At 50.8% G+C, this 55,595-nt stretch overlaps 3 protein-coding genes and 2 non-coding genes across 7 annotated transcripts in view; 3 read left to right on the top strand and 2 right to left on the bottom strand.

The window, feature by feature from the left end:
- Positions 1-672: 672 nt before the first annotated feature.
- On the bottom strand, positions 673-11,680 carry SPATA2 (spermatogenesis associated 2). 3 transcript variants are annotated; one of them, XM_055393371.2, is made up of 5 exons: positions 11,517-11,680; positions 9,475-9,828; positions 8,480-8,641; positions 4,908-5,339; positions 673-4,073 (listed from the first exon to the last, which is right to left on the bottom strand). In XM_055393371.2, the coding sequence occupies exons 4-5, from the start codon at positions 5,226-5,228 to the stop codon at positions 2,838-2,840; spliced, it is 1,557 nt and encodes a 518-aa protein (XP_055249346.2). In that variant the 5' UTR covers positions 5,229-5,339; positions 8,480-8,641; positions 9,475-9,828; positions 11,517-11,680; the 3' UTR covers positions 673-2,837. The 3 variants fall into 3 exon arrangements, with proteins under 3 accessions (XP_055249346.2, XP_055249352.2, XP_055249339.2); XM_055393377.2 differs by lacking the exon at positions 9,475-9,828; XM_055393364.2 differs by lacking the exons at positions 8,480-8,641; positions 9,475-9,828 and having other exon boundaries at positions 11,517-11,679.
- Positions 11,681-22,268: 10,588 nt separating this feature from the next.
- RNF114 (ring finger protein 114) lies at positions 22,269-35,993 on the top strand. Its single transcript, XM_055393388.2, has 6 exons — positions 22,269-22,472; positions 26,419-26,569; positions 28,306-28,412; positions 28,726-28,840; positions 32,725-32,832; positions 34,196-35,993. The coding sequence occupies exons 1-6, from the start codon at positions 22,321-22,323 to the stop codon at positions 34,259-34,261; spliced, it is 699 nt and encodes a 232-aa protein (XP_055249363.1). The 5' UTR covers positions 22,269-22,320; the 3' UTR covers positions 34,262-35,993.
- On the top strand, positions 31,182-31,313 carry LOC129535637 (small nucleolar RNA SNORA70). The gene has a single exon (XR_008681695.1). It is a non-coding gene; the product is annotated as a small nucleolar RNA SNORA70 (small nucleolar RNA).
- Positions 35,994-48,104: 12,111 nt separating the features above from the next.
- TRNAS-GCU (transfer RNA serine (anticodon GCU)) lies at positions 48,105-48,186 on the bottom strand. Its single transcript has one exon. It is a non-coding gene; the product is annotated as a tRNA-Ser (tRNA).
- Positions 48,187-52,087: 3,901 nt separating this feature from the next.
- Positions 52,088-55,595, top strand: part of SNAI1 (snail family transcriptional repressor 1) — a 6,764-nt gene continuing 3,256 nt past the window's right edge. The window contains exons 1-2 of the mRNA XM_055393398.2: positions 52,088-52,244; positions 52,943-53,470. Coding sequence (XP_055249373.1) covers positions 52,163-52,244; positions 52,943-53,470 — 610 coding nt within the window. The 5' untranslated portion in view covers positions 52,088-52,162. The remainder of the gene's footprint in view (positions 52,245-52,942; positions 53,471-55,595) is intronic.

Genomic DNA, 55,595 nt, shown 5'->3' with positions numbered 1-55,595 from the left:
TTTAACTCCTGTCTGTCACCACTAACAATCATTTCTCCTGGAGTCTGCAGTCCCACTCCTAGGAAGAATGACTGAACTCTGCACACCTTGGTTTCCCCATCTGTAAGATGGGATTTAGGTTATCTTCCAGGAGGACTGAGACTATTACATGAGATCTCAAAAGTCTCAGTGTATAAAATGCCTGGCTTGGCTTCCCTGGTGACTCAGTGGTAAAGAATCCACCTGCCAGTGCAGGGGACACGAGTTCGATCCCTGGTCCAGGAAGATCCCACGGGCCAGGGGGCAACTCAGCTCCTGTGCTGCAAAAACTGAGCCAACCCACCACAACTATCAAAGCGTGGGCACCGAGAGCCTGTGCTTGGCAAGAAGCCAGTGCGACGAGAGGCCAGAGCAGCCCCGGACCGCCTCAGCTGGAGAAGGCTGTGCAGCAACAGAGACCGCAGCAACCTGAATAAATACACAAATCTTTTTTTTTTTAAGTCTGTCTCATAGAACAAGCACGCAAATGCTGTGTTATCATTTGTGAGTTTCATGGAGGAGAAAATGCGAGTCCTGTCACTAAAGAACAAAACATGGCTTGAGCAAAAAAAAAAAAACAAACAGCAAAAAAACAAAAAGCAACCCAAACTTCAAAGCAGCAGAGAGGAGAGACATAAAACCCCAAACACTTCATTAACAATGGAAGACACTTTATTATTTTTTAAAGCATCTCTCAACATTTCAACTCTTGGTAGAAATCAAATGCAAAACATCTGCATTTTTAAATTAGCATCTATTGATCTCAATCACAGCAACCTCATATAATTAAGATACACACCAAGGAGGAGCGCGGTCACAGCATTTCCTATTCCAACCCGTGAACACCGTGTTTCCGTGATGATAACCCACACTGGACTTTCTCTTCCAGAACAAGTGGGTTATTCCTGCTTCTGTCTGCTGTGTAAGTTACATGGCATCATGGTTGGTTAAGAGTTAGTGTAGTGCTAGAGCAGTCTGAAAATGGAAAACTGGAAAAGTCAGGACTGGGACAGGCATTGACACGTCTGAAATGTGAAAAGGAAGAACATCAAAGGTGGGTGCCCCCGAGTGGGAGGGCCTTAGTAATAAAGTTGGTTGAAACTCAGCTTTATATACACATGGAATATCTACAAGTGATCTACTAGATATATATATATATTAAAAAAAGAGCCATAGAAGATTTTGAAAACCTTAAAATCTCTCAACTGAGTTGGAAGAACATCAGCAAATTCACAGTGGCCTCAGGATTCAGCCAGATGGAAATGTGCTCAGGAGCTGAATACCTCCTCCCATCAGAAAACCCACTGCATGTCAATCCCCGAAACATTCTGTACGTCACCAACACTTATGGCTAAAATATGTTGTTAGTTCACACGGAAGCAGTTCTATTTTCAGATTCTTGACCCGCTCCTCCTCTGTAACCCAAAAGGATACTCCAGGGTCAGTTAATTCACATAAGGAGTTTTAAAGGGACTTCGGGTTTGGAAGTGCTGAGGCTCGGCTAAGAATCTCAGGAGGCGCCCGTCCGTTGGGCGCACGCCAACTCCTGCCCACTTCTAGTGCAAAAAGGTCGCTGTAGGTTACAGAGGAGTCCTGGAAACAGGTGAAGAGGAGAGGAATGAGGTGGAGGGGTGGTGGGGATCCCAAACCCTCTTCCTTCTGAACCGAGACTCGAGGAGACTGCAGCGCAAGATCCACACTCAGCAAGCGGCGAAGACCAGGCTGGAGGTCCACAGGGTAAGGTTCTCGACTCGTCAATGAGTGGTCACAGTCTGTGGGAGCAGAGACCTCTCAGCCCGGACGAGCCCCCCGAGGTGCACACTGGAGGTAGGTGTTGAGATTGGTTGCAGGGAAGACAGCGGCTCTCCACGAGCCCAGGGGACATCATCTCTGTTCCTCCTCCGCGCCTGCATGCTCCACTTGACCTTCGGGCTGCGGCGAGCGGAGCCAACAAGGTGGAAGGGCATGAGCCCCTCCCCTGGAAGACTAAAGAACCTGGGGCGTCTTTATAAATAGCTACATCGGTCATGTTTTCACCACTTTGAAACACAGGGCAAGTTGAATATTTATTTAAAAATAAATCTCAAAAATATCTATGTACAGTACGGGAAGAAAAGGATGTGCAAACAGAAGTGGGGGGGGGTCAGTGCCGCAGGGGAAGGTCCACGCTGCAGAGTGTACAGGCCAAGCTCACAGACCCCATGGCTGCGCTGAGCTGTGGAGGCAACAGCATGACATTCAGTGAATCCTGGGCTCGGGTCACCATTGACGCCTAGAGGCAGGGAAGGCAGGTGGGGAATGCCGGCAGGGGTCCCGGTGTTTGGGGGCGGCGGAGGGATGAGCCAGTGGAGGAGGCCGGGTGTGGCAGGAGGGCTCATTTCACAAGCCAACAGGCCTCTAGCTCACCTCTCCAGGTGGGCATCAGGAAGCAACCCAGGGGGCCCTTCCCAATCCAAGTTGGCTTCGCCGTGGGAGTGAGTGGTCGGCAAGAGTCCCAGAGATAGAAACCATCTTGAAGAAACAACCCTCACCCCACCCCCCCCCAAAAAAAAACCAGAACAGGGAGTGGAGAAATTAGCGAAAAGGAATCCCAACGGAAGCGCCACCCTCTCTCCTGCCAGACGACAAAGTAGCCATCAGTTGAAATAATCTGAGTCGGTAAGGGAACTCCCACGTGGGGTGGCCGGCCCCAGTCCCCCAACACCCCCGTGGTCAAGGGCAGGGCTCTGCCTCTGAGATCTATGCCTCAACGCTGCTTCTCCGTGACACCAGAAAGGTCGGAGGTGTAGCCCTTGGAGCAGGGAGGTGCGGGGTGGCGTCTATCTGTACACGAGATGGGAGAACTGGGTGGACTTGTAGTTCAGCTGGTTGTTGGGCATGAACTTGTGCAGCTCGCTCTTTTTGCAGCAGGGGTCGTAATGGTAGGCGCTGAGGCAGGCGTCACAGGAGACTTTGGAACACTGGGTGCAGGTGTTGGCAGCCCCCGGGCGGTTGCAGAAGCCACAGCGGGAGGAGGCGGCAGCGGTGGCGGCGGGCGGCTTGGACTTGGAGTGGAGGTGCGGCGGCCGCTCGAGGCCCTGAGTCTGGCCCGCATACTTCTCCCGCAGGGCGGCCCCATGGGCCAGGCTGTCGTGGCCGGAGGCCTTGCTGGGGAAGGCGCTGGGCTTGGCGGCCGGGGAGCAGGCCAGCAGGCTGTCGCAGCGCGGGCAGAGGGCGGCGCTGCAGGACAGGCCGCAGTTCTGGCACTTGGAGAGGGCGGACTCTTTGGCGGGGGGCGAGCGCTTGTGGTAGCCGGGGTGGGCGTCGCTTCTCAGCAGCCAGACGTCGGGCCGCAGGGCGTCCTGCCTCCGGTAGGCGGCCCGGGGCTCCGCGTCCGTGTACAGATCCACGTCGTCCGGGCCGGGCAGGTAGGGGCCGCGCAGCAGGCCGAGCCCGTTGCTGGGCGCGGGCGCCGGCAGGTCGTCGGCGCCGCCGTGCGGGGAGCCGGCCACGCTCAGGAGCGACGGCGGCGGGCGGACGATCTCGTCCCTGAGCTCGTCCCCTGGCTCGGCGGCCGGCGGCTCCTTCCGCAGGCTCAGCGAGGTCTTCAGGGGAGGCTTCCGGCTCTCCCAGTAGCTGTCGTAGGTGTCCACCGACCGCGAGGGCTTGGTCACGCGGGGCTTGTAGTAGTCCTTGGCCGCCCGCTCACTGGCCGACTTCTGCAGCACCACGCGCGCCATGGAGGCCGACAGCGGCTCGCGGGCCTCGGCGCGCCGCCGCAGGGCCTCCGCGCACCCCCGCGCGTCCTCCGCGCTGCCCCGGCGCTCGCTCACCACGTCCAGCTCCGTGTAGCCCTTGTCCTTGACCTGCGAGTGGATCTCCAGCATCTGCTCGCACTCCACCTTGGCCAGAAAGAGTTCGAAGGAGACCATCTTCACCTGCAGCGTCTCGACCAGCTCTTTGAGCCTGTAGGCGGTGCCCAGCTCGGGCACGTAGCCCATGTAGCTCAGGATGGCTCGGATGTCCTCTTCCAGTAACGTCGACTTGACGTAGTACACGAAGGGGCCCGTGTAGGTCTAGGGGAAGGGAGGGCAGAGGCGCAGAGGTGGGTGCTTCTCTCCCAGACACACCGTGGAGACTATACCCGGGCGGGGCACCCCCAGTCTGCACACAGGCACGTGGGGAGCGGGAGTCGGGGCCATCTCAGGGCGGCAGTTGGACCCTGCTGCTCCCCAACAGCTCAGCGCAAGGGCCTGAGGGAAATGACCCCGGGGGGCAGGGAGCAAAGCCCTTGGCCTTCCACACTGGGGGCAGGGGCCCTGCTCCTTGGTGGGGTGCAGGGCAAACACCGATGGAGAAGGGGAATCGGGTCAGAGGCAGAAACACCCAGGAGCAACACGAGCACGCCTTTCCAGTATTTCCGTGAGGCAGCCTGACCCAGGGGAAACTCTGCTGAGCCTCCACCGCCTTTGGAAGGATTCAGAACTCTCCAGTTCCTCCTCCCACCTCATCTCTGTCTCCCTCGCCCGTGGCAGCCTGCCTCCCGTACAGCGCCAGGAGCTGTCTTCCCCAGTGGAAACTGGATCCGGCCTTGCCCGCTTCCCAGACGCCTTAGAATAAATTCCAGCCCCTGCCCCAGGCTCCAGGGCCCTGCGTAACTGGGTGCTGCCCACCTTTCCAACCTTACAGTTTCAGATGTGAGCTGCCAGGGGTGGGGAACCAGTGAAGAAAAGGCACTAGGCAGGGAGGCCAGGTGGGCAATTCTGGTCCTCATCTCAGAGGCAGCGGGGAAGCCGGGAGGGCCCAAGCAGAGGAAGGAGGAGATTACACGGGCACAAACCCTCTTCCCAAGATGGAAGGGAAGGCGCAAGAGGGAAGAGCAGCGTGCAGGGCCCGTCCCCAGACCTTACCTTGATGCTTCTGAACTCCTTCTTCCAGGGGCAGAGGAAGAGGTTGATGCCCACTGTCTCGAGCACGCTGAAGGCGCAGCGCAGGGCCCGCAGGCTGGAGGAGCGGAGCGAGCGCAGGGAGCTCTCCACCACCTCATAGAACTGGATCAGCCGGAATCGATAAAAGGGGTCCACCTTGTGCAGGCTGAGCAGGGTAGAGGCTGCCGCCCGCAGGGACTCGTCACTGCCGGGGGTGGCGTCCCCTTGGCCCTCGTGGAACTGCACGTACTTCCGGAACAAGTCATCCTTGTATTTTGCATCCATTGAACTGGGCTTCCCCATCCAATCCGATCCAGGACGGGAGCTACCTTATCTCCTCCATGGCTTCTGGGTTAGAGGCAGGGACATTGCCAGAAGCGTCGACATGCTGCCTGCCTGGACCCACAGAACGCTCTGGAAGGGGAAGACCGAAAAGCATGTCATTCCTCGAAATGGTCCATGTCTCATCTGGTGGCTGCCGAGGCCAAACCAGAAGCAGAGCCTGCCTGAGCTACACCAGGGCCTCAACACACTTACCAGACAGGGGCACCACACTGCAGTGGAAACAGGACCAACAAGGTCCTTGACTCTGCTGGAAAATACTATTAGGGGCATCGGACCCAGTTTCATGGGGGTGGGGAGGGTAAAACAGCCCCTGAGAAAGTGAGGGTTAGACCCAAAGGGTGAGGTGTTGGCAGGAAGGGAGGTCCCGGGCTAACACTATGAGCACTTACTACGTGCCAGGTGCCCACGCATCCTAACTCATCCTGTCTTCAACAGCCCTAGGAGGTAGGTGGTATTGTTACCCCCATTTTACAGATGGGAAAACTGAGACACAGAGACACTAAGAAACGTGCCCAAAGTTACAGGACTATTAGGAAGCAGGGCTGAGGTGAGTGCCCAGGCAGGCTGCTACAAAGTCCATGCCCTTCACTGCCAGAAGGAAGCTAGCACGTGAACAGCAAGCAGTCTAGTGAGGCTGAAACAGAGAGAGGAGGAGGGTCACAGGACACGAGGCTGCCCACACTTGCAGCATCCCAGCCCCGGGTCTCAACGAGTCAGACATTTCATTCAAAGAGCCCCGTGAAGCCCCTGAAGGGTTCAAAGCAAGGGGGACAGGAAAATGATCCCACCTGTAATCATAAAAAAAAAAAAAAAAAAAAAGGCTGCTTTGGCTGCTGACTCTTGGAGAGCCCCTTCATCTGCCTTTGTTTCTCTGTGGGGCGGGGGTTTTTCCCATGCCCTGTGGCTTCTGGGATGTTAGTTCCCTGACGATGGATTGAACCTGCACCCCCTGAAGTGGAGGCATAAGACCTAACCACTGCACCACGAGGGAATTCCACCCCACCTTTGCTTTTTACGGTTCCCTCTTGGGAGAGGACAGAACCTTCTAGGCTGGACGCACAGGAGTCATGCTCTTGCCGTCTCCCTGGCCACTTGTTAGTAGAGTAGGCACAGATCCATCAGTACGCTGCAGCAAACCTGTATTCATTGAGGGATACTGCCGGGGCCAGGGGAGGCAACACAGCCCAGAGGGGTTACCGATTTCAAAGCTGGACTGCCTGGGTGTGAACCCTGGATCTGCTTCTCCAGGTTACTTGGGCCAAGTACTCAACTCAGTTTTCTCATCTGAAAAAGGGGGTTAATAATTCTTACAGTCCAGAGTAGAAGGATTCTCTGCAGTCAGTACAGAAAGCTCTTCAGGGACTTCCCCAGGGTCCTGTGGTAAAGAACCTGCCCTCCAAAGCCGGGGGTGAGGGTTCCATCCCTGGTCAGGGAACTGCAACCCCAGACACCTCGGGCTAACTAGGGAAGCCTGTGCACTGCCAGAAAGAGCCCGCACGCTGCGACGAGGCCCCAGCACAGCCAAGGAGAGGAAAGGAAAGGACGCTCTCCAGGACACCAGCTCGGAGGAGGCCTACGAGGCGCACAAGCAGACACTCCTAGTGTCGGAAGGTGCTGCACCTGCCAAGTGTTCTCAGGAGGTGAGATCAGAGCGAGGCAAATATCTCCGACCGGGGTGGACATGCGCGTTCACGCTCACCTGTCCTGCCTTTCCTGCCCACAAGCTCCATGGGTGCAGAGATTGTGACCAAGTGACCCAGCAGAGGTCACAATGCCAGGGTAGGGCACACGCTTCATAAAAACCTGCCACTGTCTGAGTGTGTGTGGGGAGGGGCGGGTCCTGCTGGCTGTGGGAGATGGTGAGGGGCCGAAAACAAGCTGCGGTGGGATGGGATGGACCTACACGGTCCTCCAGCAGCTCAGTCCGGCTCAGAAGTCCTAAGTGCCCATGAGCCTGGCGACGATCAGGAAGGCCATAAAATCATGCAGGTGGTAACGAGACAATCCTCTGGCTTCTCCAGTTTTGGGGAGATGCCGGGGGGTAAGACATGCAGGAGGATGAGGGACGCAGAGAGGCCACCCTCTCCCACCCACTGCCCTGCCAAGGAAGCCTGAGGCTCAGACCCGAGGCGCACACGAGGCAAACGGTGCCACTGGGACCAAACCCTCCCTCCTGCCCGAGGCCGCTGTGGTCCTCAGAACAGTCGCCCACAGACCCTTCTGCTGCTGCTCAGACACATCAGGCCCATTGTGCTCTCAGGGCCTTTGCACACATTGTCCCTTCTGTGTGTTCTTCCTCTGGTTTCTCCTGTCGCGGGCTCACTCTCATCATTCAGGTCTCAACTCAACCATCACTCCTCTGAGGCTCTCCCTGACCACCCCAGCTCAGTAAATTGCACCTGCCTGGGCCGTGTCATCCCATTATCCTGGGGTAATCACCATCTGAAATCATCAACTTTGGGCATCCCGGGCGGTCCAGTGGTTAAGACTCCACAGTTCCAATGCAGGGGGCATGGGTTCGATCCCTGGTGGAGTAAGTTCTGCATGTCGCTGGGTGTGGCCAAAAAAAAAAAACCTCTAGGAAATTTTCAACTTTATTCATTTATTATCTCCCTGTCTGTCTCCCCTCAATATCCAGTAAGCAGTCAACCCTGCAAAGGCAAGGACGATGTCTGTTTTGTTCACCATGATGCCTAACACAGCAGCTGGCACACAGTAGGTATTTGATAAAACAGGCAAAATGCATGATGCTAAGCACGTCAGCATTCAGCATGCCCGCGTTTCTCATTTAGCTCTCCTCAGAATTCTGGAAGGCCAGCGGGAGCGAGAAGAAACCAAGGCTCTGTGACACGATCTGCCACGGGGTTATGTAAGCTCAGGGTTAGGAAAAGGTGGACCCCAGGTTCCAAGCCTGGCCTGAGGACTGGAAAGCTGTGTTCCTCCCGCCACCCCACGATTCCTGAGCTCAGCGATATGCAGGCCTCCCCAGTGCCAGGCCCCAGGCTGGTGCAGTGGGGGAGACAGGGCGTAGGCAGGGGACAGGAGGGCACAGCAGTTGAGAAGACAGAGCTGTGCCCTGAATTCTAGCTGAACGGGCTTACCGCTCGGTATCAAAGTATGTGTGTTCACTTTAAAAATAAAACTGCACTGCAACCTGAGAGAAGACATCACTGTCCTTGCTAAAAAAAAAAAAACCCATATGCATTTACCATTTTTTTTTATTTATCCAAAAGAAGCTTCCATCCGGCCTCTGGCCCCAGGGACTGTTTTTTAGTACATCTGAGAACAATTTAGACAGAGCGACATCAAGCCTCCGAAACGCTGCTGTGATTTTTCTCCAAAGAAGTCAGGCTTGAGCCAATAGAGATTGACTTTAAAAAAAAAAACAAAAAACAGAGTCAGCCACCCTCAAGCTCAGCTCAGCGTCTGCTCAGTGCTGTGACCATACCACAGGCCCCACCCTTGTTTGTGGCTGGCAAATAAACAAGCAAAAGGGCTGCAAACAGCAGTGGGTATTCAAAGTCCTTAAAGTGAAGGGCGGGAAACACATCCAAGGGGAATCTTGAACCAGCCTACACTGGTGAGGAAACAGGTGAAAGAAAATGCGACAAGGTCCTTGAGGAAAGGCAAGAAGGAAGGGAACAAATGTATGGTCCTACTGTGCGCTACACCTCGGGCTTTCCGCTTTAACTGCATCATCCAGTTTAGTCCTCACAGTTCTACACAGAGAGAACCAAGGCTCTGCCATTAAACAACCTGCTCAACAGAGCGTGAAAAGGTGAGAGCTGGAATCTGAACCTGGGGTGGCCGGCCCTGTGGCCTGGGATTTTCCTCCTTTACCTCGCTCATCTGTGGTTACCATGAGTACCATTTACCAAGGGATTAGCACAGAAGGGCCCTCTGCTAAGTGCCCCATGAAAATCAACGAAATCCACTCGACAACCCCAAGGTTAAACAAGAAAAAACTGAGGCTCAGAGGGGCCAATTGGAGGAGGGAATGGCAACCCCCTCCAGTATTCTTGCCTGGTGAATCCCATGGCCAGAGGAGCCTGGCGGGCCACAGGCCATGGGCTCGCAAAGAATCTGACACAAGTGAGCGACTCAGCCTGCAATCACAGAGGGGCCAAGTCACCTGTCCTAAGCCGTAAAGACAGGGAGAAGGGGCTTGGGGATCTGAACCCAGGTCTGATGTCAAAGCCCTTACTCAAGCTCTGAGCCGCGCTGCTTTCAGGAACAGCCGTCCAGCTGCTGGACAGCTCTTCTTGGAAGGGCTTGACGAAGGTGGACGCCCTATGGCAGGGCCAGCAGAGCTGAGTTCTAAAAATTTCAGTGGCAGCAAGACTCCCATCTTCTCATATGGAGCGGGACTGGAAGAGCACAGATCTCTCTATGACGTAAGCTTGAGGGCTGAGAGGGGAGGCTGACCAGCGCCCGGCCAGTGGTAAAGCAGCTGACATCATCCCTCCTGAATTCATTTTCTGAGAATACATGCTGCATTGTAGCTGGTCATAGCTGGTGTCTCTTCTGAGCACAGAGCCAGCAATTTATTCCTAGCACTCTGCAAGAACAACAAAAAACACGCTCTCTGCAAAAACAGCGTGGTTACAGGGTACCAAGACAGCGCAGTGACAGAAGCCGTTAATTTCTCCAAGCAACCCAAGGACTGGAATGACAAGACATGCCAGGCTGGCGGAAGAATAAAAAAAAAGCATGGTACCATGAACATCCCTAACAGAATCGGGTGGGTGTCCAGAACCAAGAGACATGGTCAGCACCTTCCTGCACCCACAATCTGGGCCCCCTTTTGAAAAGCAAAGCAATGAAGAGAGAGATATTGCAGTCGGGGGCGGGGGGGCGGGTGGCATTTGAATTATTTTTTAAACTTCTCAGAGGAAAGCTGGATCTGTTTAAAACCTCACTGAACGGAACTGAAATGATTCTGGATAGCAAAGCATGAGCTTGGCTTTACCTCAGCTGGCCCATTCAAGCAGAAACATTCCCCAAGCAGCATCTGAAGGCTGCCTCCTCCCTGCACAGGCAGAAGCTATTTTGGGCCCGGCACTGCCCCAGTCCACAGGTTTACAGATCCTTGGTCTAGCTGCAGGCCGCTCAGAGTTCCCTGGGCCTCCCAACAGCAGCAAGGGGAGTGCCCATCAACCCCCTCCACCTCCGCACCCCACTCCTTGGCACTCATCCCCAGGCCCCTGGGACACATCCTAGGCAACCTTCCACTGGCAGTGAAAACACCAGAGGGTCCCCATACCCCAACCCGATCCCAGAGAGATTCAGAGAGAGGGCTTCCGGACCTCTGAAAATAGCCTCAGTCGATGCTGAAATTGGGCTTCCCCAGTGGCAGCTGCCGCTGGCAGAGGGGCTCTGGAGCAAGCAGGCTCCCCTCCCCGCAGCACACAGAAGCTGGCAACTGCTATTCCCAGTCTGGTAATTCCGACAGCCTCCAAGCGCCACATCAGTTGTGCAAAACACCCTAGTCCCAATCTCGGGCCCTACCCAGGGACTGTGGCTAAATCGACAACGGCTATCATTTATTGGCGGGCGGGGGTGGGGGTGGGGCTTCCCTGGTGGCTCAGACGGTAGAGCATCCACCTGCAACGCAAGAGACCCGGGTTCCATCCCTGAGCTGGGGAGATCCACTGGAGTGGAGTGCATGGCAACCCACTCCAGTATCCTTGCCTGGAGAATCCTATGGACTGAGGAGCCTGGCGGGGCGACAGTCCTGTGAGGTCGCAAAGAGTCGGACACGACTGAAGCGACTGAGCACGCAGGCATCATTTATTGGACGCCTGCTGTATGCCAGAGGCTGTGCTTCGTATTCATCTCTGTTCGTCCCCAGCCCGGCCCCGAGCAGACAGGTTCACTCCCCATTGAACTAACCAGCCAACTGGGGCTCAGACGATGGAGCGACTCGTCCAAGGTCACACAGTGAGTACAAACCCCGATCCGGCACCGGCGCCTGGGCTGAGGACCAGCTGCGCGGCAACCGCCTGCGGCTGCCCCGAGCCTCCCACCGCCGGTCCCCAGGAGGCTGCGAGGCAGCCCTCGGGGGAGCGGGGATTCTGAGGAGCAGCCGGGCCCCCGGAGTGCCGGAAAGGCGGGCCCGCCCATCGCCCCCTCGCCGGCCGCGAAGGGACCCCGCTCCCGGGCCGGCCGAGCCCCGCCGAATCGGGCGCCCCCTCCGCCCAGGGAAGCCCCAGACGCCGTTTCCGCCCGCGGCCGAACCGCCCTTACCCCGGCACCGCCGCCGAGGACGCCCCGGCCGAGGTGAGCAGGAAGCAGCCGCGGCCGCCGCCGGAGCCGGGCCCGGCTGGGCGCTCGGAGCTCCGGCCGGCTGCGGGAGACGGAGACCAGTACCCTGGGGCCGCGGCGACCCGGAAGCACTCACTCCGGAAGTGACGTCGCGGAGGCGGGCCCAAAGGGAGGCCAGGCCGCGGCTGCGCGCTGGGCCGGAGAGAGGGCGACGCTCGCCGGAGGCGGAGAAGAAGCCGGAGGCAGAAGGGTGAGCAGAGAAGCGGCGGCGTCCCGCTTCGGGGCCTAAACACCCGCCGGCGCGGGGCTGGGGCTGGGACCCGGAAATAAACGGGCCGGAAGTGACGCACGCCCTCGGTCCCAGGATGGCGGCGGGCCGGGTTGTCATGGGAACCTGGCTGGAGCCGGGAGGTGGTAACTTGGAGCTGTGAGCTCAGATGGAGAGATTCGCGGCTTCCACCTCCCGGTCTTCCCCATTATCCATACGATCTGACCATGAGCTCCCGACCGCGCCTGAGTAGGAGCTGACAGTTGGATCCCTCACTCCCATTTTACAGGTGGAAAGACCAAGGCTTAAAAAAAGCAAATGAAATGCCCAAATGTCACGTGAGACTGAATCCATCCTTGGGGGGACTGGCGATGTTACAGACTGTGTTTAAGAGCGAGGGTTCTAGTTTTGCCTTTACCACTTACTAGCAACATAACCTTGGAATAGTTACTTTACTTCTCTGAGCCTCAGCTTTTTCACCTATAAATGCAGTAATAATATACCGCCTCCTGGAATTCAAGTGAGTATGGAAGCCACTTACTAAAGTTATTAAAGTAGTTGCATTCAGTTCAGTTCAGTTGCTCAGTCGTGCTCGACTCTTTGCGACCCCCATGGACTGCAGTACATCAGAGTTCTCTGTACTTCACTGTCTCCTGATGTCATCTAACCATCTCATCCTCTGTCCTCTCCTTCTTCAATCCTTCCTTCTCCGCCTTCAATCTTTCCCAGCATCAGGGTCTTTCCAGTGAGTCAGTTCTTCGCATCAGGTGGCGAAAGTATTGGAGCTTCAGCTTCACCATGAGCCCTTCCAGTGAATATTCAGGTCTGGTTTCCTTTAGGATGGACTGGTTGGATCTCCTTGCCAGTCCAAGGGACTCTCTAGAGTCTTCTCCAACACCACAGTAGTTGCATTAGTGTAATAATCTAAATACCCTGTTTTAAAAATCTGGTTAAGTTGATAATTTCCTTGGTTGTCCAGTGTTTAGGTCTCCGTGCTTTCACTGCTGAACGACTGCGTTCAGCCCTGGTTAGGAACTTAAGATCCTGCAAGGTGCGTGGCATGGCCAATAAATAAATAATAAAATATAAAATAAAATCTGGGTAAGTCAAAGGAAATGACTTTTCTCAGTCCTCAACTTCCCTGAATGGAAACCAGCATTGAGGAAGCCCAAGCCAAATACTGTCTCCTTGGTTTGTCACTTCACCAGACACCTGCAGTGTAGACTACACCGGCATCAATTCTGGTGGCTTGTCACACTTCACTTCATGCATTTGTCTTCCATCACGTTGATGGTTTTCCCAGAGGTGGCTAGTGGTAAAGAACCCACCTACCAGTGCAGTGAGACTTAGGAGACTCACATTTGATCCCTGTGTTGGGCGGATCCCGTGGAAGAGGAAATGGCATCCATTCAGTATGCTTGCCTGGAGAATCCCATGGACAGAGGAGCCTGGTGGGCTACAGCCTGTAGAGCTGCCAGGAGTCTAACTGAAGCCACTTAGCATACCCACGCAGCCCATGTTGGCCGTGCACTTTGCTTTTGTGGTTCGTCACTCACTGAACCCTTAGTGCTTGCAAAGTGCCCAGCACATACTGAAGACTTTGTTGAACACATTTACCATTGAACCACTCATTCTATCTCTCTAACTCACCCCAGATATTTATAGAAGACTCAGGGCCCGCAACGTGCCAAGTTCTCTTTCTCCAACATGGTCTTGGCTCTCTGTACCTACCATATTTTTCTGCCACTTTGGCCTCTGTGCCTGTATATGCTGCTCACCGGGTATGAATGTTCTTCCTTTCTTTTCTTCCCTTCCTTGTTTTCTTGACTTCCAGCCCCAACTGAGTCCTCATATCCTTTCTGAAGCTTTCTCTGATTTCTCCAGGCAAAGACCCACCTTCCCCTGGTTTCTCACCCCACAACAACATCTAATTTAAAAAAAAGTTAAAAAAATTTTTTTTTTGGCCATGACATGTGCCACGTGGGATCTTAGTTCCCCAACCAGGGACTTGCAGGAACCCTTGCCTCCTACATTGGAAGTGCAGAGTCTTAGCCACTGGATTGCCAGAGAAGTCCCCTGTCTTTCATAATATCCGTGTTTCCCATGAGCTCTGCACATGTCTGATCAGGAGCTGTCTGACAGATGTTGCTTGAGTGCAGGATTCTTTCCCTAGGCCTTGGTGTCCCCAGCTAAAGTCAGAGGGTCTTGTCTCAGGAGTCACTGACATGGTGCCTGGACAGCATTTGGAGAACCAAAACCTGCTATTCAAAGAGTAGCAATTATTGTATTTATCTGTTGCTGTCTGAGCGTCGCTTTAGATCTTTGTGTACTTCTGCTATTACCAGCTCATGTTTAAGCTCTTGTCTTAATCACTCCTAAGGTGATGGTGTTTATAGGAATTCCAGCTGAGAAGAACTGTCCCACCCAAACTCTGCCTTTGCAACAACTCAAAACTGTACTTTGGAAACCATTACAAGAGTGCATGAGGCTGTTAATAAGTCCCTTCCAACTGTGTGGTTTTGTGACAGCCAAAAAGAAAACAAAAGTTTTAAGAGGGCTTTACTGGTAGGAAACCCTGGTCAATGAGTCTCGGTGACATTTTGTATCAGAGAAATACCAAAATCTCTGAAGGGAGACATGTTTCTCATCTTGAAAACAGGGCTGGAGGCCTGAGATTTCTCTGCTTGGTGACGTGTAATGGCAGGAGCATCCTTTGCAGATTTTATTACATAATGGTTAGCGGATTATGCAACAGTCATGTGACAGTGATCAGGCACCTCTACTTTCTAAAAGCCAGCAACATGAACCACCTACCTACTTCTTTCTATTTTTTAGCGTATTTTTTTAAATCACAAAAGCACTGCACAAATTCTAATGACATAGGCATCTGTAGAACAAAAAATGAAAAAGAAAAGCAAGTCTATGACCCACCAATCTGATTTCTTGGAATCTACCAGAGAAAAAGCAGAAGTGCACAAAAAGACCTGTTGCATTATTGTTTGTAATGCAAAAACAAAACCCAGAAACTTTCTAAATGCCCATCAATAGGGGAATGGTGTAGCCATACTAATGACTACTATCTTTAAATGACTTTAAAAGGATGATGTAACCCTACATAACTCTGCAAGATATATTTTGGAAGGAAAAAAGAGAGCAATACCCTGAAATGGAAAACACAACGTCAACCAATAGTATATATTTTCTAAGGGTGTGCATGTATGAAGCCAACTGAGGACAATAATGCAGAGATCATGTTTTTCAAATCAGTCTACAAATACAAATTATATGATCTGTACTAATATCTTTCTCCCCTAGAAGTCAGTTAACTCTCTGAGGACAAAACGACTGTGTCTGTTTTGCTTAGTTATATTACTGCTCCATGCCCTGCTGCACTACGCCGCACCCATCAGAGAGTGCAGCAGCAATTGCTTTTAACTGAGATTCTCACCGGATGCCTACAATATGCCAGGACTGATGTTAGATTTAAGGACACAGACCCAAGAAAGACAGACACAGTGCTTGCCCTTAAAGAGCGTACAGTCTCCTTACCAGAAAGAGAAGATTAATAAGTTAGGAGGAAAGAAAGAAAGTGAAGTCACTCAGTTGTGTCCGACTCTTAGCGACCCCATGGACTGTAGCCTACCATGCTCCTCCATCCATGGGATTTTCCAGGGAAGAGTACTAGAGTGGCATTTCTGAACTGAAAACCGATGATTCAGGAGAGAAGGTGATGAATGTTGTGAGAAGGACAGAGGGCTTAGAGAATGGAGAAGTGGCGTCTGAGACGGCACACTGGGGGCAGCCCCTAGCAGGAGGGGACATTTGCATGGGCTTTGGACATGTAAGGGTATCCAGCTTTCCTTCCAGCTGGAGGGAAGAAAGCAGTCAAAACAGGACTGGAGACTGAGACTCCACCGCCTACAAGGATTTACGGTGGGTGTAACTGGCTGCTAGAGTACCATCGCCTCATACTGCGCAGTGCCAGAGATTAGAAGGACTGTAATACGACCTGCTACCTGGGCCACAGTAGGCCTGCAGTAAATACTTCAGTGAGAAAACAAATGTTGTTGAACCCCTACCATCTGCCAGCTGACTATCGCCAGTTTCCCAGCTGATCATGATCAGGCATCCAGGTTTCTGAAGAGAAGCTAGAGGTCCAGCTTTCTAAGTGAAATCTCTCAATTATAAACACCGTGTGTGAACATACTTCCCAGGGACTTCCCTGGTGGGCCAGCGGTTAAGAACAGAATCTGCCTGCCAACGTGGGGAACACGGGTCCGATCCCTGGTATGGGAGGATTCCACATGGCACGGGGCAACTGAGCCCATTCACCACAACTACTGAAGCCTGCACGCCCTAGGGCCTGTGCTCCACAACGAGAGAAACTAGAGCAAGCCAAAGCTTGCGGATCGCCATTAGAGAGTAGCCCCGCTTGAGAGAGAGCCCACACACAACAATGAAGAGCCAGAGCAGTCAAAATATTTAAATTTATTTAGAAAATATATATATATATATAAACTGCCTAGTTCTGCCAACAAAGGGAGCCTATGAGAAATGACACTACTGTAAAAAGGAAAAAAAAAGGAATTCCCTGGAGTTTGAGTCGTTAGGACTCCGTGCTTCCACTGCAGGAGCACAGGTTTGATCCCTGGTCGGGGAACTAAGATCCCGCATGCCACGTGGTGCAGCCAAAAATAAATCAAACGGCAAAGTGGAAACAACCCAAGTGAAAGTGAGCATTAGTTGCTAAGTGTGTCTGACTCTTTGCAACCCTGTGGAATGTAGCCCGCCAGGCTCCTCTGTCCATGGGATTCTCCAGGCAAGAATACTGGAGTGGGTAGCCATTTCCTTCTCCAGGGGATCTTCCCGACCCAGGGATCGAACCCGGTTTCCCACATTGCAGGCAGATTCTTTACAGTCTGAGCCACCAGGGAGGCCCCAAATGTTTATCAACTTATGAGTGGATATACAAAATGTGGTATTTCCACACAATGGAATATTATTCAGCCATTAAAAAGGAATGAAGTTCTGATGAATGCGACACCATGAATTAACCTTGAAAACATCATGCTAAGTGAAAGATGCAAGTCACAAAAGGACAAATATTGTGTGATTCCACTTACCAGAAATGCCTATCATAGGGAAATTCAAAGAAACAGAGTAGAATAGACATTGCCAGGGGCAACCATAATATCCACTTTTCAGTTATAGTCATTATCAGATCTTGCTACATTAACGTTGTTTGTACTTCATTAGATGGCTTGGTACAATGCAAATTGCAAAATGCTGTGCAAAAGCAGTGAGCTGGTGGAGTGACTGATGAACAATATTCTGGAAGCAGCCTTTTTATGTGGTCATCCTCCTGTGTCTTTCCTTTTATAGCTGAATCATTCACTGCCCAAATTCCACCACCTCTCAGGATATCTGACACATAGAAGTTATTGGTTAAATAGACATTTACATGCTAGTGTCACTCATGTTAAAAGTCCTTGCAATCCAAGACTGTGTTCTTTTGGTTTTTTTTTTTCCAGTATTTTTTTCCTTTTTGGTTTTTACTTCCATCCTAAGTTGTTGCTGTTCAGTTGCTCAGTCATGTCTGACTCTCTGCGACCCCATGGACTGCAGTATGTCAGAGTTCCCTGTTCATCACTATCTCCTGGAATTTGCTCAGATGCATGTCCATTGAGTCGGTGATGCCATCCAACCATCTCATCCTCTGTTGCCCCCTTCTCCTCCTGCCTTCAACCTTTCCCAGCATCAGGGTCTTTTCTTCCCATCAGGTGGCCAAAGTATTGGAGCTTCAGCTTCAGCATCAGTCCTTCCAGTGAATATTCAGGGTCGATTTCCTTTAGGATTGACTGGTTGGATCTCTTTGCTGTCCAAGGGACTCTCAAGAGTCTTCTCCAGCACCACAGTACAAAAACATCAATTCTTTGGTGCTCAGCCTTCTTTATGGTCCAACTCTCACATCCATATGTGACTACTGGAAATACTATAGTTTTGACTAGACAGACCTTTGTAGCAAAGTGATGTCTCTGCTTTTTAATACTCTATCTAGGTTTGTCATAGCTTTTCTTCCAAGGAGCAAGCCTCTTTTAATTTCATGGCTGCAGTCACCACTTGCAGTGATTTTGGAGCCCAAGAAAATAAAGTCTGTCACTGTTCCCATTTTTCCCCCATCTATTTGCCATGAGTAAGCTATAAGGGATAGAGGTAAGTCAACATTTAAGCAACTGAGAAGATTTAAGAACAAGGGAAGCCTTGTTCCACCTAGTTGGGCCAGGTGCGGTGAGCTTGTGAGATACTTGTTTGCCCCCTAGTGGTGAAGGTGGGAATTCCTACAGCTTTCTGTTAGCAATTTGGCAGTCTTGAGGAGCTGTGACACTGAGATGAAATTATCTACCCATAGATTAATAAATGTACACATGCATAGTGGTGTAAGTTCTACCTACTTTAGATAAGTATGGTAATAAATACATTTTACATGTGACCCGAGGTTGAGAGAGAAGACTCTGAGGGTTACTTGATTTGAGGGCTAGGAACCACCTGTACTAGATTCTCAGCTGGCTCAGTGGTAAAGAAGCCACCTGCCAGCGTAGGAGACACAAGAGACACGGGTTTGATCCCTGGGTCTGGAAGACCCCCTGGAGTAGGAAAATGACAACACGCTCTAGTGTTCTTGCCTGGAAAATCCCATGGACAGAGGAGCCTGGTGGACTAGAGTCCATGGGGTCCCAAAGAGTCGGACACAACTGAGCACCACCACCAACAGAAGCATTGACTGGGGCGGGGTGTGGGGTATAATGTAGGTTAATGGTTTGCAAAGTGCAGCCCTAACCAGCAGCACCTGCACCATCTGGAGAAAACGTTAGAAAGGCAGATCCTCGGGCCACGCTCTAGAGTTACTGACCGGCTGAATTCGAAACTCCGCGCAGCTGCCCCACCAGCAACTCTTATTTTCAGAATCCCCCCAGGTGACTCCGATGCAAACTAGAATTTGAGAGCCACTGGCACTCCTTTTCAGTTGTTTCTTACTTTTTAAAATTTTTAGCCCCACCCTGCGGCATATGGGCCTTTAGTTCCCCTTGGTCCCGCTGCATTGGAAGTTTAGCCTCTGGATTGCCGGGGAAGATCCTGACTCCTGTGTTCCATCTGTGTTAAAAGGTGACTTAATACCTCTGTGCATCGATCTGCATGATTGTAAAATGCAAATTGGCTTCCCAGATAGCTCAGTGGTAAAGAATTCCCCTGCTGAGGCAGGAGACACAGGAAATGCTGGTTCTATGCCTGGGTCAGGCAGATCCCCTGGAGAAGGAAATGGCAACCCACTCCAGTACTCTTGCCTGGGAAATCCCATGGACAGAGAAGCCTGGTAGGCTACAGTCTATGGGGTCTCAGAGTTGGATGAGACTAATTGATGCTTTTGAACTGTGGTGCTGGAGAAGACTCTTGAGAGTCCCTTGGACTGCAAGGAGATCCAACCAGTCCATTCTGGAGATCAGTCCTGGGTGTTCATTGGAAGGACTGATGCTAAAGCTGAAACTCCAATACTTTGGCCATCTCATGTGATGAGTTGACTCACTGGAAAAGACTCTGATGCTGGGAAGGATTGGGGGCGGGAGGAGACGGAGACGACAGAGGATGAGATGGCTGGATGGCATCACAGACTCGATGGACATGAGTTTGAGTGAACTCCGGGAGTTGGTGATGGACAGGGAGGCCCGGCGTGCTGTGATTCATGGGGTCGCAAAGAGTCGGACACGACTAAGCGACTGAACTGAACTGAAGCACACACAAAAAGTGCAAATAGTAGAACCTGTCATAGATTGCTGTGAGGACTCGTGTAAAGCGCTTAGAATAATAAGCACCGCACAGTTCACTATTAATACACTATTATGTCAATCCCGTCCTCTCTTTCATTGCTGTAGTTCAGTAACTCAGTCATGTCCAACTTTCTGCGACCCCATGGACTGCAGACATACCAGGCTTCCCTGTCCTTCACTACCTCCCGGAGCTTGCTCAAATTCATGTCCATTGAGTCGGTGATGCCATCCAACCATCTCATCCTCTGTTGCCCCCTTCTCCTCCTGCCTTCAACCTTTCCCAGCATCAGGGTCTTTTCTTCCCATCAGGTGGCCAAAGTATTGGAGCTTCAGCTTCAGCATCAGTCCTTCCAGTGAATATTCAGGGTCGATTTCCTTTAGGATTGACTGGTTGGATCTCTTTGCTGTCCAAGGGACTCTCAAGAGTGTTCTCCAGCATCACAGTTTCAAAGCATCAATACTTTGGCGCTCAGCCTTCTTTATGGTCCAACTCTCACATCCATACATGACTATTGGAAAAACCATAGCTTTTACTATACAGACCTTTGTCAGGAAAATAATGTCTCTGCTTTTTAATACTCTGCCTAGGTTTGTGATAGCTTGTCTTCCAAGGAGTAAGCATCTTTTAAATTCATGGCTGTAGTCACCGTCCTCAGTGACCTTGGAGCCCAGGAAAATAAGGTCTGTCACTGTTTCCACTGTTCCCCTTTTTGCCATGAAGTGATGGGACCAGATGCCATGATCTTCATTTTTTCAATGTGGAGTTTTAAGCCAGCTTTTTCACTCTCCTCTTTCACCTTCATTAGGAGATTCTTTAGTTCCTCTTTGCTTTCTGCCATTAGGGTGGTGTCATCTGCACATCTGAGGTTATTGATATTTCTCCCGGCAATACTGATTCCAGCTTGTGCTTCATCCAGCCCAGCGTTTCTCATGATGTACTCTGCATATGTTAAATAAGCAGAGTAACAATATACAGCCTTGACGTACTTCTTTCCCAATTTTGAACCAGTCCGTTGTTCCATACCCAGCTCTAACTCTACAGGTTTCTCAAGAAGCAGGTAAGGTATGTATGAGTTCATGGAAAGTTCATTTCAAGAGCTCAAACTAGAGGCGCTCAGTGGATTTGAATCCCGAGTCTGGGGCTCCCCTGCCCTCACCACCCTCCCTGCTCACAGCACAGGGTCCAGTGGCAGTTACAAGGCCAAAACAAAAGCTTATAAATACCTACAACACATCTCTGCCCCCACAAAAGCACCCCCATTCCTGGAAGGGAGACAGAGCACTTTTGGGCTGGGGAGATGTCAAATGCACAGTGCCTGGCATAGGAACAAGAGAAAGAAACGGTAAAATGGAAGCATTGGCTCTCTTGGGCTGATGCCTACACACCAAGTTCCTGGTTAGTGAAAAGCTGGCCCACGTGGCTAGTTAGAAATAACCCTCCTGCTGCCAGCGGGTCAAGCAGAATCAATCCAGAGGACTGGGAATGGGCCAAATGAGGTGCAAATTTGCATTCAGTTAACCTGGTTTAGCAAACTGATTTATTTGTCTTGTGCAGACTCCTTACTGTGAGGCATTTGTGGCCTTACAGGGTAGAGTTTAATTGATCATTGACTTTTCTGGTTAAGAAAACCGCACAGACCTGTTAGCAAAGCCGGCCTTTAAAAAAAAAAAAAAAGTAGCTTTTGTTATAACAGGCTGTATATGAGAGCCAACTGGGTACAGTGGGAAGTAAAGGAAGATGAGATTCAAAACGTCTGGATTCTAGGCGTGCTTCTTTTGAGACTGAGGTTTAATCTATCTTTTCAAACCCCAGGCTCTCCATCTTCTACAGAGCTGGAGTTGGACCCCACGGTCAGGAGGCACGTGAAGAGAATACTAAATAATTTTATTGCTTTCACTAGGAAGTCTCCGGAGAAGGCAATGGCAAGCCACTCCAGTACTCTTGCCTAGAAAATCCCATGGACAGAGGAGCCTGGTAGGCTGCAGTCCATGGGGTCGCTACGAGTCAGACATGACTGAGCGACTTCACTTTCACTTTTCACTTTCACACATTGGAGAAGGAAATGGCGACCCACTCCGGTGTTCTTGTCTGGAGAATCCCAGGGACGGGGGAGCCTGGTGGGCTTCCGTCTGTGGGGTCACACAGAGTCGGACACGACTGAAGTGACTTAGCAGCAGCAGCAGCAGCAGGAAGTCGTGATAGCCTGTCTTCAACACCTCTCTAATCAAGCTTAATCTCCCTTTTCTGCGTCAACAGTATCCGGCACGAATTCATAAGACTATACTGTTTCTATTGTATTTGTTCCCCGTGCCTTGTGGAAATAAGTGGTGTTGATTTTCTATTTGTAGCTTGGGAGGGATATAAGATTTCCCTGTAAAATTTGTTTGCTGAAACTCGACTGAAGAGAAAGATTAAGGAATAGTGCATAAGTAAATATTAAGCAATAGCAACAACCATTTAAATTTTGGGCAAAAGTGGCTGAAGCACCAACCCTCCTCCACTCATACCAGTCTCCGGATGCGGGTCTGCGTTTTTCCCGAGCGTCGGAGGGGCTGGGAGGCGTGGCCCTACCCAGCCCCGCCCTAGCCCCGCCCCCAGCCCGACGCGCGCTCCATAAGCCGCGCCGCTCGCTGCTCTCGCTCCGCCCCCTGCCTCCGCCTAGGCCGCTGAGGCGCGGCGCTCCGCGGCGGCAAGATGGCGGCGCAGGGGCAGGCCCAGGCCCAGGCCCGTGACGGTGGTGCGCAGCCGGCAGGTCCCGCGGCGGAGGCCGACCCCCTCGGCCGTTTCACGTGTCCCGTGTGCCTGGAGGTGTACGAGAAGCCGGTGCAGGTGCCCTGCGGACACATGTAAGTGGCGGGTTGGGGCCCAGTCGGGGTGGTGGTGGGCCGGGGGGGCGGTTCTCCTGACTGGGAGGAAAATGGAGCTGAGGCGTGAGGCGCCAGCAGGAAGGGTCTCCGGGCGGGAGCGGGAGGCCTGGCCTCGAGGCGCGTCTCCGCGGGGCCCCCGGGGGCCCGTGGACGTCGGCGGGGCGCTCTTCTCTTCCGCCCCGCTTCCTCCCCAGCGTCCGGCTCTCCGCTGAGCGCCCGCCGTGTCCCGGGCCCCCTCCGACGCGTGAGGGCGGAGTGGCACCCTGCGGGGCGCTTGGCGGAGCCCGAGGCCCGCCGGGTCCCCGCGGACAGGCTGCCGCGGCCCCTCGGGCATACCGTGTCCTGTGTCCGGCTCTGCCCGGCAGTTCCGGTGTGCTCGGAAGTTGGAGAAACGCTCGACTGGACCAGAAGGACACAAGGGGAATCCTGAAGTAGACCTGACCCGTCCGCCCTTCACGGGAAAGAGGTCGGGAGCTGGCAGGTAGCGGTGGTCCGCATTCCCACAGGCGAACGAGGCTTGTTGCGCTGTGTTTGAAATTCAGAGCCTCCATGCTGCTGCTGATAGACTGCTTATGAGGACGAAAGGAGCTTGTGTGAGAATGTCCAGTAGCAGGTTTTGGGGTGGGCTTTGAGGTTGGCCAGATTTGAGTGGAAGCCTTGCTCCATCAGACCCGCAAAACGGCTGAGTGGAAAGAATTGTAGAAAGTGTGGCTGCCTGCCTCTTGCTGCTGGGGGTTGGATTTTGCTCAGTGGCCTCCCCCCGCGCTTATCACCGTGGGCATCGCTTGGGGTTGGTGTCAGGAGGCACAGTAGGCACCTGCTGGGCGTTCTTGTTCCTGAAGCAGCCCTGCAGGGGGAGAGACGTGGCAGCCATCTTGCAGGTGAGGGCACCGAGGCTCCCTCAGGGCCGGCTTACCATTGTCTACTCTCCCCTGGTGAACTGCAGGTGTCTGTTTGCCTGCCCAGAGAACCGCGGGCACCTGGCAAGGGCTCCTCAGCCACCTGGCCGCCTTGTTGCTTGTACACCAAGCTCTTTCCAGCTTCAGGCTGTTCCTGCTTGCGGTTTGGTTAGCCTGGAAGTCTTCTTGCTACTTCAGCTCCTCTCCCGTCACCATCCCAAATCCTATCCAGACTTCAAGGCCCAGTTCTAGTAACCTCCCTTGTCACTCTCCCCATTTTAGTTACCTCCCAGCTTCTCTCCGGGGGACTCCTCCTCCTGCCTTTCAGAGAGCAAAACTTAGGGCTCACGAGGGCAGTGTTTTGCACCTCATTCTGTCCCAAGTGCCCAGTGTAGTGTCTGAGCAACTATCTTCCAATCTTATATTCAAGTAGCTAAAAATATTTGTGTAGACACTATGTGCCAGATTGGGGAACATCCTAAGAAACGAGGTGATTCTGCCCTCAGAGTTCACAGTCCACTGAATTGATGATAAATAAGTGCTGCTGCTGCTGCTGCTAAGTCACTTCAGTCGTGTCCGACTCTGTGACCCCATAGACCGAAGCCCACCAGGCTCCCCCGTCCCTGGGATTCTCCAGGCAAGAACAGTGGAGTGGGTTGCCATTTCCTTCTCCAATGTGTGAAAGTGAAAAGTGAAAGTGAAGTCGCTCGGTCGTGTCCGACCATTAGTGACCCCAGGGACTGCAGCCTACCAGGCTCCTCCATCCATGGGATTTTCTAGGCAATAGTCCTGGAGTGGCTTGCCATTGCCTTCTCCGAAATAAGTACTAGCAGTGTTCAAACTCTTGTCAGTCAAACTCATTGTCCACTGGGAAGGTATTACAGAGATAAAGCCTCTGTGAGTGGGGAATGGGAGAGTGATCAGGTAAAGGCTGCATAAACTAAGACACTGGTGAAAGCACTTTCTGAGAGTTGAAGTGGCCCCTAGGTAGCTTTCAAGTTGAACCCTCTTTTCTGTGAATTAGCCCTCATTAGGTTTACCTAATTTTGGATTACTTCAGTGGGTTTAATTTACATTTAACACTTATAAAGAGGCTTGACCCAGCACAGTTTACCAACTAAAGAACAGAAAAATTTGAGGTTTCCTTGAGCCAGGTGGACCTTTCCAAGGTCAGAGGTCAAGGGGCAGTACTGATATTCAAACCTCGGCTCTTGTGTATACTCGCCATACCAGCTCCACGTGTTCATCAGTTTGATGCTGATTGAAAACAGATAACGGGACCTTTTTGAGGGCCCCATCTCCCTTAGCTCCCATTGAGTGCGTTTGCTCTGCCTGGGTGATTTTTGCTAGCTTTTGTTCTTGAAAACAGCATCGCTGCAGCTCTAGCCACACGGGGCTTTGAGTTCTTATAAAACTCTGTTTCAAGCCCTGAATTTTACATCCCCCTCCACATTAGTGTGGAGTACAGCTGGAGACTGGCAGGTGGCTGGGTGCCCAGGACGACTTTGTTGGGGCATCTAGAAGACTGAAAAAGGCCCATCAGTAGGAAATGGAAGCTGAAAGCCAGACCAACGTTGTTTACTTGCTAAGTCATGTCCCACTCTGCGACCATATAGACTGTAACCCGCCATGCTCCTCTGTCCATGGGGTTTCCCAGGCAAGAACACTGGAGTGAGTTGCCATTTCCTTCTCCAGGTGATCTTCCCAACCCAGGGATCGAACCTGCGTCTCCTGGATTGGCAGGCAGATTCTTTACCACTGAGCCACCAGGGAAACCTGTCCAAGATGCAGGGGCCGCTTGGAAGCAAGCTTGTCCGTTAGGCCTGGCAGGCACAGAGTGGCTTGTGAACATTGGTCTCCGAGTCACAGCTGAAGCAGCATTGATGCCACATGACAAAAGGGAGGGCATTTTCAGAGACGCTGAAAACAAATGTGCAGATTGCCTTTGATTACGCATCCAGAGCTCTTCCTGGCAGATTTTGTTATCTTGCCTTAGATCTCTGAGGTTGCAAGTGCAGCTGGGGTACTTCATGCCTCATTATTTCTTCTTTCTCTGTATCTTATCTCAGCATTACCACCTGTCTAGACTTCAGATATACAGAAAGTTGGTCATCTTTAACTTCTTTTCTTTTCCAAATTTAGTAAATTCCCAAGTCCTCCAGAATCCATCCCCGGATTATTTCCTGAATTCTTTATTGCCTCAGTCAGACCCTTATGATCTCTTGCCTTTGGCCATCTGTTTGGTTTCTTTTCTCATCTGGGGAAAAAAAAAAATTAAAACTGACAACTCTATTGTCCATGCTAATCCCAGAATTATTTTTCTAAACCTTGATTTTGGTTTGGTTGATACCTTGATTTAACCTGGGGCTTATGAGGCAGAGTGGTAAACACGCATGATGTATGTAAGGAAGTAGAAGTCTAGGGGCCTGAACTATTCTTCCCCTCCTCTACCGCTGAACTCTTCTAAGGCTCTTTCGTGTGTGCTGTCTGAAGTCTAACCACTGCTGTCTTTCTGGGGTTACAGCTGGCTGCTCTTGACTTTGCGTTTCCATAGTGCTTTGCATCCACCTCTGTTGATGGCTGCTCCTGCTTATGGTGCATTTCATATGTGCTAGACACTGTCCTAAGAGTCCACTGTACATAATCCATCCTCCCTAAATTCTAGAGGTAGGTACTGCAGTCTCCACTTCACAGAAGAGAAACGGAAGTTCGGGAAACCCCAGCAAGATCCCTCAGTGGCCAGGGCTAAGGACTGAAGGCTGTGCCATAGCACCTTCTGCCATGTGTCATGGTAGTTTGCATTTATTTCTGTCATTGGACCTGTGTGTTCTTCGCAAGGAACACTGCCCACCTCCCCCTACCCTACCGCCACCATTTTTCTTGCCCAGAAGGACTGAATCAAGAGCAGGGATCGAATAGTTTTTTTAAAATTCATTATCCATTGATGTCATTTTGAAAAGTTTATCCATTTTTGTTGTCTTGTCTCCACGATGCATGACGCAGGTTCTCTGTGTGTCTTGTTCTAGCTTTTGCTCTGCATGCCTGCAGGAATGTCTGAAGCCGAAGAAGCCTGTCTGTGGCGTGTGTCGCAGCACTCTGGCACCTGGCGTCCGAGCCGTGGAGCTCGAGCGGCAGATTGAGAGCACAGAGACTTCTTGCCATGGCTGCCGTAAAAATGTATGTGGACGTGAAATGGGAGAGCCAGTGTCTTTCTGTAAGATGGGTAAAACAGAGCTGTCGCCGCCTTCTCTCTGAGCTCAGAGCGCGCCTGAGTGACTAACAGCGCGTGTGCATGCTGGCTGGCCATGGCCGTGCTGTTGCATCTTCATAACCTGAGTGGTTGTGTGGTTTGGTTTTTTTCTTTTAAGAATTGGTTTAGCATATTACATAGCTTAGCTTTGAAAACCATAGAAATCAGTTATCCCAGTTTTTTTCTGTAAAAGACCCATTTTTCCCAAAGCTGCATACACAAATTGAATTAGAATGTGACAGTGATATTTCTCCATTTTTTTTTTAAGTATAAAATGAAGTCAGTGCCTCAAAGTTACCTGCTGCAGTGAGTTTGAGGGGAAATTTTGTGATGTATTTTACTACAGATGTAAAACTTGTTCAGCTTTTGCACTTGGCAAGGAGGAATTATAGTACTAAGGTCAGTATGAAGACATTTGATCATAGCGGTGTCCACTATTTGGAAATGCATCCATGTTCTTTTTTTGTATGACCATATTAGAGTCAAGCATATTTATTTTAAAATAATTATAACTGCACAGGAGAAATACTGTTGTTTTATTTTCAAAAGAGATATATACAGAATTATTGGATTTTAATAATTATGATTTCATTAATTCCAGACAGCACAAAAATATAAATTAATGTAGGCTTGTTCACCACTCCAGAGATTACCTTTTTAAAAATACTTCAATTTAGAAGGCTGCAAAACATTTTCCTGCTCTCTGACAAACATAGGTGTGGGTTTTATACAAACATAGATGTAGGATTTTTACAAAATAGGATCTTACTATAATATATATTTCTACAACTTTTCACTTTTGAAAATTTTTTTTCATCTCATGACTTATCGGACATCCTTGCATGTCAGTTTCTTTAACACCTTAGTGTAAACAGCCATAGATGTCCCTTTACCATTTCCTCCTTTCAGAGTGACTTAGCACTACGGGTACACAGTGGCTGTAGTTCTGAATAGAGCTATTTCCCATCTCCTTTAACTGGGAGCTTTTTGACTGGCAGCTTGAAGTCAAGTTCTTTATCTGGAGATAAGATAGAAGCATCATGGTAAGCCAGAGTGCAAGTACTGAAACATTTTTCCTTCCAGTTCATTTTGATTTAGAAACTGAAGATAAGTAAAATTTTGTCTTTCTGTCTTGCAAAGACTAGATTTTATTAATGAAGTAGAATTCAGAATATGATTTTTTTTTTTTTTGTAAGAAGTTCATTTATCACAATCTGGTGACAGAATATTATTATTACTGGCCTTTATCCCTTTATGTAAATCATCACTTTTCTCTGCTGCACTTATAATGGAATATGGTTCTTGGCATGCTGAAAAGAGACTAGTTTAAGTGCTAGGGTAGAAAACTTTAGACACTTTCACTGGGTTTGGAGTGTCTCTATGAGCAGAGAGCATATCATGAATAAAACCTCTCCACGAGTGATTTTAGAGTGGAAGCAGATATCCTCGTTTGCTCAAGTAAAACATCAGCCTTGATACTAATAGAAACCCTGCAAAAAAAAGTCAGCGTTTCAGTCCCTTCAGTGGAGCCAGGAGTCTTGTGAGGCTCTTTGGCTCCCCAGGGGGTGGAGGTCTATTTTGCATCTTGCCTTTGCTTTGGCACTGTGTTGGATTGGGTGCAAGATCCCAGCTAACGTGTGGGCTCTGATCCTTCCCACCTAAGTTGTTCCTGTCCAAGATCCGGGCCCATGTGGCTACCTGTTCCAAATACCAGAATTACATCATGGAAGGTGTGAAGGCCACCACCAAGGACGCGTCTCGTCAGCCAAGGTAAATGGCTCTGTCACTCTCTTTGGTGGATGTCTGTCTTCCTGAGTTCTGGAAAGCAGAGGTGTAATTGTTAGGCTGGCTAAAGCTGGTGTGAGTTTTTGTTCTGGGGTGGTTATGGAGGGCTCGCATGTTCACTTCAAATGCGGGCTAGACTGTTACTTTCAAAACATTTGACCTGACTCAGAAGTGATCACCAGAATCCCTGTCCTAACACATTGAGTGAACTTTGCTCCTTTGGGGAGTGGACAGTGGTTGAAATTATGTGGAAGGGTACTCAAGAGAAGTTTCTTTTTTCCTGCCTTTCATCTTCCAGAAGTGTCCCAAACCGTTACACTTTTCCTTGTCCTTACTGTCCTGAGAAGAATTTTGATCAAGAAGGACTTGTGGAACACTGCAAGTTATCCCATAGCACGGACACCAAATCTGTGGTAAGAGAAACTTGAGTTTTTTTGTTTTGTGGGTTTTGTTGTTTAAATTCTTACGGGGGAAAACTCAGACTTTACAAAAAGTTTCAGGATTAATTAATGAACTCTAATGTACCCTTCACCTGGACTCACAGATTTAAGATTTTACCATATTCGCTTAACCATACTCTGTATACATATTTTGTGCTAGCCATTTGAGAGTAGGTTACAGATACCGTGATCCTTTACCCCTAAATACTGCGGCACGTATCTCCTGCTGCTGCTAAGTCACTTCAGTCGTGTCCGACTCTGTGTGACCCCATAGACGGAAGCCCACCAGGCTCCCCCATCCCTGGGATTCTCCAGGCAAGAACACTGGAGTGGGCTGCCATTTCCTTCTCCAATGTGTGAAAGTGAAGTCGCTCAGTCGTGTCCGACCCTTAGCGACCCCACGGACTGCAGCCTACCAGGCTCCTCTATCCATGGGATTTTCTAGGCAAGAGTACTGGAGTGGCTTGCCATTGCCTTCTCCGACGTATCTCCTAGGAAGAAGTATGTCTTAGAAAACCACATTTTTTGTGTGTTTTAATTTTCACACTCAGGAATTGTCACATTGATAACAAGCTAATACCTGATGTGCAATTCATGTTAACAGTTGAAATGTCCTTCAAGGCAATTTTCCCCAGCCCGCAGATCCTGGATCTGTGTTATATTTGAATGTTAAGTCCCTTTAGTCCTCAGTTTTTTTTTTCTTCATGACCTTGACATTTTTTAAAGAGGGTGGGCCACTTGTTTTGTAGCTTTTCCTTCAATTTGGGTTTGTCTGTTTCTTCATGATTGCATATGCGACTGCTCTATCCTCGAGAATAGAGCTCTCTCCTCTGTGTACACATCAGGGGAGTCAAGTGACTTCTGTTGCTCCCATTGTTGGTAATGTTAATTTGGATTTCCTGGTGTCTGTCAAGTTTCTAATAAAGTTGCTGTTTTCCATTTGAATAGCTTCTTCATAGTTGTGGAGAAAGAGAATTTAGATGGAAGTATTGGGAAAGTGCTTATCAGTCTCTGACGTTTAATTTCAATATCAAGGCCGACATGTGGTTTTCTTAAAAAAAAAAGTTCGAATTTGGTCCATCTCAGCAGTGTTACCCTACCCTCTTAATATGATTGACAGGCGAGGTCTTAATACAACTTTTTCTCTAGTTTCATTTCTATTTTCCCATTTATCTTACACCCCAAAGCCAAGTTTTCGGCTGCTCCTTCAAGATGTTTTAGTTACAGTTCTTAATAACTAATTACTGATCGAAAGAGCAAGTGAGCTTACACACACAGACAGCCAGCCACCACCACCTGCCCCCATTACCCATTTCCATTTTAAAGTTAGCCAAGTTAACTCACCTATGTCGCTAATTATGAAAACTAAAGGGAAAGGGTAGTCGCTCAGTCGTGTCTGACTCTGCAACCCCATGAACTGCAGCCTACCAGGCTCCTCTGTCCATGGGCTTTTCCAGGCAAGAGTACTGGAGTGGGTTGCCATTGCCTTCTCCATATGAAAACTAAAACGGATGTTAAATGACAGAGATACTTTCATTCATTTCCTGCCACCATCTTCCCTGCACTCATTTCTGGAAGCCTACAAATGGTACCCATGCTAAATGGATGAAGCTGGTTAATGCAAAACCAGTACTGGAACCCAGCGGTATCCTGGCACTTAAACCAGTTCTGTCTTCACGGCATCAGAGGCACCTCTGGGCTGCCCATTGGCCCCTGAGTAGTGCTCACTCTGCTTGTGGAAAGTACAAAATTGTGTCACCCAGGGACATTTCTAGCTTTCAATCAGAAGTATGATTCATGCATGTCCACTTTGATGCCAGTGACAGCGCATTCTGCACACTGTAACCGGCCTCACTGACATCGGTTTCACGTCAGTGCATATGGATCGGATTCTTTTTTAATGAGCTGGTAGTTTTCCATTACTGGTCTGTACCATGATTTAACTGGTCCCTTATTGACAAATGTCAGGGTTACTTCTGACAGTATCTAAAAATCTGAGGACTGAATATTAATTGTGACTAAAAAATGGTTGGTTGATGGGTGAGATAATAAGCAATATTGTAAAGGGAAACACATTTTTAGGACTGTTCTGAAAGAGTTAAGGGTGAATTGTTGTATCTTATTTTTAAATGCTTCATTTATAGCTGAAGAAAGTGTGCCACACTTAAATCTAGGCGTTGGCGATAAGGAATAGTTTATTAAACTATTATTTCATATAGTTCTGAAGTTTTTCATGGTGCGTTTGAAAAGACTGCCATGGATTTTGACATACCTTCACCTGTATTTTTGTATGTCTGTGAAGGAAAGTCTTGAACTGCTGCCAGTTAAGCTGACTGTGCTCCCTTCTCCGGGGCCTGGCGTGCAGTGACCGCAGACAGCATCCTCCTTGGTAGTGTGTGCAGCCTGTTGCCTGGATGGGTTGCCCTAAGGGACCTTGGAGACAGGCTTTTTACATGGACATTCCTGTCTGGCCTCATGCTATTCCCAGTCTAGGCTCCAGACAGGTATGCAGGGTGCCTTTGGAAAGCCCCAAGGCACAGTGGCCAGGGCCCATTTTGGCCAAGTCATAATGTCCATCGGCACCAAGCTACTGAACAAGGAGCGTGTGATTGAGGCCCTTTTCAAGGCCAAGTTCAAGTTCCCTGGCCACCAGAAGATCCATATCTTCAAGAAGTAGGGATTTGCTAAGTTTAATGCAGATAAACTTGAAAATCTGGGGGCTGAAAAGTAGGCCCATCCCAGATGGCTCTGAGGTCAGCTTCATCGCTAATCATGGCCCCTGGACAAGGCCTTGTCCCTTCCTCAGTCAAGACCATCAGTAAATTCTGTTTCCTGACCCCCCCAAAAAATTATTCTTAGTAAACTCTTAGATACAGATTAATTTGGTCAAAGGTTAAGTAATCTTGATAGGTACTGCTGAACTCCTCTGTGGTATCTGATACTACAGCTTAATTTTCTCTCTTTTTCCCCCTTCCTTTGGCTTCCTGAAATCCCTCTGATTATTTTGTCTCTTTAAAGCCCTTGTCACTCCCCATTCTGCCCTCCTTCTGCAGAACTCGGTAATGGTCAGTGTTTGAGCCCTGCCCTTCGAAAGTCTCCTCAGACTCTGGTCCTGACGGTGCTCTCCTCCACAGCACCAGCTCTTCCACTCGAGGAGTCGCCCATCATGTCACATCATGTCAACCCCCTTTGTCACCATATCTTCCTTGTAAAGTAAATGGTGACGTGCCATCGCCAATCCAGACCACTCATGCCTGATTCTCCCCCTTCCCACTCCTCGTGGCCTCTCTCCAGGAATTTTCCAGTCTAGCCGCCCTGATTGGCTGTTTGCCATGTACTCTTTGTCTTTCCAATACCTCCGACTCTTCAAAGCCGGGATCAGCCTCTTGAGTGAAGGCTTTTCACCCTGAGCCCCTTCATCTCAACATTTACTTTATAAAAATAGCGTCTAAGGCTGTGTTACTTCCTTGGGATGTTGCTCACCTATCATTTCCTTGGTTTTCTTTGTGCTTTTATTATCATTTTGCCCACTGGGTTGGAAGGCTCTATCTGGGCCCCTCCTGGTCTGGCACACTGACACCCTGTTCTCTCCTCAGTAGGGGATTAGAAATGGGTGGTATCATGGCTTAAGCCTTTAACCACCACCCACACCCTGCCCTGCGTGTCACTTCGTCAGTAGGAGACTGATGTCTTCTGGGATGTGAATGTGCCTTTGAGGCTGTGACCAGGTGCTGGGCCGGGAATCAGGAAAGCTGTCCTGGAAGAAAGGTGGCCGGATGCAGTCAACAGAGGGCTGTTATCTGCTCAGGCGCCAGGTACCTAAACCAGTCCCTAACAACGTGCTTCTTTGCTTTAAGGTGTGTCCCATATGTGCCTCGATGCCCTGGGGAGACCCCAACTACCGCAGCGCCAACTTCATCGAGCACCTCCAGCGCCGGCACCAGTTCTCCTACGACACCTTCGTGGTGAGTCTGCAGCCCGGGCGCTGATTCCTAACCACACACTCCCCACCAGCACCACCACCACGCGCCCCCCTGCACCCAGTGGACCACATGGCTCCTTCCCTCCCCTACCCGAGAACTGCAGGCCCCCCCGGGGGGGTTGTCACTGACGTGATGGGCTCCCTGGAATGATGGCTCTGTGGCATTTAAGGAAGTGAACTGGCCAGCCATTGAGACTGAGACAGAGTGAGCTTCCTTTTATGTTTTCCAAAATTTTTATTCACCTTCTTTCATGTGTGGCTTCTAGCTGTTACAGAACCTGGTTTGGGATCCTTCAGCTCAGAAGCCCATGGTCCAGGCAAGTCATGGAAGTGATTGTCTTAGGGAGTTACAAGCTGGACAGTGTATATGACTTATAATGCTGGCAGCAACTCTAGCTGATTGGGGTGGAGCCGGGCACTGTGTTGCCAGGTTCCTTCCTACCCCCAATACCAAGAAGCTAGAAATGCAGAATTTCATGTGAAGTGTCCCATATTTATTTCTTAAAAGTACTCCAGGTCAAATCAAGCACACTGGGACTTGCCTGGGGGTCCAGTGGCTAAGACTCCATGCTCCCAGTGCAGGGGGCCTGGGTTTGTTCCCTGTTCAGGGAACTAGATCCCTAATGCTGCAACCGAATACTCCGTGTGCCATAATGAAGACCCGGTGCAGCCAAATAATTTAATATTTAAAAAACTAAAAAAAAAGCTAGCCAAACATGGTCATCAAGTTTACATCCTTTCCCTGGAGCTGAGTGGTTTTGAAGAGCACACTGTTGTTTTGGCATTATGGTGACAGAAATCCAGCTAGCTGTCTCAAGTAAAGCTTTTATTTACATTTATAGGTGTCAGGTTAGGATTTGAGAATAGCATTCAGTCTGAATGGCTGTGTTTCAGGATCTAAGACGGAAAGCATGACTCTTTCCTGAGTTGTCCTAAAGAGTAATTTACTCTCATCCTAATAAGAGTATCTGAAATTCAGACTTCAAAATTAGCATCTTTTTGTTAAAGATGAATACAGTTGCCAAGTCCAGCCCAAGTAGATGGCTTTGCCTCATTGAATCAGAGAGGCTGTTTTCACCCTGGGCACTCCAACTCTGAGTACCTGGTCTGTGCCAGGCTTCACGCAGGTGCCCGCCCGTCTGAGGGAGCTATGGGCATGTTCACGGTCAGGGTGAGGCAGCCGAGGCACGGAAATCAAGCAGGTACCCAGAGTCAGGCAGCCGGCATCCCAGACCGTGCAGCTGGGCCCTGGCTATCCTGCAGAGCTCTGCTCAGATGCCCTGCTTCTCTGACCCAGTGAGTCCTCTCAGCTGCACACAGTTGCTGAGCGTCTGTGTTGTCTGCAGGATTACGACGTGGATGAGGAAGACATGATAAACCAGGTGCTGCAGCGCTCCATCATCGACCAGTGAGCAGGCACGCCTGGGGCTGTGTCCCCCAGCCTCAGTTACGTGTGTAAAGCGTGACTCGCCCCCCTGAGTGTGCAGCAGACCTGGGAGTGGGCCTGGAGTTAGGGCAGGGTCACTCCGCAGAGGTGACCCTGGTCGGGCCCGCCTTCCCGTGGGGCTCCTCTCCCCCGTGTGTCACCTGTCTGCTCTTGTCCTCTCCTCAGCCGCATCGCGGAGCCTCTGTCCCCTCTCCGGACGGGAGCCCAGCTGCCCCACCTGTCTGTGTGTCACGCTCGCGCCTCCTGTCCTCTGTCGCTCTCTCCGATCCTCCGAGCCAGCCAGGACCTTTTCTGGGTCATGAATAGCACAAGGGAGACAAGCGTCTCCTCTCCTTCTCCCTGGGGTGTGTGAGCTCTGGCAATGTCTCATGGGTGATGGAGCTGCTCCCGTGCTGTGCGAGTTCCTGTTTGTTGGTTGTTGGCAGCAACTGCTGGAAGCTGGAGTTACCTCATGGGAAACATTTCACAAGTCCCGTTGGAGTGAGTGTTCTGAGCTTAACGTGGTCTGATGCTGGAAGTTTTGATGAGTGCTGTTTCCCTACCGTTCCTCCACACCCTTAGGATTAACTGGTTCAACCTTAAATGCCTGCATGGTGCCTTCTTAGGATAAGGTGTAACCACATATTTTTAGTGAAAAGTGTTTCTGACTTAGGAAACTTAAACTCCATTTATTCCTAAGCGAGAAGGGTCAACTTAAGTGAGGTGGGAGGGCCACAGCTTTGGGTTCTGATTTTTTTCAAAGTGATAAGTTATTTTCCAGTGACTTGTTCATATTTGCCTCTCTCTTTGGGAACCTGCTTACATGCTTGTCCTCGAAGCACAAAGAGGAGTCCTCAGCTGAGTAAGAAGTTCTGGGGCCCCAGTGGGTACTAGTTCTTTCATCTTTTATTTGGCAACTTAGATTAACCTGAGGGTTGCTTTCCTATCACAGACTGTTTCCTTATAAAACTGGTTTCAACACGTAAACAGTATGAGAAGACCTGCCTTCTGAGGCAGAGGGGATAGGGGAAGTCCAGCCTCGCCACCTGCTGTCTCTGACGAGACCTCCGGGGAGCAGTTGGTCGTGGGAACCATCTGCCAGAAACGTGCTTTGCTAACAGCTCAAGAAGCTTGAAGTTCACCTTGTTTCACCAGTGTTAATAAATAAGGCCATGGGTTGTCTGATCTAGAGGAGCAGAGCCTCTGGTAGACCAGAAGTCCCCCTATTTAGGTTCATTTTTCCCTGTTAGACCTCCTGTCTGAATTGGGATATTTTTGTTGGTCAGTGGCTAAAGTTGCAGGTGACCCAGGGCTCTGGGCCTGGACACCGCTGCTGGGGGCCTCGCCCTCCCTGCCGCTGAGATTGCACGTGCTCAGGAACCAGCAGGGACCAGGTCCTGTGGGGCAAAGTAACTTTCTCTAAAGCGCTGTCGCTTGGGAGGGCCCGAGTGTTGTTGCAGCTTCTTCACCATAATTTCTGGAAAAAGTTTGCTCTGACCCTCCTCAGTTGAGATCATCTCAGCCTAAGTTTAGAGGGAAATTTAACAAAACCTTCATTTGAGAGAACCTGATGGTGATCTCACAGTGGTTCCAAGAAACGAATTTCATTGTATTAAGTGCACTTCATGTATTTCTGATAAGATGACTTTCCAGAAAGTCACGTTTGTTATGTTCTGGCATTTAAAGTAAAATATAAATAAATCTCATGATTTATCCAACTGGTACCCTGTAATGCCTGTTGTTATTAACCTCAGTTTGCTGAAGCCTGGGCTTGGGGAACCTCCAGAAGACTGTTGTGCTTTTTAAGGGGAAGTTCTTGTCTGTCACGAGTGAGTGCCATCTGGCTCTGATCTCAGCTTTGACCTTTCACCAGCTGTCCTTACTGGGCCTGTCTCCTCTGGAGAACAGACCCACCTCTCTGCCACCCCTGTCCCCACCGTCCTCACCACACACACACACGTTTGGGAGCTCCAGTGAGGCAAGAAGCGACCCTGTTCCATGAAACAAGACTTCAGGTGCCTTAGCAACAGCCCTGAAACCTCGCAGTCGTGGGTTCCCCACGTGAAACTCTGAGGTCGTGGGCCTGCCTCGGTTCTGCACTCTGCCTCTGCCTGCGGGACATCTGGAACGTATTTCCCCTTCTGAGTTAGATAGGTTTATGTAGGATCCTTCTGCATGTGTGGCTTCGCTGGTGGCTCAGTTAAAGAAGGTGCCTGCAGTGCAGGAGACCTGGGTTCCATCCCTGGATCAGGAAAATCCCCTGGAGGCGGGCATGGCAACCCACTCCAGTATTCTTGACTGGAGTAATCCTATGGACGAAGAGCCTGGTGAGCTATGGGCCATGGGGTTGCAAAGCATTGGACACAACTGAGTGACTTAACACTTCCACACCTGTGGAAGTCTGGGAGCTCTACTGAATGTACATTATCAGAATAAATGTTCTGAACATCTATTTGCCGGGAAGCTCACACCTCATTAAATTATCATTTGTGCTGTTACTTGTTTTAATGGCTGTCTCCCACACGAAGCTCTAGAGGGCAAGGACCAGACCTGCCTAGTGTGACACTGTCCTCCATGCTTGATTCAAGTAGACTCCATAAATATTCCTAGAATTTAAAGGGAGCCCTTTTACAAAGGTACTTCCTTTTCTGTGGTGACTCCAGCTCAGAATTAGGGTGGTGAAAAGAGCCTGAGAGAAACTGGTGGGGACCTGCCCTGCCCACGCCCTCGATGTCATCCTTGGATGCACTCAGGAGCCACAGTACCTGCTGAATGTCCCACGTGAGGGCTCACCTTGGCGTTATGAGAACAGGGATAACGGCAGTGGATAATCCTCATCCCGGGTTCCTGACATCCCTCAAGTAATTTTTATTTAATCCTCCCTCCTTCAGCTCCCGGAAGGTGACCAAAACCAGGCATTCAGGATACTCCAGAAAAGTCAATCTCATTGAATCCTCTTCCAGCCCTGCAGGAGGGGTGCTGATAGCATTCCCATTACACAGACGATGGAGTTGGGGCTGGGAAGGGTGAGTGATGGTACAGCATAGTGGCTTCTCAGTGGTAAAGAATGCGCCTGCCAGTGAAGGAGACTCAGGTTCCGTCCCTGAGTCAGGAAGATGCCCTGGAAAAGGAAATGGCTCCCCACTCCAGCACTTTTGCCGGGATAATCCCATGGTCAGAGGAGGCTGGTGGGCCGCAGTACATGGACTTGCGAGAGAGTCAGACTTAGTAACTAAACAGCAACAGCAATGCTGCTGTTTTCCTGCTCATTCCTTAGACCATCAGTGCTCAGCCTCACCTCAGCAGCTAGCAGCTGTAAATGTCTGATGACTAAACACTTCACTATTAAGTGAAGTGTTTCCCAGACTTGCCCTGAAGACATGAATTACGTGGGAGGCAGTTGCTACCCAATAGATTCTCAGGCTTCTCGCTTACCAGATTCTGATTGGCAGGTGTGGGTGGGGCTTAGATATCTATCTTTTAAAAAGAGCCTCAGGTAAAGTGCATCCTTAGGCTCCAAGTGTTAGGCTCAGTCCTATGCAATACTTTGCAACCCCCTGGTAGCCTACCAGGCTCCTCGGTCCATGGGATTTCCTAGGCAAGAATACTGGAGTGGGTTGTCATTCCCTTCTCCAGGGGATCTTCCCGACCCAGGGATCAAACCCAGGTCTTCCACATTGCAGGCAGATTCGTTACCACCTGAGCCACCAGGGAAGCCATCCTTAGGCTAGTGTAGGAAATTCTATCTTGTAAGACGGGCTAGTCTTACAACACATCTATTGTATAATAACCGGGGTAGGGCAGCCACTCCGTTGATGGGTAGAATTGGGTGGGCAAGCTTAGTTCTTACAGGTTATAAGACTTTAATGATACCTTTTCTGCTTATAAAAATCATCTAGACTGTTTGGTCTCAAATGATCACCCCTCAAATTATTTACAAAGGAAAAATTACTAACTTTGGGACATCCCTGGTGCTCCAGTGGTTAAGACTCCATGTTCCCAATGCAGAGGGCCCAGGTTCGATCCCTGGTCAGGGAACCAGGTCCCACGTGCCACAAGTAAGAGTTTGAATACCACAACTAAAACATGCCACAACTAAAGATCTTACGTGCCACAACTGAGATGGCGCAGCAAAATCAGTAAAAGTGAACGCTGAAAATTAGTAACTCTGCAGTGGAGAAACCTAGCAGACTCCTCCTTTACCAAGGGATCAGAATTAATGTCACCGATAATGGGGCAAGTCATGGGCGACTTGATGGGACACACTGGAGAGTGCAGCGCTTCTGAGAGTCCTGAAAGAAAAACGTTCAGCTGGAGTCTTAACTGTAAGCCACTAGTGGGAAAGGGTCCGCCCACCAGTGCAGGAGACCCGGGTTTGATCCCCGGATCAGGAAGATCCCCTGGAGAAGGAAATGGCAACCCACTCTAGTGTTCTCGCCTGGAGAATCCCATGGACAGAGAAGCCGGGCAAATTACGATCCTTGGAGTCGCAGAGTCAGGCTCGACTGAGCACACACACACACCGTTGTAAGGAAACATCAGGCAAGTTGTCCAGACTGGGAGACGGTCTACAGCACAGTTCTGCCTCTTCCAAAATGTCAAGACGGAAGAAGACCAGAGAGGCTGCAACCACCTACAATGCTGCATGATCCCGGGTTGGATCCTTGATGTTACGGGGGTTGCTCTGAAGGGTGTTCAGGGACCAATTGCTAACATTTGAATAAGGATTGTGGAACAAGTAACAGTATTTTATCGGTGTGAGATTTCCTGATTTTGAGTTACACCACAGTCGCATAAGAGAATGTCCTTGTTCTTAGGAGACAGCCGTGGAAGAGTTTAAAGGACGTGATGAGACTTCCCTGGTGGTCCAGGGGTCAAGACTCCTTGCTTCCACTGCATGGGGCACAGGTTCAGTCCCTGGTCAGGGAACTAGGATCCTGCATGCCACGCGGAGCAGCCGCTGCAAAAGGACATAAGTAAAGGACATGTTGTCTCCAAGTTACTCTCAGATGGCTCAGGAAAAAATATTGTGTCCCTGGGTATAAATACATAAAATGATAAAGAGCAAATATGTACGATGTGAAAAACTATAATGCGTTCTCAGTCGCTTCAATTGTGTCTGACAGTTTGTGACCCAAGGGACTGTAGCCCACAAGGCTCCTCTGTCCATGGGATTCTCCAGGCAAGAATACTGGAGAGGGTTGCCATGCCCTCCTCCAGGGGATCTTCCTGACCCAGGTATTGAACCTGCATCTCCAGCGTCTCCTGCGTTGCAGGCAGATTCTTAACTGCTGAGTCACCAGGGTCCTCTTAAACAGAAAACTATAATGCTTATTGTTTAGAAAATCCACAGAAGACAGGTAAAGCTGAAAAATATAAAAAAGTGGAAATCACTCCTCATCCCACCCCACAGACAATCAGTGATCATTTAATAATGAAATACATGTCCTTGGGTCATATTTTTGGTTGAAAGTTAAAGTAGGTGACTGCTTTATTTCTTGTCTCTATATGTTATAACCCAAATTTTTCGCTCCACGATTTCTCTCTCAACATCTTTCCTGTCATCGTGGTGTTATTTTTAGTGATTGCATGACCCTCCTGGTGAGGATGGACCTTACATTTATCTATCAGTGAGTATTTAGGTTTTCCAGTTTGATTCTGTTAACCTAAAACAATAACACAATCAGGTGTTGTTTTTAACCAATAAAATGAGTTTATTCAGGAACAGCAAAGAGTTTCAACTCGGGACATGCACAGGTGGCAAACTCAATGCAAGTCCAGTAAAATAAAGGAGAGGAAACTTTTACGGAGGAGAAGGGGAAGTTGGGAGGGGCCTTTACAAAGGCCCTTGGAGGAAACCAGGAGTTTGAAGGACGGTACCTTCTCATTGGCTACATCGTGACAGTCCCAGTGGCCACGCTGTTGACAAGTAAGGAGGAAATCCTTCCCATTCCTGTGGGCAGTAGTAAAATAATGTCCCTTCCTACTGCAGACGCAGGGGACATCTCCCGTTGGGGTCTGTGTTGACTTCTCGTGGTATATGCATGACGGCTCCCCTTTCTGGCCTCCCAACTCCATTTTAGTGAGGTTTTGCCAACTGATGTGAAGAGCCAACTCGCTGGAAAAAAACCTCGATGCTGGGAAAGACTGAAGGCAAAAGGAGAAGGGGGCGGCAGAGGAGGAGATGGTTCGATGGCATCCCTGACTCAACGGACATAAACGTGAGCAAACCCCAGGAGACGGCGCAGGACAGAGAAGCCTGGTGTGCTCTAGTCCATGAAGGTACAGAGAGACTAAACCATTCAGTTTAGCGACTGAACAACAATAACCCTTACTAATTTTCACAGCTATGTTATGGGCCAGGCTACAGTGAACATCCTTCCAAATAGATCTTTGCCCACTCATCTAAGTACTTTATATACAGGACTTCCCTGGCTGGCTGTCCAGTGGTTAAGAATCTACCTTTTGATGCAGGGGACACGGGTTGGATCCCTCGTCAGGGAACTCAGATCCCACATGCCGTGGGGCAGCTGAACCCTCACACTGAAACTAGAGAGTTCAGGGGCCACAACGAAAAGATCTTGTGCGCAACAAAAACTCCTCAAACCGCAACGAAGACCCGATGCAGCCAAATTAACTTCTTTTTAATTCAAAGCTTTGCATGAAGCAGGGCACCAAAGCCAGTGCTCAGGGACAACCCTGAGGGATTGGGTGGGGAGGAAGTTGGAGTTGGTTTCAGGATGGGAGGACACGTGGGTACCGGTGACCAATTCATGTTGATGTATGGCAAAAATCATCACAATATTGTCAAGTAATCCTCAATTAAAACATTAATTTTAAAATAATGGTCTTAATTCCCTTATAAAAAAATTCAAAACTTCTAAGTATTTTGTAGAGAGAGGTGCTGTGTCAAACAAAGAGAAGTTGAGAGAGGCAGAAATACAGGGAGAGACTAGACGGGCAGAGTCCAGGGAGACTGGGAGGTGCAGAGGGGCAAGGAGGAAGCGTGAGGTCGGGGGGTGGCTGGGGAGATGGGGAATGGGCCTGAGGCGCGGCTGCCCTGACACCCTGGCCACAGGAATCCAGGCAGAGAGCGACTAAGCCGCTCTTAGGAGCACACCCTAGAGATAAAACTGCGGATGAGGTCATTGTCCTTTGTGCAAGGATTTTCCTGAGACTATCCTTCCCGGTAAGCAGAAGATGAGAAGTAACCTCATGGCCCATCAGCAGCAGGGGACTGGTTAGGGGTTGTACGCGGACTGCGGTAGAGCCAGTCTCTAAGCAGGGCTGCCAGATTTAGCAAACAAAAGTGCGAGCCCTCTATGTGTGTGCATGCTCAGTCGTGTCCGACTCTTTGCGACCCCATGGACTCCAGCCCACCAGGCTCCTCTGACCATGAGATTCTCCAGGCAAGAATACTGGAGTGGGTAGTCATTCCCTTCTCCAGGGGATCTTCCCGACCCAGGGATTGAACCCAACTGTTCTGCGTCATCTGCTTTGCAGGTGGATATTACCACTGAGCTATCTGGGAAGCCCTCAAATACTAGACAGCCAGTTAATTTTGAATTTCAGATAAAGAAGTCTGTCCCGTGCAGTCTGATACTAAAAGCTTATTTGTGGTTTAGGTGAAATTCTTTTTTTTTTTTTAATTTTTTTTCACACTTAGAACTTTTTATTTTGATTGGGGTAAAGCTGATTAACAGTGTCGTGATAGTTTCAGGTGAACATCAAAGGGACTCGGCCGTACATGTTCATGTATCCATTCTCCCACAAACCCCCTTCCCATCCAGGCTGCCACTTAACACTGAGCAGAGTTCCATGTGCTATGCAACAGGACCTTGTAATTTATCCACTTTAACTACAGTAGTGCGTACATTGGGCTTCCCTGGTGGCTCAGAGGTTAAAGCATCTGCCTCCAATGTGGGAGACCCGGGTTCGATCCCTGGGTGGGGAAGATCCCCTGGAGAAGGAAACGGTAACCCACTCCAGTATTCTTGCCTGGAGAATCCCATGGACGGAGAAGCCTGGTAGGCTACAGTCCACGGGGTCGCAAAGAGTCGGACACGACTGAGCAACAGAACAGAACACAGTGCGTACATAGCCATCCTAGACCTCCTAAACTAGTTTCAATGGATATCTGTATTTTGTTTGGCGACCCTATCTCTAGAATCAGTGAGAAGAGCAAAGTGAAGTCAAGACAGAGGGTGTGTGTGTCTGTTACACGTGCCTTTGAGGAGGGCTTCTGAGATGGCTCGTTCAGGTTTTAGCTCGCAATCTACATGGTGGTTGCAGTTCTAAAGAAGGGATCAGTGCAGGATTACACAATCACAGGTGGTTGGGCTAGGCAGGACCCCAGCTTTGTGCTCTGCAGAGATGTGTGTACATGTCTTTAAAGTGTTAATATAGTAAATACAAACATTGAAAAACAGACAACAGTTTTTTTAAAAAACGTGTTTATTTGCACCAGGTCTTAGCTGCAACACGCAGGATTGTCAATCTTCACGGCAGCCCAAAAACTTAGTTGCGGCATGAGGGATCTGGTTCCCTGAGCAGGGGTGGAACCTGGGCATTGAGAGCAGGGAATCTCAGCTACTGGACCACCGGGGAAGTCCCCAAACCATAGTTTTCTAAATTCCCATTTGGACATTTCTAATTTTAAAAAAAGACTGGCAGCCTCAAGAACTGCAAGGGCCACCTGTGGGGAAGATATTTACAGAATGGAAATATCACATGCAAAGCTGCTGAGGCCGGAGTGTGCCTGCTGTGGTCCACGGTGGCTGGAGCCTCCTGGGGGACTGGGCCCAAGGGGCCTGGGGCTCTCTCAGCGAGGAGCTTCTGCCACCTGAACTACTCTCACATCCTGGAGCACTCATCTGCCCCCGGGCTTCTTAATCATGGTGGTCAGCAGTCTCTGCTGCCCGGAATGTCTTCTCACTTCCCTCTCTCACCTGCCCATCCCTGTGACGTCAGTGTGGGGTCCCTCGGGGTCTCACTCCTCTGACTCACCCGGGTCCCTCAGGCTGGCAGATTCCTCCCTCACCTGTGGGCTCCAGGGGCGCAGGAGCTTGTTTGTGTCTGGCTGGTTTATTATAAAACCCTAACCCACTGAGCCAGGGACATTCCATTGCTTGCTCACTGTAACTTGAGCATGTTGGCATGTCACCTCTCTGAGCCTCGGTTTCTTTATCTGTAAAATGGGGTTGATAATCTTGACTGTTTTACAGAAGAGGATGAGATGGTTAGATAGCCTCACAGACTCAATGGACATGAATTCGAGCAAACTCCAAGAGATAGTGGAGGACAGAGGATCCTGGCGGGCTACCCTCTATGGGGTCGCAAAGAATCAGACATGACTTAGTAACCTGAACAACAACAACCTTGCCTAGCACTCAGAGCTTCTTGGGGCGTCCAGATGGGCCAGTGTGGCAGCAGTGGCAAAGGGTGGTGACAGGAGCATTTCTGAGGTGACAGATGAGCTGGGAACAGCTCTAGGAATATCTGACAAAGGGCGTTCTGGGCAGAGGGAACAGCAAAGACCAAGGCCCTGCTGTGGGAAAGAACCTGCGTGAAGAGGGAGCAGGAAGGCCACAGAGGCTGGAGCAGGTGAGCAGTGGGGAGAGAGGGGGAGATGAGCCCCAGGCCAGATAGCATCCTGTGGCAGCCTTTGACCTAAGGACATGGTTGTTCTCACTTTCCCCTCCTTGGCGGTATCTCCCACACTCGCTAGTCCAGAGATGCACAAAGGTCTCCGGTGGGCGCAGGTGTGGGGAGAGGAGGCCCTGGGGCTTTTCCTGGAAACAGGTTCAGCCTTCCGCCCAGAAGTGAAGATAACAGGAGATATCAGTGCAGTCCGAGGGGCGAGGCTGCCAAGGCAAATCAGTGCTCCAGATCCTCTGAGATGACGCATGTCTGCCCCTGTGGCAAATGCACGGAGATTAGCTGGGCAAGATGTGCACTGCGCCTTCGCGAGATCCCAGGGACCCGTGTTGGGTCTGGAGCATCAGTGGACCTCCAGGTACGACACCGGCCCAGCAAGTGTAGAGTCTAGCTTCAGGGCCCCACCCAGTCCCCACACATCCGCCCGCCACCCTCAAGGCTTTGGACGGCTGCCTTCTAACCTAGTTGCCCAGGAACATCCCAGAACTTCTGCAGTCCTGGGCAAGCGGGGCCGGCTGGTCACCCTACTTTCTATCCTCATTCACTAGATGAAGAAACCAGGTCTCAGTGGCAGGCAGTTAAATTTTGCCTGGGTTTTGTGGTTGGATTTTTTTCATGAAAAAGTTTTTTTTTTTCTTTTCTTTTTTTTTCAAGTAGAAAAGATGTCCTTTTATTACAGCTGTTACTATATAAACATATCCTAGGGGTCAGTGGAAAACCCTTGTTGACAGAGCCTTTGGACCTGCACCTGGCCCTAAACACAACTCTTCTGTGAGGTCCAGATTTCTCGCGTTTGGTCCACTAGCTGCACATTTTCCTGCCATTTACGTTTAGGAAATTCAAGCTCTGTCAGCTCCTCCAGCAGTCGTGGGCAAAAAAGATTCCTGGACGCCAAAATGGCCACAAGTCCCAAGGAGACGCTCAGCAGCCCTGAGCCCACGGAGATGATACTGGCGGTGGTGTACTCCGGGGTGACGGCTACAGGGGTTGGCCACGTGCCGCAGGACAGTGCCATGCAGCACGGCCCCCAGCAGTAGGTTCACGTGGCCCACCAGGATCAGCGCTAGGCCCACCCGCACGAGCCGGGGGGCCCCAGGCTGCGTCGAAAGCGCAGAGGCGCGGCACTTCATCCAGTCTGTCGGCCCATGCAAAAGTATTTTATTTGAAATGGTGACATGCATCTGAAATAGACATTGAGTCTACAGCTATACCACCCTGAATCCACCTGATCTTGTCTGAAATAAAGCATTCATACCATTCAGAAATGGTTTGGAGGGATTGGTCCAGTGGTTAAGATGCCATGCTTCCGACACAGGGGGTCGTAAGTTCAATCCCTGATCAGGGAACTAAGAGTCCACATGTCTCATGGCATGGCCAAAAAAGTAAAGATAAATAACAATAAGAATTATAAAATAATTTTTAAAAAACCAAACAGTTTGGAGAAAAAGAAGTCTCCTTCCACCCCTGTCTGCTTTCCTCCTCAGAAGTAACCGGATTCTTGGGTCTAATTGTATAGTCTGGGCCTACATGTAGCTATTATTTATTAACTTCTGCACAACAGGCAGCCTATGAGATATTCTGATCACCTGAATTTTTTATTTTCACTTAAAAGGTTATATCAGTTCATTCATTCATTCAGCTAATATTTATTGAGCACCTACTGTAAACCATGCTTAGGTCACAGCAGTGAACCAGACAGATACTTCCTGCCTGGGTAGAGCTTCCTTTCCTCAAATTGATAAAATGTTTGTCTGTAAAAGCTGTTCATGGACCTCCCTGGCTGTCAAGTGGTTTCTTCTTTTCTTTTTTTTAAAGCTATTTGTAGCACAAGGGCCATAGAAAAATAAACCACAGGTTGAATCTGGCCTGGGGGCTATTGTTTGCCAACCTCTGATCTGGAGGACAAGCAGCAAAATAAAATACACAGGGTGTCAGATATGTGTCGAGACTGGGGTGGGTGGGTGGGTAAGGAATCTGAGACTGGGGAGGTAGGAGTGGGGTGACACGGTGCCAGAGGAATGTCCCTGAGGTGAGGTGAGCCGGGTGGCCATCTCTGGGGGAGATACTCCACAGAAAGGGAGCATCTCGTGCCAAGTCGCTGAGGCTGGCATGGTCTGCTGTGGCTGCAGCCTCGTCCTGGAAGTGAGCTCAGAGGGGCCACAAGGGGCCCAGTTCCACAGAGCCTTAAGGTATCCTGAGCATTTTGGCTTTTTCTAAGAGGGAGATGGGAGCCTGGAAGGCTCTATGTACTCTTAGATAGGATTTGAGATTTTGCCAGCTGCAGAGTATTCCGTTGATTGGACTGATGTATTTAACAGATCATCTGTGATGGACAACTTTTGCTACCCTATTAAAAGTTAATGAGGTTAATACTTGCAAATGATCTAAACATTTTTTAAGATGCAGGGAAAGGCATGTAGTAGCCCGTCTCCTCCCGTTCCTGCCTGGTTGCCACTCAGATGCCCTCCTCAGAGACAATCCCCGGAGACCAGTTTCCAGTTCTCCTGCCAATGGTTGTTTCTCTGTTTCTAAGAAATGCTCACAGATCTCTCCCTCTTTTATGCAAATAGCATCACATTGTACATGCTGTTCTGCACCTGGCTTTTTATCACTTCATGTCTTGATATGATTCCACTCCATTACATCTAGTTTTCTCCTTTCTGACAGATGGCTAATCTGTCTGCATTGTAATGTATTAACTGTTCCCCAAGAGTGTCAAATACCGCTTGGGGATGCTAACGGGACACCTACGCGGGTGAAGCTCCTACACAGAACTTGGCACACAGCAGGCGCTCAGCACATGGGAACAAACAAGGCTCATCTGTCTTGGAGCCCCCAGCTCTGGGCCGCGCCCAACAGGCTTGGACCCAGAAACTTCCCTTAAGACCCTTTCGTATTCTGAGATAGTGACGTTTGATTCTCAGGGGGTCGTCTGAGTCAGGCCCGGGGCTGAGTCACTGTGTCCAGGCAGGTGGGAGACACTTGGAGAGGTTTTGTTTTTTAAATCAAGGGTAAGGGTGGAGGTTGAGCCTTGATTCATTCATTGAACTTTTCGCGGACAATGTCTTCTTTCTGGCAGAGATGAACCCTCTGATTGATCCACTCAGCGGTTAATGATCTAATCAATAGGGTCAGCTAGCCTAATATACAAAGAGTTTTTAATTGATTAGGAAGTTCATCAAATCAGTGACCAAAGACAGAGATGCAGTTCAGGATACAGAGAAAAGGAAAAGGACACAGGCTGTGAAAAATGCTCCACCCAATCATATAAATGCAAATTGTAACTAGGAGATCTCACTTTCCCTTATCAGATGGGAAAAGATTAAAAAAAAAAAACAAACTGACAACACCCTGCCTCCACCAGGTTTTGAAAAGGGCGCCCAACTCCCTGCTGGTGGAAGTATAATTTAGTTTAACCTTGTTAGAGGACATTTGGACAAATGTATCAACAACTTTTTTTGCCATGTCAAATGACTTGCAGGATCTCAGTTTCCTGACCAGGAATTGAACCCAGACCCTCAGGGCAATGAGAGTAAAGAGTTCTAACCACTGCCAAGGAATTCCCTGAATAATTTTTATAAGATATCTTTGCACTTCAGGTCAAAGATTTGTGTACAAGACATTCACTGAAATTGCCCCCTTGTTTGTAGTAGCAAAAAATTATATTCTAATCTAAATGTCTATCACAAGTCCCCTTGTTAGATAAATTGTGTGATTATGGTATAATCCATACAATGAAAGAGTCTGCAGCCCTGCAAGGGGAGCTACGTGTAAAGATACGGAACAACTTTCAAGACACACAGTGTAGTTACTTGAGAGGTAAAAGCAAGTAGGCTAAAGTATAGGCTCCCGTTGGTGTTACATAAAAAGGGGTGTACGTATTAACATCCACAAATATATATATATATATATATATATATATATATATATACTTGTCTCTATACAGACTATCTCTGGAAGGTCATACAAGACGCTGGTAAAAATAATTGCCTTTGCTGAGGGAAATGGATTCTCCAGGCAAGAATACTGGAAAGGGTTGCCAGGCCCTCCTCCAGGGGATCTTCCTGCTGTGTCTCCTGCACTGGCAGAAGAGGACTTATTTCTTTCCTCTTAAAAACCACAAGCACCACTTAGGTAGCCCCAGCAGAAGGCAGGGTGTGGAAGCCACAAGCCGACGAGGATGGGATTCGAACCCACGCGTGCAGAGCACAATGGATTAGCAGTCCATCGCCTTAACCACTCGGCCACCTCGTCCTGGCACTATGAGGTGTTCCCAAACTGCTCTTCAAGGCAGCTGGACCAGTTTTCATCCCCATCCACGGCTTGCGCGTCCAGCCCCACAGGACAGCCAGCAGAGGGCGCCGCAGAGCCGCGGCCCCGGGCGGAGGGTTGGGGCGGGCGGGCAGAGCCGGTCCATTTCCGGGAGGACCTGACGCCGCAGCATCCAAAGTGTCGGCCGGGACCGCACCCCGGGGAGCTGACCTGCAGCCCCTGGGCCTCGCCTCGCCCAAAGCCCCCTCCCACGTCGCCGTCTCTGGGAGGGAGGGGTGTGTGGGCGAACCGGCAGGATAAAGCGCCCGGAAGGGAAGGGACTGCCCAGATGGAGAAAGGCCCCGCCACCGGCGCCTTACACCTCCTCCAGGGCGCGGGCATCCGCCCGCAGCGAAAGGGAGGGCAGGAGGCCCAGGCAGTGGCCTGCGAGGACCAGCCGCCTCCGTCCACTACCCGTCCGGCATCTCGGGGAGACAGGACGCTCACCTTGTACAGATGAGGAAACTCAGGCTCAGAGACCGCTGAGTGACTGCACAGGGTGACCAGGAGAAGGTCCAGCCAGTAATCATTCACCAAGTACTTGTTTGAGCCCCTACTAAGTGCTTTGAAGAAAATCGAATGGGGTAAACAGAATCAAAGGGCTTCCTGGGTGACTCAGTGGTCAAGAATCCACCTTCCAGCGCAGGAGACACAGGTTCCATCCCTGGGTGGGGAAGATCCCCTGGAGGAGGAAATGGCAACCCACTCTACCTGAGAAATCCCATGGACAGAGAAGCCTGGCGGACTACTCCATGGGGTCGCAGAGAGTCGGACATGACTGAGCATGCAGGCAATGGAATATAAAAGATATATTGTAAGGCAGGATCCTACTTTGACTAGGATTATCAGAGACACCCATCAGGTGACTTAAAATATGTGTTAAATATATCATTCTTAGCAAGAGTGTCTAAATTGCCTATTGTACAGTTTCAAGACTAATAATAACATCTTTCTGTGCTTAAAACAGAACATTATCTGGGATGGATTTGGAGATTGGGGTTGACATTCATATGTATAAAACATCTATAAAATAGATAACCAATAATGAGAACCAGGAAACTCTATTCAATGCTCTGTGGTGACCTAAGTGGGAAGGAAATCCAAGTAAGACGGGATAGCTGTATGCTTCTGGCTGATTTACTTTGCTGTTACATGGTAAAGCAACTATACTTCCAATTAAAAAAAAATGTTTTAACCCCCTCAAAAAAAAAAAAAATCCCAGAACATTATCAAAACCTCTCTAGAAGCACCTCCGCCCCCACCTAACCACCCTCCAGAATTTTGCAGTAAATATTTCCTTGCTTTTCTTTATAGTTTTACCACCTCCATATACATTCCTAGACAATAAAGGGTTTCATTTACCTGCTTGTGAACCTGTGTAAATCCAACTACTTGTATTTGAGTTGGTTCTTTTTGCTTAACACCATGTTTTTGAGATTTATCCCTGTTGTTGCATGGATTTTGTTTTTCTCACTGTATAGTATCCCATTATAGGATTGTACCGCAGTTTATTAATACTTTCTACTGTTGATAAACATTTGGGTTGTTTCCAGTTTTTTTTTTTTTTTCTATCATGAACAAGGGTGTAAGAAATAGTCTCATTTCTTCTGGGATTAGAGCTGGGCAGCAGTTCTCAACCTTGGCTGCTCACTAGAATCACCTGAGGAGTTTTCAAAAATGCTACTGCCAGAGGGTCCCACCCAGAGTAATTGAATCAGAACGGCTGCAAGGGTGGGGCCCAGGCTTTGGTGTTCCCTGGGGGGATCTGCAGCCAGGGCAGAGAACCTCTGGGACACAGCAGGCCTGGGAGTAGAATGCTAGGACAGTTACCTGTTGTTCGCTGATGCTATACTTTTCCAAAGTGGCTTATACACACGACACACTCGCCTGCATGGAACCAAAGTCCTCCTGCCCTCACGTTCTCAACACTTGCTATGACCAAATTTTAACTTTTTATCTTTCTGATGGGCGTGAAATAGTATCTCATTGTGGTTTTAATTTGCATTTCTCTCCTTACTAATGAGGCTGAACAGTTGCGAAGTTCCTGCTGAAACAAAGACAGAAAAAGAGACTCGGGTGAAGATCCGTCATAAGAGAAATTTCGGGGGGCAGGGAAGATGAATGGCAGGTGCCAAGGGCTGGGATGTGGAGGAACAGAAAGAGGGCGGTGGATCGTTGTGCAGGGGGAGGGGCAGAACGGCTCAAGATAAGCGCAGCAGAGGTCAGGTCAGCAGGTGGAGGGCGGTAGTGAAGAACTCGGCTTGCGCTCTGTGTGAGATAGAGACACAGGAGGTTTGGAGCAGAGGGACACGCCGTTACTCCTCCCTCTGGATGAAGGTGGAAAATCACGATGGGAAGTAAACAGAAGTACAGGAGGCCGTATTCTTCCTAGTGACTGTGTGTGGCCTGTCTCCCCCCCCTCCCCTCCCCTCCCCAGCTAGAACAGGGTAAGGATGATCGTTTTGTTCACAGCACCTAACGATCCAGACAATTGTCCCTGCTCTCATCCTAGGTGGTGAGTGGAGGGACTTAACAGGTTTTCACAGGTGGAAACAAGTTGGAGAGACCTGCGGATTTAGGCCTGCGCCCCATCCCCTGCCCAGGACAGGCATGGCCCTCACAGTTGGTGGGCTCAGAGGAGAGCTGGGGGTGAGGTCTGCCCCTCCCCTGGGCCCACCCCACAGCTGAATCACTCAGTGACCCCCCGGTGGAGCCTAGCCTCAGGTCCTTTAGACACAGTATCGATGACCCCAAACGAGTGAGGCAACTGCCGAGCTCCGCCCGGCGCCCCTTCTTTCTCGCACCTGCCCAGAGTAATCTTTCTCAACCAAACTCCAAACAGGCCCCTCCTCCCCTCTCCAGTGCCCCTGGGGCAAAGTCCAGACTCCTCCAGGCCCTGACCCCACCGCCCTGCCCACCCCACCCCCATCCTGAGAGAGGCTCTCAATGGCTCTGAGATGGTAACTGCAACCTCAGGCCTTTCCCTTCGGCATTTTCTTCACTTCCTCTGGGAAGTCGCCCCGACCCTTGGTCAAATGACCAGCTCTTGACTGTCACAGTGCCCTGTGGTCCCCACCCCCCCACCCATCGAAATACACTTCCCTCTGCATTGGAATTGCCTGTTGACTTCGCCGGTCTCCTCCACTTGGCTGGGCGAGCGACCCTTCAGCAGAGACCCCGAGTGTTTTGTTCAGGGTTGTATCCCCCCCAGCGCCGGGAGGGGTGCCTGGTTCTTTAGTGGGCACAGAGTCAGTATGTGCGTTTTTCTAGCTGATGCCCATTTGCTTTGCAAAAAAAAAAGGCCGTGGCATTGCACACTGTCAGCAGCCACGTGGAGGGGTCCATTTCCATTGCTTCTCTTCGCCCCCGAACTGTGTGCTGCCACGCTCTCTGCGAGGCACCGTTCGGGCGAAGGCACCCCCCGCCCCGTTCCGACACACGAGGCGGTGGCGGTCTCCGAAAGTCAGGTGCCCAGACCCGCGGCGCACGGCGCCAGAGGGCGCCAGAGGCGGGAGAGCGTGCCGCGCCGAGCCGTCCCGGGCGCCCGAGTCCCGAAGAGGGCTCCCGCCTCGTCCAGGGGCTCCCAGCGGCCCGCCCCCTGCAGCCCGCCGCCCGGCGCCCGTGCACGCGCCCGAGGCCCGGCGTCCGCGCGGCCCCGCCCGGCTCCCAGCGCCACGCGGCGCGAGCCCCGCCAGCCCCCAGCGCACCTGCTCGGGGCGGGGCCTCTGGCGAAGGCGCGTCTCGATTGGCGCGGAGGTGACAAAGGGGCGTGACCTGCAGGGGCCACGCCCACCCGCGACTGGCGTACTTAAGGGAGTCGGCGGCCCGTCTCCACTCACAGCGCAGCTGCAGGGCGTCGCGGGTGGAGGGCTTCGCGATTCCGGCGCGACCCGGCGAGACCCCTGCTGCTTCGGCCACCATGCCGCGCTCTTTCCTCGTCAGGAAGTCTGCGGGCTCCCGCCGGAGACCCAATTACAGTGAGCTGCACGACTCTTCTCCAGGTGAGGGGACCGGGTGCCCGGCCCCCAGGGGAGTTTGGGGGAGGCAGGCGAAGGCTGCATGGGGAGAGCACTTGGAGGAGCAGGGGGCTTGGGGACAAAGTCGAGTCAAAGAATACAGCCTGGGTGCGAATAAGCTCGGGTCAGGTGTATCCGGGAGATGTGGAGAGGGTTTTTGGAGGGCGGTGGTCTTGGGCGAGGAAACTGAAACTTAGCAGCCGCAGAGAAGAGGGACGCCCCTCCCAAAAGTGAGAAGAGGAGGCTTCTATCTGGACAGACGCCGGGCCAGGGCTCCGGAAGAGTCCGGAGGATTTGGGGGACGGTGTGGGAGAAGAAACGTGTATGGAAGGGGGCCTGGGACAGGGGTGTGGTGCCTTGGCAGCTGGGGAGATGAGGGGCCAGGATGCTGGGTGGGGGGGTCTGGCCTCAAGCTGGGTACTTGGGTAACTCAGGAGGATGAAGACCTGGAAATGACCCCCTTGAGTGGGAGCTAGGGAAGGGGGATTCTTCCCGGAAGAGCTGGAGGTTGAAGTGGGAGATCCCGGTGACCTGAGGGGTTCAGACTGCTGGTCCTAGTCGTGAGTCTGGTATTCATCTGATAAGTCCTGAGTGCCAGCCCCGTTCAGCCCCTGGCCTACATCAGGCTGATCTGCTGGCTGAGCTCCCGCCTGACCTTGCCCTCTTCTCTGTCCCCCGCTCAGAGCTCACTTTCCAGCAGCCCTACGACCAGGCCCACCTGCTGGCAGCCATCCCACCGCCCGAGGTCCTCAATCCCACCGCCTCCCTGCCGACACTCATCTGGGACTCTCTCTTGGCGCCCCAAGCCCAGCCCATTGGCTGGGCTTCTCTCCTGCCCCAGGAGATCCCCAAGGCTGGCGAGCTGACCTCCCTGTCCGACGAGGACAGCGGGAAAGGCTCCCAGCCCCCCAGCCCACCCTCGCCGGCTCCTTCGTCCTTCTCGTCAACTTCAGCCTCCTCCCTGGAGGCTGAGGGCTATGCTGCCTTCCCAGGCTTGGGCCAGTTGCCCAAGCAGCTGACCGGGCTCTCTGTGGCCAAGGACCCCCAGTCTCGCAAGGCCTTCAACTGCAAATACTGCAACAAGGAGTACATCAGCCTGGGTGCCCTCAAGATGCACATCCGGAGCCACACGCTGCCCTGCGTCTGTAGCACCTGCGGGAAGGCCTTCTCCAGGCCCTGGCTGCTGCAGGGCCACGTCCGGACCCACACCGGTGAGTCCCTCCCCCTGGCCCCCATTCTCCCTGCCTTCCCTGCCAGCGCTTGTAAGATGGGCTTTGATGTTACTTTTGGATTGTGGGAACCGAGGCCCCCGCCGTCTCCTGACGGCTAGCTCGAGAGTTCGGGGGGCCTGGCTCTGCAGTTTGGCAGAAACATGCCATCATTCATCAGCTAAGCACTCGGGCTGAGTGGATAACTTTTACATGTCCCTCAGCAGGCTCCGTTCCTCTCAGCCAAATGGGTTGGAGCTGGATATGGGAAAGGTATAAACAACACCTTGCTGTTGGGGCCAGGTGTGAAGGGGCCCACCCTGCTCCACCCTCCCCTAGCCCACCCCCATCCCCACCCAAGCCAGACAGGATGTTGTCAGCCTGCCCACCTGCCTCCGCTCTGAATCCTGCTTTGGGATGGCTTTTGGGATGGCGTTTCACCTCCCTTAGCCTCTGTATCCTCATCTGTGAAATGAGCATAAAAACACCTTGTGAGGTTTTTGTACTGGTTAAATGAGACACCTGGGACAGAAAGCACCTGGGAAAATGCTTGAGACACGACCAGCAGGCACAGAAATCAAATGGTGTTTGTTCTGCTCCCAAGCCGTGTGTCTGAGCCTCTCTGATTACAACTTAATCATACAGAGTGGGTTACAGTAGTATGTAGAGGGGGCAGTCTAGGTTCGGTGGCCGCCTCGTCACCTGATAATAACTTGTTATGGTATCATGATGGTTCTCAGACCTGCTCTCCCCACCCCCACTCACTGCTGACCAGATAAACTTAATCCCATCATGCAGGCCCAGGAACTCCTTTGCCGGCAGAAAACACAATTAGGTCTTGGCATTTCAAAAACTGTAATGCTAAATGTGTAGAAACTTGTGAGATGGAACCCATCCTAGCCTTTAGCTTTCTGGAAGTGCAGAAAAGGTAACCACTCCACCTTTTCAGCGTGTGAATGGAGGAGGCCTCTCTGCTTGGGGCTGCTCTTCAGAGAGAGGGTTCAAGGGTCATGACTGTTGGTTTTGGGGGTCAAGCTGGCCAGGTTGGAGACTCGGTTCTGGCATTTCCTGGCCCAGGGGCTGACCTCTGAGCTGTGAGGGTCAGTGAGGTGGCGTGTGAAGCCTGGCATTTTGCAGGCATTATTGATGTCATTCCTCCTGGGGGGGCAGAGGCAGGCAACCTCCAGAGCTTGCAGCCCATGGCTGCAGTTTCTTCCCTGGTGCACAAAAGCCCTGATTTTAACATGTAAAGGCCCAACTGCCTGGCCTGTGTCCTCGGTGGCTGCCCAGCGACAGGGTCTCTATTTGGGGGCAGCGGAAGCCCCCCAGCCTCTCTCCCCTCCGCTCGGACATTATTTTCATGTAAAGGCGCGGCCCAGACACACAAAGCCTGTTGAAATGCACCAGCGCCACCCTGCTCGCCTCCCGTTGTGCGCCTTAATAGTGCGCCCGGGGGGCGGGGGCCGGGGCTGGGGCAGGTGCGCGGGGCAGCGGTGCCCAGCACCTGTTCCGGGCCGCAGCTGCCGGCCCCCGCGTGTCAGGCCCCTTTAATCCAGGGAGTATCGCGTGTACACTGCCCGCCTTGGCGGCCTTTGTCCCCGCCGGCCTGGTGCCCGTTTCACACTCCAGGAGCACCAGAGAGACGTGGCCGGGCCGGGCTTGGGGAGTGGATCTGTGCGGGGTGGAGGCCTGCGGGCCTCCCGATTCTGCACACAGACCTCCACCTATCCCATCCCATCCCATCCCATCCTATCCCGCCGGCCCCTTTGTCCGGGTTTGTGTCTAATCACACGGAACATAAAGATAAGGCTCCCTGAGCGCCGGGGGCGGGAGGCACGCGCTCTGGGCCTCTCTTGTCACCTGTGTCGTGGCAGCCAGTCCAGCAGCCGCCTGAGAGCGGGCCGTCCTGACCCCACCTCAGCGGTGAGCAAACGGAGGCGCAGAGAAGGCCGCCACTTGCCCAAGTCCCAGCTTTATAGGCCGGAGTCAGGGCTCCTGTGTCTCACCCGAGGGGGCGGAGGGGAAGTGGGGAACCCAGGCACCGCATCTGCTTTTCCAGGGCAGAGCCCAGGTCCTGAGTTTTCAGAGCAGGGTGTGAATGAGGAGGAACTTGTAGGACGCAGTCATC

This window comes from Moschus berezovskii, chromosome 15, assembly GCF_049115385.1.
Source record: "Moschus berezovskii isolate FMDL1 chromosome 15, NW_MosBer_1.0, whole genome shotgun sequence".
Taxonomy (NCBI): Eukaryota; Metazoa; Chordata; class Mammalia; order Artiodactyla; family Moschidae; genus Moschus; species Moschus berezovskii.
Note: the sequence above shows the minus strand (reverse complement) of the source record. Positions and strands in the feature narration are given on the sequence as shown.

What these genes read in the sequence shown, in the direction of transcription:
- RNF114 (XM_055393388.2), top strand. Translation starts at nt 22,321, where the DNA reads ATGGCGGCGCAGGGGCAGGCCCAGGCCCAGGCCCGTGACGGTGGTGCG. An exon ending in GACGCGTCTCGTCAGCCAAG is followed by an intron (nt 28,413 to 28,725) that starts GTAAATGGCTCT and finishes TTCATCTTCCAG; the next exon opens with AAGTGTCCCAAACCGTTACA. An exon ending in TCTCCTACGACACCTTCGTG is followed by an intron (nt 32,833 to 34,195) that starts GTGAGTCTGCAG and finishes TGTTGTCTGCAG; the next exon opens with GATTACGACGTGGATGAGGA.
- SPATA2 (XM_055393371.2), bottom strand. Translation starts at nt 5,228, where the DNA reads ATGGGGAAGCCCAGTTCAATGGATGCAAAATACAAGGATGACTTGTTC. An exon ending in AGGAGTTCAGAAGCATCAAG is followed by an intron (nt 4,074 to 4,907) that starts GTAAGGTCTGGG and finishes CCCTTCCCCTAG; the next exon opens with ACCTACACGGGCCCCTTCGT.